Source organism: Pseudopipra pipra, chromosome 13, assembly GCF_036250125.1.
Source record: "Pseudopipra pipra isolate bDixPip1 chromosome 13, bDixPip1.hap1, whole genome shotgun sequence".
NCBI lineage: Eukaryota > Metazoa > Chordata > Aves > Passeriformes > Pipridae > Pseudopipra > Pseudopipra pipra.
Window position 1 is genome coordinate 11713726 of NC_087561.1, and position 56535 is coordinate 11770260.

The following is a 56535-nucleotide window of genomic DNA, read 5'->3' on the forward strand; positions in this document are numbered from 1 at the left end:
CTCTCAGTGGAAAGAGAAAACCAAGTAGACTTTCATGCTGCTGTGAGCTGGGTTAGACATACGCACTGTGCCCTGCTAGAAAAAGAGCAGGGAAAATGTGTCTGTGTATCCTGGTAATGAGGGCTTCTGAAGTGCAAAGCATAAAATTGAGCATTCAGGTCCAGACACATCAATTCAGGTCCAGTTTGGGATAAACAGCACATGAAGTATCAGGAGTAAAGAGAATTTTAAGCCTCTGCCCCTGTCTGGGGTTGCTTTCATCTGTGGCACATGTTGATGTCCTCAGGAGGTTTTAATATGGGTCAGGAGGTCTGTCAGCTTTCCCTTCATACCTGAATCCTCCCCAAACCAACTGCTGGGAGCAACTCACAGCTCATGAGTCCAGTCCTGTGGATTATGTGTCACACAGAGGGGTATGAGTTCAGATTCTCTGTCCCAACATGCAAAATGGTTGAGTGAACTACTGAGCCTCAGAGTTCACGTTATCAGCCCAAATCTTTCAGATGGCTCTGGAAGCTCTGGAACTGTAAGAGGCTAAGATCTGCTGCTGTCTGAGCTTCGGAGCATCAACCAACCTCTAGTGCAATTCAAGGCAAGTGATGAGTTTGTTTCAGCTAAATCCCAGTTTCAGCTAAACACCTGATGCTTCATTCAGATGCCACCCTTGAGTACTCAACACTTGGTGGAGTGCAATTAGTTCCCAATGTTTGGTGACACCCTGCTTCTCCCATACAGGAAAACTAAACATTTTATGTAACTATCTGACATTAAGCTGTCACAATCTGCTGCAGTCAGTGAACTCTGTATTAAATATAATGCACAGTGCTACGCCAGTGTGGGTGGACAACATAATCAGGCATCCTCAAAGATACCTAAATCTGTGAGCAACCTACATACTGTGCCTGCATGAAAGGACATATTATGGTTGATCGTGACAAGAGCTTCTCTTCTAAAAGCACTTTCAAAAAATGTAATCAGAATTTTTAACCCATACGTCCTCTTTGCATCAGTGAGTCCTTCTCCCACCACTCCACAGCACAGGTCCTACATTTGCTCGAACATTTACCACCTGGTCTGTCACCACCTCATACCTATGGCATGGCTGTGTTTGAAAGGATTGGGACTGGGAGAGGAAAAGTTAAGATTTCTCACGCTTAGTACTTAGAGAAGGTTTTTTGAGTAAATGAAACAAACTTGCTTTTGTGTGTCTGTGTGTCTGCAGCTACAGACAAAGGGACGCTGCTGGGAGATTGCTTTCATGATTTGAGCAGGGTACCTTGTCCATTAGAACATCACAGCTCAAGAACAATCTGAAGGAAAAATAGCTACTGATTTTCATTTTCAAGGCATAAAGATCAATCCATTGATAGCTTTTCCACTTGCACTACTCAGAAATTAGACCATGGCTTTCTTAATTTCAGGAGATTTAACTCAATGCACTACACTCCTTGTACCTTAGTTTAGAGTAAAGTTAATCAGGAGTTCATTACAATGTACAGTTTAAGATTTGACTGTTGACTATCTAAATATAAGAAAACTCATATTACAAATATGTTTGATTGAGAAAGCATCAGGAAATGTTATTTTTCTCCCAGAAGATTTGAATAATCGGTTTTACCATCCAAAGCCAATACATACATGGATTATTTTTGCAAGATACAAGGCTTCTGTCCAGCACCTATCTATAAACCTGTTCAAACTTTAGCATAAGGTGTTGTTTTGATGGCAATGGGACTGCTCTAATGGAAAAACCTAAGCTTTAATATACATGTTAGCAGTATCATGGCCCTAAATTTTGATTTTATATTGCCTTTTGGAAGGTCACTGCATTGCTGTGATAGAAAGACTAATCAGAACATAGGCAGTCTCTACAGCTTTTTCAGCAAATACTATATATGTTCTATTTTATCCGTCATTAATGTATACTGAAGAGTTTTGTGTTAAGTTAGTATATTCTTTGCTTACCTGTACTACTGAGAAAAGTATTTCAGGTTTCCATTTCAGGTTTTTCCTTTTTAGACTATTTTCAACGACATTAGGAAACATTTGCTAAGTAATAAACAAAACCTAATATCATAATAGTCATCCTATGATATTTACTTGCCAGATGTCTCCAAGAAAAAAGCACCTCATTTCAGCTAATGTCTTTAAAGAAATTCTGTTCCTCTTTTCCTCCTCCCTCTCTGCTCCAATAGCTGAAAAGCCAATAAAAAAATTCTCCACCTCCTCCACAGTTCAGAACAAGATCTATGTGCATTTCTCCTAGGCATGTTTTGAGATCCAGAAGGGGATGAAAGTAGCTAATGTGCAACGGGAATCCTGATTTCAGATACAAACCTTCACCTCTCCATTGACCTTGCTAATATGCTGCAAGCTAATTATTTAACAATTTTTTGGTCAACCTAAGTCCAGCCTGGGGAGAAGAAACAGTTAAAGAAATGTCTCAAGCATACTTGCATTCAGCTAATCAGACTTTGTGTGCATCTATGGATGGTACAGCACTGAAATCAATCACTGACAATGAAACAACAAATGAAAAATGGACCGAAGACTCCTTTCCAGGATTAGAAATACTGTGCACAATTTACATCACATATGCTGTGATCATTTCAGTGGGTCTCCTTGGAAATGCTATACTCATCAAAGTCTTTTTCAAGATTAAATCAATGCAGACGGTTCCCAACATCTTCATCACCAGCCTGGCATTTGGAGACCTGCTGCTCCTCTTAACCTGTGTGCCTATAGATGCAACACGTTACGTTGTGGATACCTGGCTCTTCGGAAGGATTGGGTGCAAGCTGCTGTCTTTTATCCAGTTAACCTCAGTTGGAGTGTCAGTGTTTACCCTGACTGTTCTCAGTGCTGACAGGTGGGTCTGTGCAACTGATTTGCCAGGAGATGCTGCAGGTGTGAAGTTAGAAATGGGTAAAAGAGCAGAAGTTATTGTTTTGCACAGTATTAAATAGCACATTGTAATAGACTAAAACCAAACCCAAAACTGACCAGTCTCCCATGTAATTTAAAAACACGTGTTAGTAAAATTGGAGCAGTGCTTTTTATTGGAGTGAAGTGAGAAAGACTCTTTAAGTCTTTTGACCTTTTATTAGTTTGAAGTACAGTACAGGGGGTTTTCTCAATTGCACAGAAAAGGGAAATTGCTTAAGTTGGGGAAAGGACAGTATATTGGTGCTATCTAGTGGTGCACTAAAGTAGTTAGGGAAGACGAAAAAAAAACCTGTGAAAATGAGTGGAAATCCTTTGTCCTATGCATTCAAGAAATCCTAGAACATGAAAGATTGACATGAGGTAAAAATACAAAAGAGAACACAGAACAGAGTGAGGACAAAGGAATGAATCCAATAATTTGATGGCTACTGTAATTTTCAGTTTCATAAGTGCATATATATATTTTTATATATGTTTTCTCTTGTAGTTCTTATGTCATTTACAGAAACATTTTAGCCCAGATGTCCTGAAATTAAACTCAGGTTACAATGACAGCACTGCTAGTAGGGACCACTGCTTTGACTGCTGTCAGGAGTTGCTGAACAATCAGTTTTCCAAGTACTTCTTTCCTGAATGAAAAAAGCTAAGATGCAATTTCATTTCAATCAGCAGGAGCATGTCAAGGAGTAGAAAAACAAAAAATGAAATTTAATAGTAAGAGAAAAAAAGATTTTCATCTAGTATGCCAGCAATTGTGGATTGTATGTAATAGCAAGTGATTCATGTGTCCAGAATTTAAGCAATGGTGCTGCTACTGTACTCCAAAAATAATCATCCAACACAGGAATGGCCACAGTGGGGCAGATCAAGGGTCTATGTAGGACAATACCAGCATCCAGCAGTGGTAGTACAAAGACAAGAAAAGACACGTAGGAAGAACAAAAACCTCTATCCAACACTATACTTAAACCCTAAGCCTTCAGATGACCCCCTAAGCAGATGTGGTTTCTGTCTATTTAATAACCTCAATGGGTTCTAGATCCTTGTCCAGCCTCTTCTTGAACTTGTTCAGCAATGACTTTCAGTGCCTGTTGAATAAACAACGTGCCTTCATTTGATGGCACTGTCTCTTGTGCCAGAAGAGAGAGCCCTATCCATCTCTCCCAGCTATTCATGTTATATTCCATCCTTAGGATGTTTGTGTTTCTTTTAGTTATTTTTCTAATAATACCTAACATTTTGGGGTTATGTTGGGGGGGGTTTTTTAAGGGTTTGGTGTGGTTTTTTAACTACTGCTTAATATTAAGCTAATGTTTGCACTGAACTATCTATCATAGCTCCAAGGTCTTGGTCCTGTATGACGTCAGTTTGGAACCCACCATGGAGTAAATAACCTTTAAAGGTCCCTTCCAAACCCACCTATTCTCTGATTCTACAGTTTAGACACTTGCTTCTGTATTTAATGCTTCATGGTAGCTGTTACATAAATACTCCATGCCACATTTTCACAGGGTAACTACATGGTAAACTTACTGAGAAGGCTCAGATCAATCACGTGCTCAGTGCCAGCCTGTCATGTTCCTGTATGCTAGAAGAGCCCTAAGTCAATAAAAATGGTATTTGATAAATAGCAATCCAGCTTCCAGTCTTCTATTTGAATTTGCCTAGCAGAGAAAAAGACCACATCCTTAGCTTGTGCAAAATGGTACAACTAAGCTGGCTTATCCTCTGGGTCATTTTCCACTGCCTTTCCTTTCATGCCAGTCTTGTGCCCTGCTGGAGGCATCACTTCTTTCTGCCTTATGGAAAATCCCTGATCCTTGAGGAACTGGATATACTGTTGCTTGTGCTTCACCCACCTTCATGGGAGTTGGTCCTCTTTCTGTGTCCCATTTCCACACATATTGTCACATATCAGTAGATTTACCCAGATTTTTCTCGTCTGCCTGACTCAGTCCACATTCTGCAGAGTCACAGGCATGAATCAACAGCAGTGTCCACTCCTGCTTTATAAATATGAATGAATCCTGGAGCATTACTTTGAGTCAGATCACTGCACTCCACTGAGAACTTAGGAATATGGAAGAAAGGAGGGCTGTACATGCTTGGGTTCATGATTTATAAAATAGCTAACCTGTTTCACACCTTTACCAGTTTTGCATACTAATTCCATCATTTACCTTTCTAGGCAGTGCCACAAAATTAGGAGAGATGATTGCCCTTACTGATCCCAATCCAAACTGAGTAAGTCACCTTTATTTAGGAAGGCTTTAATGGCAAGTCCTGCCAGACAATCCATTAAAATACATGTTTAAAATTAGTTTTTACATTTCCATCTTAATTCCAAAGAGCTAGTATCTGTTTTCATTTCTAAGACAATTCCAGCAACCTTACTTTAGCAGGAATAGAAATGGCTTTAGCCTTAAGAAGTTTGCACTGTCAGTGATTGCATTATTTCTGTATTTCTTCTGACAATGATGTTGGTGGTTTCAGGTACAGAGCCATCGTGAAGCCCTTGGAACTGCAGACTTCAGATGCGCTCCTGAAGACCTGCTGCAAAGCTGGATGTGTTTGGATCGTCTCCATGATATTTGCTATCCCAGAGGCTGTTTTTTCAGATTTGTATTCTTTCAGCAATCCTGAGAAAAATGTAACTTTCGAGGCGTGTGCCCCCTATCCTGTATCTGAGAAGATTTTGCAGGAAGCTCATTCCCTGGTTTGCTTCTTAGTGTTCTACATTGTCCCCTTGGCTGTCATTTCTGTCTACTATTTTCTCATAGCCAGAACTTTATATAAAAGTACATCCAACATGCCAGCAGAAGAACATGGTCATGCCCGTAAGCAGGTAAGCTACAATCAAGCTCTAAAGTGTCCAATTTCCCAAAGTCTATTGTGATGATTAACTCTGAATTCTTGAGTACAAAACTTTACCTGATAGTGGAGTAAAAAACTCCACAAACTCAGCACACACTGGCAACCCAGACTCAGCTGTGCTCTTACACACGTGCTCATGACTCACCACTTGTGAGTGTCCATGCTTTCCTAAAGAGGGATGGGTCTGTCGTGCTTTATCATGACCCTATAAACTCAGGAGTTAAACCATTGATTTGTAAACACTGGGACCTCATCCATGTGAGCTGACACATTAACTACAGTACATTTAAGTCCTAGTCTAGATGAGAATGCCACGTGATTTATAATGGAAAGGGAATGTGCTCTGCACTGCAAACACTTTGTTAAGAAAATTATGAAATAGATTTATTTCCCTGTTTATTTCTTCTGGTTTGGTGTTTGTTTGGTTTTTTTTTTTTCATTTTGGTTTATTTGGTTACTAATGCAGTTAGACTTTTACACTCCTTTGCCAATCAGCACCAACAACACAAACATGTCACTAATTGCTACTAATACCAGATACACGTTATTTTTTTCGTAGATTGAATCCCGCAAGAGAGTTGCAAAAACAGTGCTGGTGCTTGTTGCTTTGTTTGCCTTTTGCTGGCTGCCTAACCACATCCTCTACCTGTACCGCTCCTTCACATACCACTCTTCTGTAGATGCTTCCACCTTCCACCTGATAGCGACGATTTTCTCCCGCGCCTTGGCCTTCAGCAATTCCTGCGTCAACCCCTTTGCCCTTTATTGGCTGAGTAAAAGTTTCCGGCAACATTTTAAAAAGCAAGTCTTGTGCTGCAGGGCAGCGCTTCGTAGAAAGCCTCCCAGTGCCACCCAGAGCAATTCTCCTACCAGGGCCCTGTCAGTCACGGGCAGCACCCACGGCTCGGAAATCAGTGTCACGCTGCTGACAGATTACAGCATCACCAAAGAGGAGGAGAGTGTTTAGTTCACGTGGGACGAAGGACAGAAACTGAGCCTTTACAGTCAAGTCACTGCCACTGGGATCCTGGAAAGAGGTGGCTTGCCCTGTCTGTGAAAGTGTTTTCATCAGGAGTTTCTCATTTTAAAAAATAGACAATAAAGAAATCAAACCAAGTGGGAAAAGAAGCTGCAACAGCTGAACTTTCCAGCATAAGCTCAAAGGGATGGTTTATGTTCCCAACCACGACCATAGATTCCTAGATGGAATTCCTGGACTGGGCAAGAGAGGAGTTAGCAGAGTTGGTGCGAGAATTGGCTGTGAGGATGGTTTTATTCTTGGTGACTTGCTCTTTGACTTGTGACTGAGAGCTCCCTCTAAGTACTTGCATCTACAGCAAGCAAGGAAAACCACCTGTAACACGAACAACCAGGCAGAATTTTGATTTATTTATTTTCTTGTCCTGATTGTTACATATAGGTAAACATCTCAGAAAGAATGTTAAAATGAAAGAAGGCTAAGGTTTGTAGCACTGTGAAGTAAAAAAAGTAAAGCATTATGGGCCAGATCCACAGTAGCCTTTGCTCTGTCAGTGACTTTGAAACTCTGGCTAAGAGCTGACTGCTGTGTAGTGAGATGGATGCTCTTCACTGTTCCTGAGGAAGTCAAGGGAACCAGCAGGTGATCATCTCTCTGAGAAAACTATAATAATCTTTAACAACACTTGTAAAATTCTTTGTGACCTATGGGTAAAACATCTCAATAGTGCAGAGTTCTTCATGGTTTAACATCAAGAATTATCGATTTAACATCAAGAAATTGGGGTGAATCTGTATCAGAGTTCTAGCTGGGATGCACAGTGAATGCTCAAATGTGCCCTCCTGCCTTATTTTGCTCTGTCTCCCAGAGTGGTCTTGAGTGCACAATCTGGATTTCTCTCAAACGAAACTGTGTGTCCAGTCCATGGAATCAGACTAGAACAAGTTTGAAGTAGAAACTGTACAGTGTGGGGGGCCAGACCAACCCTTTACCTGCACTGATCCACTCCTGCCGTAGTGTACGTGGTTGTATCTAAGTGGTCTGCACATGTTCAAGCATGCTGGGAGAGCTGGATTTTTCTATCTTACTAATTTTCTATTCTTCAAGTTGTATCCCTTTTTAATATTAGGATAGACTGTCTTACTGAGATAGGCCTTCTAATCTCAAATCCACTGATTTTATGGCTCGGCTTGCAGAGACAAGTCAGGACAGCCTGTCCAAGCTCAGCAGCACTGCTGGCAGGGACTGCCTTCCCATAAGGAAATACAGGAGGCAAGTCTTCCTATCCCATGTTACAAAACAGTTGAATGACACTTATTTTTATGAGTTTTGTGTTCCCTGAACCAAAATTTTGTTCTGTGGAAGTTGTTCTGCGGATAGAAAACACAACAGATTTTCCACCGCTTAAACTAAGGGGCTCCTATTTCAAAATAATTTGGGTGTTGAAGTATAGAACAGAAGCTGCAATGTATGAATTAAAATAATTCTGTCAGCCACAGACGCTTCCATTTTAACTAACCCTTGAAGGTATAAGCTCCCTCCAGATGTACAGAGCCCCTAACAACACATGGCTGGAAATCCATCCACCCATGCACCATTATCTGAGTTCATTATAAGATGAGAAAATCTATTTACAGTCTCTCTCTGTTGACTGCCCTAATCATAAACTATAAATCCCAGGGGCATTGGAATACAACCTCTGTAGTCATCGTAAACCAGTTAATGACAGACCAGTTTAGTCCCATCAGGCCTGGCCTTTTTTTACTACACTCCTCATGTTACAAGCTGAAAGACTAAAGAACTAATTTTCAAATGCATTCTTCCTTTTATTGTACCAATTGTACAGCAGGATAGGATCACTGAAATAAATGGAAATATAATAGCATAGAAACACAATTTATGTCAAAGCAGACTCCAGAGACCTTATTTTACTCTCTTTGTCTTAATGTAACACATTCCTGGTAGTGAGCTAGGTACAAACATAACAAACATATTGCACTGATATTTTCTCCTTCTCTTTTTTTCTTCATGGAGCTGGAGGGTGAGACTGAAATAAGTAGATAAGCCCACACACTTATGAACCTACATTTATCTTCCTGGATCTTACTACAGGGAATTCTAAACAAAAGAAAAATCAACAAACATTATGGTTTTACAGCTCCTTACATCATTCTTTATTCTAGCTTAGTAAAGCCTTTGGGAAACAAATCTGCTACATGTTTCTGGACTTCACAATTTGTCTCTGTTGGAGACCAAATTTCCCACTGCAAAATCCTTGGCTACATCTCAGAGCAGCCGTTAAAAACCAGGGTTTCCCAATTCACCATTTTTCTTGCCTTGCATGCAGCTACTTTTTGCTTGTGTAACTACTCCTCTAGCTGGGTGGTCTATCTATTGCTAATATATCTTGTTACAAAACTGATGGTTTTGCTATATCCTGCACATGTTTTTGTTAAAGACTGGTAACATTTCAAGCCATAATTTAATTATTCTGTGTACTTTATGCTTTGATAATTCTGTACTTTCAAATCTTCATGACATGTTGTACTCGAGTAATATATTGGTCAACATATATTTTTATCTAAACAATCTGATATTATTCATTTCATCTACTCCCCACAATATAATTATCCCTAAAATGTCTCCACATCACCATAACTGGATTTAGGGGAAAAGGGTTGTTTTCTTTGCAATCTTTTCTCAGTGTTCCAAAGCCAGGTTCTTTCACCCCTAAGTAATACAAGTGGAAGAGCATGTACAAATAACTTCTATTTACAGTAATACTAAGAGTTATTTAGTGAAGAGTTGGGATGAATAATTAGGGGTTCACTATTTATGTCCACAGTATAAGAACGGGTAGAAAAATGGCACAAAATACTGAAAAGCAAGACTCCCTCAAAGGTCTTGTTCATGCAGAGTCTTACTGAGAAAATAAATACGATTTCTAGAAAATAGGGGGTTTTATAGTTTGTTTTGTGAATGAGATATACACATTTCATATTCACATCAGCAACAGTTTTAAAATCAGTACTCTGTGCTGTCACAAGATGCCAGTGTAGTTAAAAAAACCAAAAATCCACAAAAATTAACACATCCATGTCAAAGCAGTGCCACAGTGTAACTGACTGCATCTCCAGCAAATGGCACAGGGTATTAAAGTCAGTTACACAGTTATAGCCATTTTAAAGCTCCCACTTCTCATAGAAACAGCTTTGTTTTGTTTTATTTTACAAGGGCTGCCTGCTGACACTTGTGTGTTTATGCTAAGGATATTACAATTAAAGAATAAGCCAAAGTTACACACAGTCACAGTACGTACACATTTCGATCAGTGGCACTTAAAAAATATAATATGGGCTCTAATCAGTGTTTAGTTATAGGCTCTGCCACAGATGGGCCCCTCAGTGCAAGGTGAACCGTGAGGTGGAATTTCTGTGCATAGGACAGGATATTGAATTTTTAGCACATCTGTACTGGTCCCGTAATTTTTCACACTGTGAATTTTTCACACTCTTAGTCACTCTCACTAGTCTGTGTAACAGCTACAGGTTCCGGCCCCACGGAAAGTCCAAACAGGAGTAACCTCTCTGTACTTAACCACTAATTACTGCCTCCTTAATTTAACATAACAAAGCAGCTCAAGGAAAGAGTGTTTACCTAATTAAGCATTAGCTAGTGATTTGCTGCTTCCCCTCTAACAGAGAGCAAAACACCACTTCAGGAAAACCAAGGTATCCCTACTTTTAGTGGATGGCATCTCTAGACCAACAATCAGCTCTGATGAGCCAAGATTGTCTTGTATAACACAGAAGAGTCAGACACAGATACAGAACCATGCTAATGCCTCCTTTTAATATTTACTTTGAGACATTTTCTTAGGATTTAAAACACCATTTCTTGACAGACTGATCCAAGCTGTAGGACACTCGAGCCCATCCCCAGAACATGCAGCTTGGAGCAGCAGTGCTTGTGCAGCCATGAGTTGTATCGTTTCGAGGATGTGAGTGAGAGGAAAGCTGTCTCGACTCCCAAAAGTGATGCGTTTGCAGCCGAATCAGCTCCCTGGGCTGGCCCTCTGTGCTGTCTTTACCAAGGAGGAAGGGAACAGACGGTGGTGACTCCGCACGAGGCAGTGCCGCAGCAGCTGCCGTCACACATGCTCTGGTCTGCGGGAAGTGTGAGGACTCGAGGCACTGTGTCCTGGTAGCCTCGTTAAAGTGTGCAGATCAGATTTACCTCGCACTAACCCTCCTGCACACAAGCACGCTCTCATTCCCATCGGATCGAGATTAAATCTGGATCTCCCGCTCCCCACAAAAGTGCCTCTCTGTAAGCAGATCTGAACACCAGGGAAAGCTGTACTGCCTGGGCACAGACCTCGCTGCAATCACTCGGGTTATAAACATAAAAACCCCTGCCAAAATGAAACAAGCAGGTTAAGACTTAAATTGTGTCTCTCTTACAATGTCGAGGCTGTGATTATCTTATTTCCCAACATATATCCAATTCCAAATTTTATAAGTAAGCACAGTTTATGTCCAGGCTCTCACGCTCCTCTCCACAATCTGTTTGAAAGTGAAGACAAATGTCCTTTAAGCTGTCAGTTTATAAGTGATCACAAAGCAATCTTTGGACAACTACCGTAATAGCCCTGCCAAGAGAAAATTCTTGAAGCATGAAAGATGTCATTAACTAGGCTGGATGTTCTTTGTGCGACAGCCAAAGGTTACTAGAACTCTATATTTATATCCTCAGCAATTTCATCTGACAGCCTGTTGCCCAGGCAGGGAGCTGATGTTGGTCTTTCCCTACAGAGCTTCATGATCTTGTGTCTTTGATTTTATTATCATTCCAGTCTGTATGACAGTAAAGATATATTTGTTCCTGGAATACTGATTTCCAGAAAATGTCGGAATATCGTTTGTATTTCTGAGTGGAAAGATTGCTTTGCCCCTGGCAACTGGCCACTGCCAGCTTTGATGTGGCTCAATTTTCATTTAAAACAGGTGGCTATTTTAATACCTAGGGTTTATAGCTCTAGGTTAAATTTTGCAAAACAACCTAATCAGTGTGCTTCTTCATCCTCTAAATAAAACACTTTTAAACACAGCCATTAAATTTGGGTTTGATGTAGCTGCCTGGGCTACACTGTGAAAACCACTAGATGGCACTGAATGAAGGTCTTTTAAAAATTGATTCGCGTGAGAAAATTGTATTTAAAATATTTAAGTGTTCACAGGCAGAGTACTAATTGCAGACTTCATTAATGCAAACTAATTCCGTGTTTTGAAGCCAAGCCTCATCCCGCTGTCCCAGCGTACCAACCCTTTCCAAGGGGAGCACAACAGCCATGGCTGGACAAGGGAGGAGCAAGAAACAGTGTGATTTCTTGACATTTCGCGTGCCATTTTTGTTTCATTTATCTTTTTGGTTTTGCCTTTGTCTCTAGCAGGACACGAGGACCTGTCACTGCCAGACGATGGCCAACACCACTGACAGAAGCAGCTTCACTGACCAGCGTTTCCCAGGGCACAATGGCGAATGGCATCGCAGCAGGAAGTACTTTTATTCGTGTCCCAAACTTTTATTTATCACGTAAGCAAAGCTGCAGCAGCGCCCACGCAAAGCCCATCAAGGCACAGCTTCTCGCCCACAGCTGTCTGGCGCATCAGAGGCAGCCGCCCTCACGCCGAAGCCCTGCCTGTGGTGAAACAGCGCTGCAGCCGGAGGCAAAGAGAAAGAGAAAGGGAAGAAGGCGATGCGGGAGTCTCACCACCCCCAGCCACCCTCGCCCTCAGGGCCCGTCACGGCCGCGCTCAGGGCCCGCCCACAGGCGGGAAAACACACCCCGCCCCCTGCGCGCGCCCGCCCCTGGACAGGCTCCACCCCCGCTTCTCATTGGCTCCGCCGTTCCCCGCGTGACCCGACAGCGCGTCGTTCATTGGCTGCGGCGCGGGGCAGGAGGCGGGGCGGGCGAAACCACCCCGGTGGTGGCGGCGGGCGGGGCAGGGGCGTTTCCGGTGCTGTGCGCGCGGCGGGGCCCGGCACGATCGCGGCGGCCGCGTGAGACGGGTGGGGGGTCCGCGCGCGCTCCCGCCGCTCCCGCGCGCTCCCGCCGCCCAGAGGGGCGGGGCCGGCGGGCGCGCGCCTCAGGCCGCGGAACGAGCGCGGGTTGTCCAGGCCCGGCGCGGGTTGTCCAGGCCCGGCGCGGGTTGTCCAGGCCCGGCGCGGGTGCCGAGTCCCGCCGAACGGGGCAGGATGAGCGGCGAGGACGGGAACGAGGAGTTCTACCGGCAGCTGCAGCTGCAGCAGCAGTACGAGGCCGAGCCCGGCGAGGGCGAGGGCGAATCCGACCCCTTCACGTACGTGGACCCGGCGGACGGGGCCGCCTACGAGTGGGACCGGGAGAAGAAGGCCTGGTTCCCCAAGGTGGGTGCGGGGGTCCCCGGAAGGGTGAGGAGGAGGAGCAGTCGGGGCTGGGTCCCCTCGGCACGGAGGTGTCCGCGTTCTGCCCCACTGGTGTCTGCTGAGGGTTCAGTGGCACCGAAACCCCCCTTTTTACAGGCAGAACCGTCCCCGCCTGTGACCGACTGCGATTTTGCTGCGAAGAGCTGTGTCTCAGCTGTGTCTCAGCTTCTCGCCTTGGCTGAGGATCTGCGGAGTTGCTCGAGCCTGGCATGAAGTCACAGTTATATTTGTAGGTCTTGGTCCGTGCTGCCTTTAGATCTTTGTCACAGTGGCTGTGGTGATCTTTTTGTGGGCAGTGAAGTGTCTGTTAAGGTGTCTAGATGAAAATATATCCTAGATGAAAGTATATCCCTCTTTCATTATTACCTGAAAATAGTGCCTTGTACAGGTGCGATCTTCCATATGCTTCAGTCACAGAAGTGCACTTGAAAATTAAGTGTATTTGTCTTACTTAGTGGCATTCCACAGCATGGAAACACGTCACAGTTTTTCATCTTGGTTGTTTTTTTATTAAATATTTTCAGGATAAAAAATGATTTTGCCATAACACTGTGTTTCTTCAAAGGGAGAAGGGACATAGGTTTAATTAGCTGAGCAAATCTGCTGATCTGCAAGTGAAATAGTGGTTTTGTTACCGTATAACAATGAATGAGGGCAATTAATTTAGTATTAAGACATTTTATGGGGTCTGCTTGATAGATGTAATGTGCCAGTTCTAGTTTGTGACTGTGAGTTCATTGCAATTCAGAGAATCTGAGTGAGAATGAAGCCTGTAGTGCCAAGTTTGAATGTGTGTAAACCTAGGAAGGTGTCTGCAGCAGATGGCTTATGGAGGGGTAAAAGCATTGAGAAATCCAGACTCACAAAGTGGAGCACTGAGTACCCCTGGCTCCCTGTGGAGTGCTATATCCAGTAAGCACAGTAACTTGTAAAAAGGTTTTTCTTTTTTTTACCTATTTCTTCCCCTCTTTCTCAACTATTTTTTTAAATTTTTCTCCTCTCAGTGTCATTTGACTTTCCCAAGTGCCTTTCTTATCTCTTCTGTCTTGGAGAGGAGATAACATTAAGGGTTGGACAGGTTAAATAAGAGCAGCGAAGTTCACTAGTAAATATGATGTGTAGGAGAAGTTGGTGACCTACCAGTGACCCATAGAACTTCACAAAGATTCTTTGCTGAGCTAGACACCAGTGTCTCAGGTTACTTCTTCTGCCTGATGATTATTCAACAGAATGTTTTACCAAAATAAATTGGAGAGACCACCGGAGCCAGAAGTTGGAGTACTTTCTCCATGAGCAGTAATAAAATTCTTAATCTCTGTTTCTTGACAAAAGATGAAAATATGACTGGTCTAACCATCATCTACAGACTGGGACTGCAGTGCTGCTCTGCTTTGGGAGTAGTGGCTGCTGAGCTTCCACTAAAGCATATTTCAAAGCCGTGCAAAAAGTGAATGATATTAATTGTCAACATTCCCCAGAAAAACTTGGAGACAGTCAAATATTTAATAGAAGCAATTGTAACCTCGTTTATTACTTAATTGCTTTTCTTTCAATGGTACTGTATTGATGAATACCAAGTTCTATAGTCCTTCATGGACATATCACAAAATAGCACAAGGAATTCATCTGCTGCCTCCATCAGTTATGAAAATACAGATGTTGGCTGTCATCTGCAGGCACAGGGTATCTGTTCTTCATTTGGTTAATCTATTCCTTTCCATTTCAGTGGGACCAGCAGTTAATTACATGCTCACATGTCCTGTAGTATTGTATTTCTTCTCCTATAAGCTTGATCACCCCAACTGTGAGGGTATGCAGATAGAACTGATCTCTCTGTGATGTTTTCCACCAGAACTGGATTGAAGCCCCAAGTAACAAATTCTGATAATTGGTGTTTGTCATACAGGCACAGTATAACATAGTTTCCAATAAAAGTCTTTATATTTGTATAAATTCCTTTGTGCTTGCAAAAAACACATTTTAAAATGAGGTAGTTGTAGTGGTTATATGGTAGGATGATATTATGCAAAAAACATCTTTGTTATTGACTGGTAAAATTTGATAGTCCATGGTAGGTAATTTGCTAAGAATAAATTGAGCTTTACACAAGAATACAGTTCCCCCTGAAGCTGAAAAATAATCCTGTTGCAGGAAGGTGGTTGTTGCAGGTTTAATCACTAATTTATCAGTAAGTTCTCTGATGAAAATTAATAATCCTGTTTACCAGAAAGTACAAAAGCTTCTTAATTCTCTGGATCTCATCAACTGTAACACTGAGGATTGCTAAGGTTGCTTGTGTCAAGTATGATGAACCTGGTTAGAGCACAGTGTCTTCTTCACTAAATGTGGTTGTACTTTTTCTTTCTCTTGACATGACATTGTGTTGGGTCATGTCTGTAAGAGCAGCCACTTACATTCCTTATCGAGGTGTGTTGCAAGTCTTGTTTAGCCTGGGAGCTATTTTGTGCTAAACTTTAAAGTTATATGGGGCTCCATGGCATCTTGCATTATTCCTGACGAGCCTGTTACTGTCAGTTCTGCATTTTTGATTTGTTATAATAGAAGTCTAGAGTTGAAACGTGAAGCTTTGAACCATTAGAAGATGGGAGATTGCATTATCATCATTGACACAGTAGTTTAATGACATCAAGTTTTGTTCTCTATTGAATACAGATGAACCAAGTGCAGCACAAGTCAGAGATAAAATTTTCAGAGGTTAAGGCTCAGCTTTGGGAATAAATCCTTTCAGAGTGTGTAACTTCAGAAAATCCTTCCTAATGCAGGGATGTTGGCAAAAGCAGCTCTGATACATATCTTTGCATGGGATTGCTAGTGGCTAGTATTAAAATTGGTACTGGGTGTAATTTGTAGGGATTTTTTTATTTTGACCTCTAAAACATAGGCATTAGCCAATCTTAAATTTTATCCAAGTGTAGTCTCTCTCTAGAAAAGAAGAAGCTAATTATCTATTAGTAGGATATAAAGTAAAACATGTGGCCTTAGAAACAGTGTGTTAAGATACATCTCTGCCTAAGTGCAGTATTTACTGTCTGTCAACACAAATATAGGTCCTCCCTGGAAATGATTCCATGAAAAGGCAGATGCCTGCAAATGTCAGTTGTTCATCATCTGTGGATAAGTTGTTGACTTACTGTCAGTGTCACTTTATCTCTTAACTATGACCGGGAGCATTTGGTTTCTGTCCTTCAGGCAGGTCCAATTTAAGTGGAAAGCAGAAAGCTTGGTTTGAAAAAAGTCAGAACTTGTGAAATGTTTGTGTAAAAACTTCATGTGCTGTACAGAATTAGTGTGTTTGTCCAGTTGAGGTAATGCCTGAACTTGTTATGCATATGGCTTTGCAAAGATGATTTAAAACCAGTTTTAAAATACCAGATTGGAAAATGACCATCACCTAACTAACATGAAAACACAAACCCGAATTTGTAGTTCTTTGAAATGTTTGATTAATTTTCCTAATTTCTTTTCAGATAACAGAAGATTTCCTGGCAACCTATCATGCCAACTATGGCTTCCACGCAGATGAGACAGACACTTCATCTGCCTCTGGCACAGCCACTGAAAGTAAGCAGCCAGTAAGTTCTAAGACAGCAGAAACACAACCATCAGCAAATGAGAAAGGACCAAAACAAACAGATCCAAAACAAAAATCAGAAAAAAGGAAGCTGGAGCCAGGTAAGTGACAAAGTATTTCCCTATGTTTAGCTGTGACGTGTAGTAACAAGTGAAAACTGGCAATTGTTCAGTGTTGTCTGGTACAGCAAAGATATGGGTTATGCTGAAAATTTCCAGATAGTTCTAAATTGTATGGTGCTTCATAGATATCCTCCTAAGTCGGGATGCAAGGTGGAAAAAAGCAAATTAAGGCATGTTCAGAGCTTCCCCTTGAGCAAGCAAAAATTGTTAGAAATCTGATAGAATATAAACATTACTGTATGCTCCCATGTTTAATGTATTACCATAACTGAATTAAAACTCTTGTGTTTAGGATGGTTTCATGTTGAAGAAGACAGAAACACAAATGTTTATGTGACGGGTAAGTGTTTATTTATCTACTTGGAGCTAAAGATGGTAAAAGAGACTCGTAAACGTCTTTAATATTCTCTAGTCAATCTGCCACTTGCAAGCTGCTTAATGTTATGTTCCTGACTGCATAATGTCTTGGTGACCTTTAAATTGCAGATGTGGGAGAGTAGTCAAAGGGACATGCTCTGTGCTTTTGTCTGCTAAATGTGATATTCTGTGAGCTGTGTCAGCCAAGTCACTAATTTGTTTGGGTTTTTTTAAGCAAAACAATTTCTGCAGGCTCTTAGGGGATAGAATAATGACAAGTTTATAACCAGATAGTGCATCAGCTATAAACATCACTTAACCTTTAATTTTTATTTGATTTAATACATGCATAATTAAGTTACTAGGTAAGAAAGAGGAAAGAGTGAAAGAAAAAAGGCTGAGAATAGAATGAGGAAATAATGGGGAAACTTAAATGAAATTATCTGTGCCCTTATTATGGTGTTTCTCGACCTGTTTTGGATTGTGGGGAGCTACCCTTAGATGCATATACAGAAGAACATTTATATATGTATATGCTTAGTGGCTCTGAGCAGTCACAGAAGTGCACATACTTGAATTCTCAAAAATCTTCATCCAGATCAAACTGGCATGGAACATCCACATAATTTTCTTATCCATTTTGGTTTTTTTTCTTGTCCTTAGTTCAAAGTTCAGACCTTATAAAGTCTATACATTTTCAGTTGCTCTTTTTGTCGAATCTGTAGGTGGAGAAAATAGTTGTCAGTTTATAGGTTGGGGGGTTTTTTTGTCCATAGACCATACTCAAGCCTTCTGTTTGAATTTATTTTGCAGGTTTGCCTCCAGACATTACAAAAGATGAATTTGTACAAGTCATGTCAAAATGCGGTATCATTATGCGAGATCCTCAGACAGAAGAACACAAAATCAAACTGTACAAAGATAAGGAAGGAAATCTTAAAGGAGATGGCCTCTGTTGCTATCTGAAGGTCAGTGGTGCACTGAAATGAAGTTTTCCTTCCCACTGAAAGTACTTGTGGCCACTGTTTCAGAATCATATTCAGGAGACTGTTGAAACATCCGAAGTGTAACTTGAAATTTAGGTCTCTCTTTTAAAGGTTTACTCTAGAAATGCCCACTTGTGCACCTCTTATCCAACCCCACCCTCTACCTGAAAGTGGCCATAATAGCTGCTGAACATGTCTCCCTACACGTTCCTCTCTTGGGTGACAGTGATTATGGGGTGAAATGGGGGACTGTTTATTTACCTTTTACTTTGAAAATATGCTACTGTGTAACTGAGGATACTGTATACCAAGGACTGTAGTCCTATATATACACTTTTAGTTGAGAACTGGTTGATTTCAGAACTCTGTTACATTCTTTATTAAGCCATAAAATTTATGTTTAGGCTGCAGTACTGTTTCCTTCATGTGTTTCACTTGTGAATCATTTGGAAGGTTGGTGCTTCCAAGTGCAACCTGCTTTAATTCTGCAAGAAAAGCACCAGGCAGTGCTAAATCCAATGTCCTGTAGTCTGTGCTGGTTTTGTAATTGGAGTAGTTAGGGCTGTTCAGTGCACAAATATAAAGACAGGTTCCACTCCAAAGGACTTTCAAGAAAATATTAAAAATTACATGTGAGAGTCTCAACATCTGCTGTTCATGGAAAAGTGATACAAGCTTTATAGGAAATTAGTCCCCTGAAGTCTTTTTATTCTTTAGGTTCATCAGCTTGCCTGATGGTTGCAGTTTAGTTTCTGTGACATATTTGAATAAACTGTGTGCAGTTGCTTTTGGGAGCATTAATCAATTATAACAGGAGTGCAGAAATACTGGATTTTGATCAAGAAAGCATTGCCAGCTGCGTGTCAGGAGACTGGGAAGAGAAGTGGCCTTTTCAGTGACAGGGACCTGATGCTTTGCACAATATACTTAACACCACGTTATTGGGATCATTTGACTGTGCTATGTGCTTTAAAGCTTGTGCTGTGTTTTATTTTCAAATAGAGAGAATCAGTTCAACTTGCATTGAGGCTTCTGGATGAGGCAGAAATCCGAGGCTATAAATTGCATGTGGAAGTTGCAAAGTTCCAACTGAAGGGGGAGTATGATGCAAGCAAAAAGAAGAAGAAATGTAAAGACTACAAGAAGAAGCTGTCTCAACAGCAGAAGTTTGTATTTTTTATTTCAGTAGAATATTGCTTGAATTCTAAGTGCTATTAGTAAAGTGCTGCTTTCTTTCAAATGCAGTGCTAAGCTATGCAAAAGTTAAAGTCTTATCTGACAGTGAAATACCTTAACTAATGCACATTTAAAGGGGAAGTACTCCTAAATTAAATGTTAATATAATGAGCTTCTTTGTGACTTAAACATTGAAATAATACATAGGGAGCCATGGTCCTTTCAGGTGTAGAAGAAAATATTACAACTCTGGGGAGATAAGACACTTCTTCTGAGTGTGTGAGTGTGCAAGATATCCTGTCAGGATATTTGGGCTTGCTGTTATAAGGTCATAACACTGACTGCCCACATGTATTTTGTACCATAATGTAGTTAAAAAAGGGCAAAAGATGCTTGGCTGCCATAGGAGAAAGTACTAAAATATCTCTGTAGATTCCCCCAGACATCAATCTCTGGTATAAAATATACTGATTTTTTTAATTGTACCTTGATTCATTGCTTTTGTCGCTTAAAAACTGTTTTTCTGCCTTTTGGAACCAAGAAGATGCAGATTAAAGAAGAAAGAAGTTTGAACTTTTGATATTTTATTGAAAGCAACATTCCACTGAACGTTGTAAATAGTAATGCAGAAGTGTTTTGCCATAGTTAAAGGGAGCAAAGGCTACTTGATATCTTATCTATTGAAAACAGAAGTAGCTTGACATGTGTCTGCCCCAAGGATGCATTGGCAATTCTTGTTGTAAGAAGTCTCCCATGTGGAGATGATGAATGAAAATAATGAAACTGCATTTGACAGCAATTTGTGTGAATAAAATGACTGTGTTCCTTTTGAGTTGAAGAGCATAATTTACTGGTAAAACTACTCTCATTGGGAATCCATGTTTTCTTTAGCTAAAGTAGGAGATATAAGAAGGAATTTAAGATTTTCCCCCGATATATGAGTTTGAGATTTAAAAGTGTGAGTATGTGGGGTTTATTTGTAATAGGATATGAAGTAGGCATTTCTATGAGAAGTAACATCTGCTGTGAGAAGGCAAAGTCTTAGAACAGGTGCCCTGAGTTACACGACTAGTTTGTGGCACTGTGGAACAAAACACATCTTACAGCAGTGCCTGTGTAGGAGTCAAAGTCTTCTTGCATGTTTGTTTAAATAAAAGCAGTTAAGTTTTACTAAAGGGAATAGTGGATCTCCTTTTTTACAAAATAAGTTAGGAAAAAATGGCAAAATATCAGCATTTTAATTGTACTTGGCAGCACCTGATTCCTGTATCTGAGCTGAATCTAAGGAATTAAAACTTCAAAATTATTTTCTTTGTGTTTAAAAAAATGCTTTGATTTTTACAATAATTTATATTCCTTCTTTGAGCTTTAAAGTACCTTAAAAGACCAGTTGCTTTGTAGAAGTGGTAAACCTGGGTAATTATTGTATGTTTTAGATGAATAACTTAACACTTTTTGTCAAAAATACGTGTTGATGTATTGCAAAAAATGCCAAATTAATAATTTTTTTTCAACAAATACTTGTAGAAACTGAAGAGAGCCGCAACAATATCTTCTTACTGTTGCTTCATTTCATTAGACAGCTGGATTGGAGGCCGGAGAAGAAAGATGGTGCAACTCGAATGCGACATGAACGCATCGTTATTATCAGGAATATGTTTCACCCAAAGGACTTTGAGGTAGGAAAATGCAGTTTGCTACTGTAGGTTGGGCTGTTAACAGTTAACATTGTCCGAAGTTTCTGCCATACAAATTTTAGCAAAATTCTAAGCAGATGAGAACCAGATTTGGGCAGGGCATTCTCCTGTACCAGACATCTGCTTGAAATTCATTCAGCTCTCTGAAAAACAAGAAAAAGATGTTGGTAAGAATGTATTTTTCAAATCAGCCTTTTTCACTGTCTGTATCCTGACAATATTCCTTTTTGGGATGGAAAGAGGAGTAAACAACAGTAACTGTTAGGATGGAGAAACCAGCACAAAATAGCTTTGTTAATAAGTAGCATTTATAAAATTAAAATAAGAGCTGTCTGCCAACTCTTAGGTGGCTTTGAAACTGCAGCATAGCAGCACTTACTTTATGAACTTCTGATGGGTTGGCACATGGCTTCCATTAGTGACTGAGCAAAAATAAAGCTGAGAGAAGTGAGTGCTTGTGTTTAATTAAAGCTGTGTGACTGCTTTGCAGGAGGATCCCTTAGTGCTAAATGAGATCAGAGAAGATCTGCGGACAGAGTGTGAAAAGTTTGGACAAGTAAAGAAGGTTCTCATATTTGATGTAGGTATTTTTACATGCTGTGTTGGCAGAACTGATGTAATGTGCAAAGCTGCAAAACGTTTAGGCTGCTTTAAATATGAGTAGAGTGTTTATTTGGTTTTGTATGTTTATTTAATGGAAACTTGACTTAGTCTTTTAGTATTTTAAAACTGCTTTGAAACTTAATGTCTAAGCACCCATCAACTTCAGCCTAAGTGAAGGCAAACTAACTCTTTTGAAGAACTTGAATACAAGTCACAAGTTTGAAAGTATATAAATACATTTAATTGTATCTAAGCTAGCTGAAACATTTCCTGTTTCCTGTGTTCAAAAACTGTGTTCTGTATGCCAGTAGAACAAAATATGTAAACTTGGAAACTGATATTTTCAAACAGGACTATGTATTATCAGAATGGAGCCATAATTGATTTTGTAGCACAATCTAAAAGATACTGGAATAAGTACACTGGTTAGAATATTAAATGAAAGGTGTCTCTCCTTACAGCGACACCCTGATGGCGTGGCTTCTGTGTCATTTAAAGAGGCCACAGAAGCTGATCTGTGCAAGCTCACTCTAAATGGAAGGTGGTTTGGAGGCCGTCAGCTCAGTGCTGAAACGTGGGATGGTGTAACAGATTATCAGGTAACCTTTCCTGGTCCTATTTCATCAAATATTTCTTCCAAACCATAAATCTGTTTTAACTCGTGAAGTGTTTGGCATCCCCTTCCCCTGCCCACCCCTGCACTGTCTTGCTTCTCCTCAAAAACTGCTAGAATGTCCCCCAAAAAATCATTCTGAATTATTCAACTTAGCAAAAAATTAAAGGACCTGTTTTGTGTGTTGGAGATGTCAGTTTGGAGCATTATCCACTGCATGTACAGATTGTTAGTTCGCAGTCAGCAGGGCCTTCTGAACTCTTGAGATAATTTTGTAAGATAAGTGTTTGTATAATTCTATCTGTGTAAATACTCATTTAGACAAGGATGACTTCGAAATTATGTGTATTAACATCTCTTTTTAATAGGTGGAGGAGACTGCAAGAGAAAGGGAAGAAAGGCTGAAGGTGTGGGAGACATTTTTAGGGGATCCTGATGCAAAGGAGCAGCAAACTACATCTGGTTCAGATTCCGCATCAAGTAGCGTTAAAGCGCCTGAAGGCAAACAACCTCCAGGAGTTAATGACACACCTAAGGAGGGTGCAAATGATGAAGCTCCTAAGAGGGAGAATAATGGTGAGGGCATTAATGAAGATGGAGCTCCATCCACAGACAGCAGCCTTGCAGGCAGTGATGGTGAAGCTGATACATAGCACCTTTAATGCTTTATGAAAGCATGATTTTTAGGGTGATGTTTGAGTTGATCCCTTTCTTCAGGGTGACTACAGACAATATTCATATGAATATAGGCATATTAGAATGTCATCAACTGTGTGCTTTGAAGTTTTCATTAAAAGCAGTATTTAATGAGGTTCTAAAAGTTTGTATTAATTGGCTGTTCAGGTAAAGTAATTCAAGTTGCCAAGAATGCAGTAAAACTCATCAGGCTTCTTTTGTTCTAACTATGCTTGTCAATGTTCCATCATGTGAGTGTGAAATACATTCTAACCCTTAAGTTTATGTAACTGTATGTAACTTAAGTAATGCAAAGCTATTACAAGATTTGTGGATTTTACTGTTAATTTTCCTGTACCCCTTGGAACTCAGTATTTCATCCTTAAAAATGATTTGTGTCCTGAGTACTTTGGTTCATTTTATGGAACAGATGCTGTGATACATATGGGGTGAATGCATAGGATGTGTTGCTATTCATTAGGTAGCAAATGATACGAGTAGTACCAAGTCACAAACTTAAAAGAAGTGGAAAACAGACAGCGTTGCCATAGCCACCCTCAGGCAAACCGAGTGAAGACAGATTATTAAATCACAGCATTCAGTAAATTACTTTTTTCCTTCCCCTATTTAGATCTTTTGTTGATGTTAGATAGAGGCTGGAATTATGTCAAGGAGACTAGAAATGCATGAGCACACACATTCTAGGACATAATGAAATAGATAGATCTTAAACTCTCATGGTCTGTATGCAGTAGGTATCAAAATAGGCTTTCGATTTTTGTGGTGGCTTTATTAGTTTTTGCTTTTATATTAGAGGTTTTTGTTCCACTTTGTTAGCATGATGAGTGTAAGTTCTCAACATTTTAGTTTAGCCCTGCATGCTCTTCAGAGTGGGGAGGATCTTCCATATTTCATAAGATTTAAAGGCTTTTGGCAGCTCAAACTACAGTTTGTTGTGCAGAAGTTAGAAAACTTGAAAACATGCTTTCAAATAATGCTCTTAAAAAGCAAATGCTAGCCCTCTTAGAAATATTTCCAAAAGCAAGGATTTAGAAGACATTCTAACTTCAGGTATCTTAATACATGGCAGGCTATCAAAAATAACTGAGGGAGCTGTTTTGGGCATAGTCATTCTTAATTTAGAATCCTGTTATTTTGATAAGTAAGGGTAGAAGAATATGGATTTAGGCACTAAATAATTAAGATACTGGTGCTAAATTCATAGCACGTTGTTCATATGGGTGGTAACCAGTACACATTTGTAAGGAGGATCTGCTGAATTGTTTTAATTCATATTGGATTGCAAGAAACTATAGATGCTAATTCCTGTATTTCCATCATGAGGTATTTGGAATACTCTGAAAATTTGTGCTCTGAGATTACCATATATATTTTTTCAAGAAGTCTATATGGTTCTCTTATTTTGTTGGGGTTTTTTTAATAGATAATCAGTATGTGTGGGTAGCTATGCCAGCCAGGGCATCTAAGTTAACACCTGCCACTGTGGTTATAAGGTACATCTTTTTTGTGACAAAAAATACCTGATCTTACAACAGAGATTATATTTGAATTCAGAGGTTAAAAGTCGGGGGCTCATTATAAGCTGGGATGACAAATTTCCTTTTTTGAGTCGCATTATAAGGAAGAGCTGTAGCTCTTGCCAGCTGAAAAAGTCCGTTTGCTCCTATTTCCAAGTGTGAGTTGTACGTTTCAGCAAAGCAGGTCTTTGAAGAATTCAGGGGATCTGAAACACTGCCTGCTTAGTAGCTGCACGTGGTGGCATGTTCTGATACATCTCTGGGTTGTGTTGGTTCTGCCTTAGTTATTTTTACTGGTAATAAGCACCACAGACCTTTGAGAGCTGGGAGCGTTTGCGTATGAGGAGTGGGATTTAATGTGATGGGTATTGCTTTCAGTGCTCCTTTTTTTCCTTCCAGCTTCTAGACTCCAGGCTTTAGATCAATTACTCTTGTGTTTTGTTTGCTTCATTTTTTTTTAAAGGAGCCCCAGTCATGTAACAGTACACAGTTAAATCACCTGTTTTACAGTGGAATTGCAACTGATGTAGGGAAACTTGTGGACAAATGTATAAAACTTGTACAGTTCTATGAAGCCTTATTATGGTATCAGATATGAAAAATAAGGTTAGTGTAGTGTATTATTTGAGAAATAAAGAATCATTTTATGTGCAGTGACCTTCCTCTCTCCGATTGATGTACACATTTGACTGGCTTGCTGCAGAAGGGCAGTTGATGTCAGTCCTTTCACCTTTCTCTCTAGACCTCACACCGAAATAGAGCACCAAGAAAGACTGAGACCAAATGCTTTACTGGCTTTCCTATTAAATAGGGTTCTTAAGGAAATAAAAACTGTTTTTTCATGCAAATACGTTGTTCTGAAGTGCGACATTACACTCAAACTGGTATTTTCCTTTTGTCTACCTCTGTTTTCCCCAGTAAAATGTAAAAATATATTTTTATAAACTACTCATTGAGTTATTGCATTTAGTAGTCCAAGGAGAGGTTAATGCAGCTGTAACTTTCTTTTCAGCAGATTTTCATTCAGACTGAATTCTTTTGACATTTTCCTTTTTTGAAATGATGCAAATTTTTATAAATTAATCTGAACAGAAATAAAAAAATCACAAAAGTTAAAATTACTATTTTGAAGTATGACTGTGACAATCTTGTTGTATAGAGCAGTAATGTTTAATACCAAATTTTAACAAATCTGAGGCTGAACAAGGTGAGTTGCTTTTTAAACTTACATATTTTTCTGACTGAGCATCATCATACATAAGTTGGTAAGAAGTTAAAACCCCCATGGAATTTTCAATGTATTTGTTCTTTAATTAAAAGTGCTGTTTAATTACTTGCTCACTAGAAGTGACAAAATCAAACTTTTTGTTTGATTTCTAATGTAAGCTTTTGGTGAGAGGTTCATTGTAAGAGAATCTGTCTCCTTCCCTCTGAATATGATGAAAACAATAACCAGCAGGAGGCTGAAACAATTTGTGGATAATCCTTGTTGCTCAGTTTTGAACTGGAGAAATACTTGTTTCTATTAGTTCACACAGTGTAACAAAATGGATGTGAAGCCACTTAAACACAACAGCAGGGACAGAGTATTAACTGATCCTTCAGTATAATTCAGCAATAATTGCTTTTTTAACCATACCATCCAAAATCATTTCTTAGCTTCAAGATACATTGGTAGTTTGCTTTACAGTCAGCTGCTCTTTAGTGCTTTGCTGGCAAGGAAGTTTTATGGGGTTACAGGTATTTGCCAGAGATGACGTGGCTTGAGGAGCAAGGCCAAGGTAGACACCTGGAAACAAAAAGCCCCAAAAGAAAAGGGTTTCTTGAAGGCTTTCTCTTTTTCTCGCAGGTTCTGGAATGTTCATATACAGCTGTAAAGAGAGAATTAGTTTCATTTTGCATCAAAATGTTTATCTGTTTCTCCTGCTTTTTTTTTAATTACTTTTTTTAATTGAATTTCAGTCCCTCGTACAGCTTACATTTTGTATAAGGATTGCAATTCACTTAAAATCATTAGTGTGTTAAATGCAGTGCATTTTAGCTAAATGTCCTAGACATTATTCAGTTAAGGTTAACCTATTTACAATTACAAATAATTCACTTAATTCACTTAACTTGAAGGTATTGGATGCTTCATAGAAACCCAAACTTGCCTTTAAATTTTCCAGTAAAATCGATATTCGTACCCTGAATTCTTGAACCTAAACAAAACAAATTGGAGAAAAAAAATTAAAAATACTTACCTATAGATGTTAATTGGATTTTAAGTTCTCATTTCTGAATTTGAGGAAACATACTGCAGTGTGGGAAATGAATTCTGTGAGTTGTGTACTTGTGTTGATTTGACTTGTGTGTATTTTAGTGCTTATTATACACGGCTTGAAGTCTTACTGTCAGGATACTCTGGAAGTTCTGTAAAATATTTATAGAATTATGAAATCTTTTGCAGCAAATTGGTTTTTTGCTCATTCTGTAATAAGAAAGTATATTGTTAGATTAAACTTTTCAGTAAGTTGACTTGGAATTTTTTCTGACTGGTGATTTTTCTTTCGATAAATTGACCATTTTCATTTATCCTTTAGAAAACCAACATTTAAAAGCAATGGTAATTGAATAATATCTAGACTTGTGACAGCATCTGAGAATCCCTTGGTTTGTCTTCAATTTGTTTCTTAAAGGGGTTGTGTTTTATACTACCTTTTTAATAAACAAACTGGTGAACAGAACAAGTCTTTGCTGATTCGTTCTGAGATAATGTATTTGTCTTTTTTCCCCTCGGTAGAAGATACAGTAGCCTTTGGTGCACAGGGATTTTTATAAAATACATGTGTTAACAAGCCAGAGCTTTCCAGCCGGATCCAGTAGACGTGTTGCTGGAACTGTAAGTGGGATATGGTATCTGTTCCCCCTTTGTGGGTTTTGTCTTCTTCCTGGCTTGGTGTGTTAATGGACCTGCACAGATATAAAAGAAGTAGAAGGGATGATTGCAAACACCATAGTTATAAATGAGATTGTGGGGTTTTTATTTGTTAAAGACAAGTAGAATTTCAATTTGGATTCTCAAAAATAAAGATTTTTTTTTTTTCAATTTTGTTTTCTTCAAAGCTTTGACACTTCGCTTAAAAAGCACTGGAAATCAGTTGCTCAATTCCTGTACTGAAGAACAGGGATTATAATCCCATTTTACCCAGTAGTTCCTTGTAGGAGCTTTAAACTGATTCCATTTTAACAACCAGCCAAGTGCTTTAACTGCCAACCTGAGAGGGAATTTTTGAATGAGGTCTTGAAAAGCTTTAGCAGAAGAAATCTCTGCTGTATGAGCTAGTTTAGAAAAGGGGATCAAAGAAGGAGTGATGGAGATGTTGAGGGCTCTTGTCCTGCTGATGGACTGGAATCCAGTGTGTCTCACAATGAAAATGTGTTTATGCAAAGAGTGTGTCAATAAAAGACTAAGCACCATCACGGGAATCTCAGCCTGGTAGTTAAGTTGGTCTGGGAGATGGCAGAGGGCGGATTCATACGTATTTAGGCAGAGGGAATTGAATTGTGCTCTCCTGCTTTCTGGATGAGTAAACAAACTCCTAAACTGCTCTATAAAACATATAATGTCACCAGTTTGGTGACTCTAGTTCCCAAGGTGTTTTTTCCAGCTGAGACTGGCAAGTTTGACCCTGTTTCAGCATTTCTGGAATGACTGCAACTGGGTAATTTTGGTAAACTTGCTATTAAAAAACCTCCAAACTCTTATTTCCTGCTATAGCCCTTGAAGAACAAGAATATTTTTATTTTCTGAAGCTTTCTGCAGTCATTTAAACAGATCCAGTGAAGAAGAGAGAGAAAAACAGTTATCAAGTTTTTCTGGATTGGAGGCAGGTCCTCCTTTCCTTCTTGTAGATGTTGCCCACATAATACTGAATATGTCCTAGCCTGGCATAGGAAAAACCTTTATCATCCTGGCTAAGTTTGGCTGTCTGCCATAACTTCATCATCCTACTCTAAACTCTTCCAAAGTCCACAGTCCTCTTTATTGTGTACACATTGTCATTAAAAAGAAAAAAAAAAAAAGAAAAAGAAAACAAACCAACAAACCCAAACCTACTTACAATCCTATTTTCCTCATTCCTGAAACCTCCTAACCTGGTTGACTTGTTGGAGTGCATTTCATGCATTCTTAGCAGATAGGCTGAAGGAAACGCCTTGTTCGCGCGCAGCTGGAGGCTAAAAAGTGTGTGAGGAGTTCATGAACGTGGCTTGTCTCCTGCTGCAGTCGCTGCAGAGCACACAGAGCCTGCCGGGCCCCGGGAAGGATCCCAAACCTGCTGGACACACCATGACCATCCCGCACCCGAAACATCTCCCTGGTGTGACACCGCTCCTGACAGTGAGTTAAGGTAGGAGAACTCAGGGATAATTCCAACCCACGGTTCACTGACTTTCTCAAATGTTCCCTTATTTGTTCCCTTATCTCTGGATGAAAGAGAATGCCTGCTTGTTAAGTTGTTGCTTAATACTTGGGAAGTGGAAATTTTTTTAATGTTTTTAAAACTGGTTTGAGCTACATGAAAGCAAGAACAGAGAGAGTTCCCTGTCTGATGCTCCAGTGATGGGCAATCAGTACTGTGAGCAAGGGTAGGAATGTGAGAGAAGTTGTAAAGTATTGTCACTTGTGATGAGCCATCAACAACCATTTCTCTAAAGCCTGTGTTGAGGACACCTCCTTGTCCACCTTAAGGACAGGTAACTTGGACAATTGCTTGCACTATTCTGCCGTAATTAATCCATTCTGAGATCAGTGTGAGGTGAGCTGAGTCTGCTTCATCCTGAGCTCCACTTCTACTCCACTTTGACAACAGTTTGTGGCAGACACAGGTTGGAAGGATTTCTGCCTTCTTTTGAAGACTTCCTGCCGGAAGATGGAAGAATAGGAAGTTCAGGTAATGAAGACAGTGCCACAAATTTAGATCCTGCCTCATGGGACATTAGATTCTTCATGTGCATATGATCACTGAGGGACTGAGATGTAACCTAGGTTATATCCAGCCTTCCTATGGCTATTTGTTGGAAAGAACAAGAGGTTTTCAAAGGAAATGATAAAACAAAAAAGAGAAAGATGACCTTTCTTCTTTAAAATATATTATTTTCGCACAAGCTGCTGCTAAAGGAGCTCAGAATTAATGTCAAGAGCCAGTTAATGCATGTTAATGAAAGTGGTACAAAGACTGAATGTCTTGCACTGAGTGAGGAACAGGAAAAGTGAACCTCTGGGCCAGAGCTAATGCTCTTTAAATTGTATGTTGATGTGTAGTGTTAGAGCAGTGTAGGAAGAGCTGGTTTGCTGCTTGCTGTTGGGATGGCCTGATGTCCTGTCTCAGGCCATGTGATCACTGATGTCTTCACCAAGCTTTTGCCACTTTGGTTGGAATTTTCAATGGCAAGTGCTGGCTTCCAGCTGAGCAATCAGAAGGTTCCTTCACCTAAACAGTGGGTTGCTTTCTAAAACAAGATTGGGGAAAAAACAGTGCCTCTTCCTGTGCCTTGAAGGTCTTCCAGTTGTTTGGCTGCGTTGTGCTAGTTCCTGCTCCCCTCACAGGCCTTGGGAAGGTGCCTGTAAATTAGGAAGAAGTTTTTTTGGTGTAAGTTTTCCATGTCTGGGAAAGTTGGGTCAGTTTTAAAATTGTGAAAGATTATCTTCTGAATCAGATGACTGTTAAAGTATGCCCTTGCATTTCCTGGCTGGTGACCAACCTGAACGTGTCCTGTTCCCATCCCTGTGTTTAGGTGGATGTGAGGCCGGAGCTGGGGCAAAGCAATAGAAATCCCAAGATAAGGACTGAGGAACTCTGGAGTTTGAACACGAGTTGGCATTGATGGCAGGGGATTAGGGCTGGCTGAGCAAGGGACTGTGAAGCAGGGAGAACTGAACAGAGCACAAGGGAGAGGGAGATGGAGGTAACAAGCAAAACTAGACATAGAAGCAAGTGATAAACATGGACAAGAAGTTTGTAGTTGAAGGATTAAAATGGTGATAGATTGTGGTTTGATAACCTTAATCCTCATATTTCTTGATGCCTGTATACTTGGTTTTGCAGCCTGAACAGTATTTTCATGTGTAAGAAATTCTGAGAAACCATCTGAAGGCAGCATTCACAGGCTCTTCGGGGTGTTCTTTGAGACACAGATGAGTGCAATGTTTATTGGGAAGCTTCTGGGGATTGGGGGGTTTATGACTAGGAAAGAAATCAGATAAATGCTAGGAATAGGTTAAGCAATGCTGCATATTGCAGGGTTAGCTGGATGGAAATATAAATCAAATGATTCATTAGGTTTTGCGTGGTACAACTGGCTATTGGCCAAAGGTTTGCCTGGTCTCTGAAAAATAGCAGGCTTCTTTTTGCTACCAAGGTAAATTGATTATGCTATGCAGTGTCATGAGCTGACAATGAGTCTGGAAAATTGAATAGAAGCAGCAGCAGGCACTTCTCATTGCATTTGTAGCCTGAGCGTTGCTAAATATGATTCTGATTAAGGCAGGACGTGTGAGCCGTGGTTGGGGAACTTGTTCCCCTGCGGCCAGAAACTGCACAAATGCATGAAAATGATGCTTCTCCAGGGCAAGCAGTGACATTCCTTGTCCTACTCTTACCATATCTGGCAGCAGATATTTTTTAAGGAGAACAAAAAGGACTCTTATAGTCTTCTGGTGACTTCCTGCAAACTATTTTAGTGTAGTTCCTGCCTTAAATCTGTAACTTTGGGTTGTCCCACAGTGTGTGTTTCAGCAGTCTTGCTACCAAAAGTTTTAACCAACTGGCAGACCCATCATATTCTGAGGTAAATTGTTTCAAACAAAAAAGATTATTTGTTTGGCTTTGGGTTTGTTTTTTTTTTACTTGAATTTGTCATGATTTGAATTTCTAATAATTTAATCTGACTGTCTTTTTCTAACAGGTGAAGCAACGAGTTACTCTCAGAAGTCTTTTTGTTGTGGAGGTCTGTGCTGACAGTGATCAAGGTACTTCAAACTTTACCTTATCTAAAATTATTATTTTCAGCTCTAATTAGTGGTGGAGTTTTGGGTTTTTTTGTTCTTCTTGTTTTGGTTTGGGGTTTTTTTCACTGTGTCAGTATGTTTTTGAGCCATACAAAACCCAGAAATGGACGAAGCAATTTTGATATGTTCACTCTGAACTTCATTCAGTGACAGTGCCACCTCTGAATTACTTTTTAAGTGCTTCAGTTATTCCAGCACTGCTCTATCCTGAGGGCACATTTGCACAGCAGTAGGTCCTAAGGCCAAGGGTCATGGTGAGAAATGACAGCTGGTAGATAGATGTGCCCATTTTACCCAAGTATTCCATGTTAAAAGTATATAATAAGGAAATCAGTAAAGAAAAGGTGCATGGAAAAAGCAGAAACCCAGATAGAGAATCTAATCCTACTAGCACAGTTCTTCTGGCCCTACCATTTTCAGGAGGAAGATGGGCTCACCACTGACTGGCCACTTTAAGCTGAATATTATCGCTTTGACCTGTCTGGGTTTGTTTTGTTTGGTTTTTGTTTTTTTTTTTTTGTTTTGTTTTGGTTTGGTTTTGTTTTGTTGTTTTTTTTTCCAGGAGCGATTGGTTTGTAAAAATGGAAGAAACAAGGAAGCTCTCTCCAAAGCCATGTAAAAGCAAAGAAGCTGTGAAAACAGAGTGGGGATCTCAGAGTGTTGTGTTTACCTATTTCCAAGGGGATATTAACAGCGTGGTAGATGAACATTTTTCCAGAGCTCTCAGCAATGCCAAGAACCCACAAGACCTGAGCACAAAGCACAAGGGTGACAATGTTGTTCTGAAGAATGGTGAGCCACTTTCCATGGTGTTGGATGGGGGTGACTTTCTTTCACTAAGGAATTTAAGATCTAGTGAGCTTAAATTTGGAACTGTGTGCAAATAGAAAGAATGAAAATCATACTTGTAAAGTCCTGGATTATGTAGCAGGGACCTCCTGGGTAAATCCCTGTGCTTGCTGAGGTGATTCCCAAATTCTCCACAGGCCTGTTGGCAGGACTAGGTCATCATTTTCCAGCCAAGTGTGGCCATCACTGTCAGATGCATTAAATGCATTATGACTTAAGTTGTTGTCTTTGCAAAAATGTATTTGTTTAAGCATACAGTTGTTAAAAAACCTGCCTATGCCAGTGATCTGTAAGAAAACACATGTAATACTTATTTGGAAGTATTGGTGGTGGTGGTTTAGTCTGCTTTTAATATTAATTTAGGGTTGTTTTTTAAGATAAGCAACACTAAAGTGAATATATCTCTCCGTAAAAATGAATATGCAATCTGGTGGCCTTCCCTTAGAAGTCCACTGGAATTTGCCTTAGGAAAAAGTAAGAATTGATGAGACTTCAGATGCTTTCTTTCTCTTTTTAAGCAGACAGCATGTCTCCCCATCAGTGGAATTTCTCATCACATTGCTACAAACCGTATCCGTCATCTTCCGCCACGAGCATGTCAAATTCCGGCCTGAATTTTCCTGCTGCCGGTCTGGGAGGCCAATACCAGCCACCAGCTCTGCGCAGTCACCCAACTCAACCCGCAGATCTGTGGCCCTTCCCTTCCATTGGGTCTCCCAGTGTCACCAATTCCATGTATCACCCTGCCCTGCCCAACCTGCACGTGGTGGATGAGCCCATCTCTGACAGGAAATACGGTTCTCTCCTTGGCCTCCTGCAACAGGAAAGGTGCCTGACATCCATGCAAGAATGCACCGTGAAGCAACACTCGAGTTCTGCTTGTGTGACTGGACCTGCTAGGTTACAAAATATGAGTCAAAGTTCAGCTCCTGGGGGAGGTAAGAAAATACTTACTATCACTTTATTCTTTGACGGCATCTTATGTAAAGAGTCAAAATAATACAGTCTGTTCCTAAGCTTCTCAAATTTCAATAGGTAACCATGATGTGAGCTGTGGTACTTGGGATTGATTAGCTGCATAGTATGGTTTAATCAAACAATGTGCATTGCCTACTCGCACAGTATTTTACCTTCTGGCTTACACTGGGGAGATATTTGAAGTGAATATAAACGTTATTCACAGTGCTATCAGGATCTCTGCCCCACAGGTAGCAGGTATGATGGGTAACAAATGCTCCCTTACTGGGACCAGAAAGGGGTGGTCAGGAAAGATCCCTGGACAGCGTCACTGTGCAGGGTGGTAATGATGTTCTGAATACAGGATGGGAAGCTGCAGCCCTTACCAGCGTGGTCGGGGGTTTTCTGCCTCCCAGTCTCTGTCTGTAGCTGGAATGACGAGGGTACAGGGGCTGGAGGGCCAGCCTTGCCTTGTCTTGTCTCCTGGCTAACTGCTGCCTGCCATGAAGCACTGCTGCCCTGCCTGTCAGAGTCTGTGTTTGCTCCCTGCAGATATCCCAGAGCTAATGCAATTCCCACAGAAGTGATGATTGCTGGTTATTTATTATCAACAACTAGTAGGAATACCAATCCTAGATACCACCAGCACACAGCAGAAAGATGGTGGATGACTGAAATCCATTTCCCAGGAGCTTAGGTCCCCCCAGCAGCTAGATCTGCTGGATGAAATTGCTCCCTTGTGAGTAATTTCAGCCTTTGAGAAGCTGTCTGGGATCAAGCTTCCTGGCTGGAGCCCTGGTGCCCTGTGCCTGCGTTGCTGTTCCTGGGCGTTCCCCAGTCAGGCAGCTCAACACTGGCCTCCAAGAAAAAGGGTTGTGAAATTGTTTAGGGAGTCTGCTGGAAAAATACAGCATGTCCTACTTGGTGCTTCTAGATAAAAAGGACCAGGCATGTGAAGGAGCAATCCTGAGGCTTAGGTTTTGAAAAATAACCAGCTGTGAAATACCTACTGGTTACCCAGTTTCGAAACTGCACCAGCAGTAATTTGGCAGAATGTGAGCTAAAGACTGCCTGCAGGTACAAACAGGAGTTTATCCACAGTTTCTCTTTTGAGGATACACCAAAGCTGTGTTGTTATGAGGACCCCAGCTGTAGGTGTTTTGTTAACCCATTCCTGCTCCAGTGTCTGATGCCTGTCTGTGTCTGTGCATGGAAAAAGGAGAGTGCTCTGTCTTCAGCTGGAATGCAAACTTTCTACTCATGGTACATAGGTTGAGCTGAGGCTTTATGTATGTGTTGCACAGGTACTCATTCTAGTCTTTTTGCCTAATAAATGACAGTCTAATTGCTTTAAAGACATTGCCTGTACTTCTAGGATTTAATTTAAGAACAAGGTTAGGGTGCCCTCTTCCCCCAAGGGGGCAATGTGAGCCTATCAAGGCTTGGGAACTTCAAGAAATGACTCTTCCAGAAAAGAAGATATTTCATGAAAGTAGTCTTGGGGTCAAAACAGGGAAGCACTGTTAAAAGAAGTGGACATTTTTCCCCAAAATTTCAAAAAGAAAATGAGTGGGGAAAAACTGAAAAGGAAATTAAACAGCTCAGTATTCCCCAGCCATGGCCTTTTCTTTCAGGATGTTTACAGGGCCTTTCTGAATACTCAGGGAGCCTCTTAACACCACATGTGTAACACCACGCATGTACTTATCAAACAAGAAGGATTGATAAGAAATGGCTGATCCACGTTCACAGGGAGTCTTTGGCAAATCCCTCAGATGTGTGCATTTAGTCTGGCTGTGGGAGTCCCTGTTTCCTGCCTCTATCTGTTAAATATACTTCTTGTGCTGTGTCATGTTTCAGAACAGCTGATATTTATATTTATGGAAGTGTATGTTGCTGTGCCAGACAGCACAGAGCTCCCCAGCACCTGTGCTATAGGCTGGGCTGCAAAAGCACAAGGTTTCTTTAGGAATTACTGTCTACTTTTAGCTCTGTGTTGAATCTCTGCTCATCCCTGGTATTTTTTATGATTTTTTTTTTTAAGAGAGGAAAGGAAGCTCTTACCAAGATTCAGAAAATCCCAGCGTAAGCCATGCCACTGCAGGTGAGTAATGAAAGCAGCAGGTTTGGAACAAATCAGTGCTCACCTATGAAGGACATTCTTAAATATTCTGCTTATACATGCAGAATTAAAGCTGTTTCCTTGTTTGCTTCCAGGCTGTATTTCAAAAGCTTGTTTTTCCCCAGATAGACACATCACCTCCCATATCTACATTAACAAAGAAGAAGAAAAAATTACGTTATATTAAAATGAGATACATGATTTTTTAACCCCATGTACTTTACTTTTTATATCATCAGGCTACCACTTCGTGATGCCTGTTTTTCACTGGTTGTCCAAGTTTCAGATCCTAGAAAGATAGACTACCTCTTGATTTGTACCTGAAGCACCTGGCTTCAGGTTGAGGTCTCTGTTGGACCCACGTGCTGGCACTGCTGCAGTTTGCACCAACAAACCCACCACACTGCTAGGAGAGTTGGGCTAAGAAATTACTCCCAAAGCCTTCAAGCTTCCATATTTTTATTAGTCTCTTGAGACTGGGTCATACCCTGGTGTTGGTTCCTTGATGTGCAATGTTTTGGGGATACTTAGGATGGGTCATTCTGGTTATTCTAGTAAGGGCTCTTTTGCACCAGACCCAAGGGTGCAATTTTGTTTGCACAACGCCTTAGGAGATTGCATGGAATGTGCTGTTTGACTCTACTGATGCTGCTGTGTCTTTCAGGTATTCAGATTCATGACAGAAGACAAGACTTGTACTTTTAGCAAATGGATGTTTCTACTTTATTCTGAAAGAGAAAGTTCTTTCTGTGAACTTTTATTATTTGCAACTGTGAATCAAGAAGAAATGAATTGCAGCTATCCTGTGCTTTTTCTCTCAGCTGGAAGAATACATGTACTATTTACTATTTGGGGAATGAAAAAATCATCTTTTTCTATACAGTAAATAATTTCTAATAGCTGTGGTATTAAACCTGACGGTATGTTCGTTGTGAAGAAATATTGTCTACTTAAGGCTTTTCATGTAGCCCTCTTGAAAGGACTCTTAGCATTTTTTAATCTTTCTGTGTTTATTCATTTGCCCTCTCTTGATAAGAAGCACAATTATTATCAATGCAGTTGATAACTGATAAGTGCAGGGTTGCAGTTTGCATAAATTCGATGCTGCAGCTTCTTAGCTTGACTTGATACCTCCGGATTGTTTAAAATAGTCTTAGGTCCTGGGCAAGAGACTTCAAGACAACCACGGGTCAGCAAAGCACGTAATCATGTTTATGTTTTGAAAGCACAGCAATTTGTAACTGTACTTGCAATTCCCATGGATATTCTTTGGAAACTATATAATATGCTTATGTCTGAAGGCTCTGGTTTGCCCTCTCAGTGTTGTATAATCATCCTCTAGAAAGCAGTGAATTCATGCTGGCTCTGAGAGGCAACCTGGATCCTCATTGGGTGCAATTAAAATACCATTGAGCAAAAAGCTGGAGGTAGGAATGCTCTATCTTCTCAGCCTCTCTGCAGGTGGAAAAGGTTCTTTTTCTAAATAAACTCAGTGGAGTTGAATTTTGAATTACCAAGCATGAAGGACTGGGCCAGCTGAAGAAACAGGAGTCAAACCCTTTGTGGTGGCTGCATCCCCCAGACCTCAGAGCAGCTGAACAGAGAGTCTTGATGCTCCTCTGTGCAGCACAAGTGGCAGATTGAACTGTGCATCAAGACTGAAACACACATTCAGATCCCCCCTTGCTTCATCACTCACTCTTGACAAATACATTTGCAGAAGCTACTGTGAGTAAAACCTCCTGTCTCTAGTGTTTAGGTTTGTGTGTGTGATCCCTGCAGTCAGAGACATTGCTTAGCCTTTATTGTAAATCCTAAGAATAAAAAAGATTTGGGTTTGGTTTTCTCCTTCTCCATTAGCTATATATTAATTTAATATAAAGGAGCATGATTAACTTTTTCAGACAGCTCTTTGCAGTTGCTCAAGGAAATTTGACCTTTGAGATCCTGGAACTTGTCAGTTTGCAGGACAAATCCTGAGCTGGTATAAGTGGTTGTGACTTATATCACATGTCTCTGCTGCCACTTCTCCAGTTATAACACCTTGTGTAATTTTATAAATAATTTTAGTTCAGCAACTTCAGGTGTTTATGGAAGTGACTTAAAAGAAAAATTTTTTAAAATCTCAGCTTGTATCTTGCAAGTTTGCTGTAGCAGATACATGCTCTAGACCAACCTGTGATCACATGCAAGAGGAACAGTTTTAACTAAACCAATAAAAGATAGAGCAACATCCTGTCTCCCTAGAGATGAGCACTGAAAAAAAATTACTGGGTTTTAATATTTCTACAAAATTACCTTTTTTCTGTTTTCATTTTATGAATAGCTCTCCAAGTAGTTTTCTTTTTGTTATCCCAAATCACTTCCCTGATTTTTAAGGCTGTGCGGTAATATAATCTATCTGACTTCCTCTATGGGCTGAAGCCAAGATTTCCAAGCTGTACTTTATACGTCTGCCTTACTGGCATGTGCTATGATTCCATTTAACTTACTGCTTCAAAACAGTGAAATATTATTTTTTTCTCCCTCTGCCATCCCTTCTAAATGAAAATGCTTAAATAATTTCTCTCTGAGGTCTTAGAAGACATATAACAGTGTATTTAAATACTCTTAAAATGTAGTGCTTCATTGAACAGTTTGGCCCTGTGCATGTTACAGCTGGGAATATTCAAGGTGACTTATTAATTCTGTGTTTCTGGTGAATCAACCAAGTGGGGTTGGACAGTGTGGGGGAAAAAAACCATTGTTTTAAAATGCATGTCCCTTATTGCACACACACAAGGCATCAGTGCTTCTGCCTTGACAGGGTGATGCTGTGAGCCATTGCTGCAAGGTTTGGCAGTACTGTGTCCTCACTGTCCAGCTGTCTGGCAGTCCTGGAAAAAGGGAACAAACGTCCAAGAAGCCCAAGGGTTCCTGGGCCCCTTGTCAGTGCAGGCTCCACACTGGGCACATGTGTGCTTGCTCTCTGCCCTGGCTGCTAGAAGAATGATGACATGGTGGAGGGCTGGGGGACAGAGGCTCTGCTGCTCCTGTGTTTTGTCTCACACCACCACAGCAATGTGCTCCAGAGCGTGCTGGGCTTTGTTGGCATCTCTCTGTTCTTCTGCAATAAACACAGTTTTAACCCATCAGCACAACTTGCTTTACGTTACTTAGTATGAATAGGGGTTTGAACATTTCACAGCAGTTCCCTACATTAGGTAGGCTTTTATTTTTATGTGTATATAATATATATATATTAAAAAAAACTCTAGATACACACACGTGGTCCTCTAGAATACTTTTGTCCAGAGTGGAGTGTTTCTTGCTTTTCAGCTGAGGCTGGTGCTGTGTTCCCACTGCTGTCATGCTCCAGTGACCATGCCTTCATTCCCATTCCATCCATGCGCTCTTTTGCTGGGAAGGACTTGGCAGCCAGCTCGCTGTATTCAGCAGCTGCCATCTGGTACTTCCCACAGTTAGTTTTGATCCCTCCTCTGAATGCAGCAGTCGTGGTGGTGATGGGAGAAGGGATGTGGGATGTATCCACTTCAACAGCTCCCGACTCCCCGAGTGCCAGCGCACCTCTGCAGAGACCGCCCAGAAGGACAGGCGGGGGCCGGGTGTTACATCCCTGGAAGTGTTCAAAAAGCATGAGGAGGTGGCTCTTGGGGATGCAGTTTAGTGGTGAATGTGGTGATGCTGGATTAATGGTTGGACTTGATGGTCTTGGGAGGTATTTTCAATCTTAATGATTCCACGATTTTGTAGTAATTTACTGACTTAGTGATTTTTAGTAATTTACTGATTCAGTAATTTACTGTGAGAAACCACTATTTGCCTTCCTTTGGGCATCCTCTAGTCCAGGAATGACTTGTTTGCACAGATGGCTTTTCTTCTATCTTTTTCTGATGGGCAGGTGAGACGCAAACTACATGCTTTGTGGGCTCTGGTCAGAGATTGATGCAGAGAAATACTCAGGCACTGGACGTGCCTGCCCTGTGAGGAGTCTGTGCCCTTTTTTAATCAGCAGGAAGTGGTGTGCATTTTTTCACCATGCGTGTCCCAGGACACAGACACTTTGCAGGCGTCTTGCTCTGCCTCCTCACGAGGGCTGGCCCTGCTCCAGCTCCCCCTCTGATGGTCAGATAAACCCTGTGGGTGGCTGGGAGCAGCGAGCTGGTTTAGCTACTCCACCCCACTTTAGTCACTCATTACTAGTGTTAAAAATAGTCCCAGACTGCAGTGACAAACGAGATATTCTTTTGCTATGAAAAAAATACCTACAGGTTATATAAATAAATAAATAAATAAAGACAGGAAGGATCATCCCTTTCAGAGAGGGGAACACAAGCTGTTGTTGCTTTCATTTTTGTTCAGGTGTCAATTAATTTGTCCCACCCCAGGTGAGCAAGGGACACTTCATGTACCCACGTGGCATGTAGCCTTTGGTAAACACTCACTCATCACTGGAATTTTTTACCATCTTGTGGTTTTTAATCCTCTTTCCTGGCAGGCTCTGCCAAGCAAGACAGTCCTGCTCCTGGGTAGAAGTGTTGTTGCACCACTTTGTTCTGTGATCTGTTTTCCTGTACTGTCTGGTTTAATACATTGCATGTTTTGGATTCAAGGCCCTATTCCACTTAACTGCTGATCCACTGAGAGCTTGGTACTCCCCTGAGTTGTCATATATCATTATTCTTGGAGGATTTCAGCAGAAAACTGGTGCAAACTGGTGGTTTTGGTGCCTTGTTTGCTGGGAGAGGGATGCTCCCTTGTTTCAGGGACATCACAGGCTGTGTCAGAGGGCTGCGTGTCACTGCACTGACAATATCGCTGCACAAACAACACTGTGGTTGCATCACACAGATCAGAATTTCTTTGCTGAGGGGATGTAAAGGTGGCTGAGGGGTGGACAATCAGCAGCTGGGCTGTGACACAGGGCCAAGGGCTCTCTGGGACAGCTCAGAGGATGTTTTCATGGCTGGAGCCATAACGGAGCTGGCTGAGCCAAGCTGGCTGTGGCCGCCTCAGATGTGGTATTCCCCAAAACAAGGTCCAGCAGGAGACTGAGTTCTCTGTGAGCCACCATGAACCTGGCTGAGCCCAGTGCCCCTGCTGCTGGTTCACCCTCCCCCTCAGCCTGCTTTCTAGGTGGGGATTAAGTTGGGGGCTGCAAACCCCTTGGAAAGGTGGCTGCTTTGCCAACCGTCATCCTCACCTCTGTACCCTCATCTCCCCCCATTGCCCCAGCCTGGACTTTGCAGATTCTGGCTTTGTGTCTGAGGGGGGAAATTTGTGTTTTTCCCACTTCTCTTTGTCCACATGGCTAATTCTGGATACAGTACAGGGTTATAAAAAATATTATCAGGCAGCATTTCATTCTGAAATACAGCAGTATTGCATCTCCTGCTTAAGACCTTTCCACCTGAGATAGGGATAAAACAACAGCTCTTTCCCACACAGCACAATTAAAACAAAAAGTTTCTATGCTCAGAAATACAAAGCACTTGATTAGCTCCCAATACTGTGTTTTACCAGAGAGAGGTGTCACTTTAGGTGAATCCCTCTACCAAACAGAAACAAATGGAGTGGATGGCAGGAAACGGAATGTACCAAACACTCAAAGGGCATCTCTGGTAACTGAGCACAGCCTAAAATAATCCTGTACCAGCTGCCTGTTGAACAATGTCTACCTGTGCCTGGACAGCAGGGGGGGAAAGCACCCCTGCACACACAGGCTTCATCTGTTACCCTGTGTTTGTAGGCTCAGAGATGACATTCACTGGTAATGAATGTGTGGCCAAGTGATAACCCTTTGATTTAACCTTGTAGAAGATAAACCCTTTCTTAGTCTTTAAAGATTTAGTTCCTGTGGAGGCCTTGAATGTCTGATTATCTTGAAGTTTTGTGGACCCCAACCAGCTACTGCAGCAACCCCCAAGTCTGACTGGATCTGGTTATGGCTCTGGAAACCAAGACCTCCAGTTCTGTACAGGTTGTAGAGCAGTGTGGACTAATGCAGAACAGCCAGGCTCTCTGCAGGGCAGGGAAGGAACGATATTGCTTCTTGTAAACTGCCCAAATATTGTCAAGTCTCAACCGTGTGCCAGATAAATGATATTTAGAGCAGTCACTATGTGCAGCTCACCAGCACGAGGAACACTGTGTGCAGTCTGGGTACTGCACTCAAGCCACTTCAGGGGAAAACGCAAGGGCTAATTAAAAATTATGGGCAATTAGGAAAGTCCTCTAGCTGGACTTTTTGATGCATAAAGTTGTTTGTTTGTGTTTTTTAAGGTAGACTAAGTAGAGCCTAAGGAAAGTTTCCTGGCTTTAGTCAAGCTGTCACATAACCAAGACATTTGAGACGTGTGATACTATCACAGTTCCACCTATCCCACATTATTTGTTGGTGCTGGATTTGTGCCATGTTTTAAGAAAAGATTAGAATCAAAACACTCTTTTTTTCCCCTTCCCAAGGCTGCACCAATGACTGCTGACTGTAAGTGTGCAAAGACCAGCCAGACATTATCCTGCTTTGCTAGAAAAACAGCACCAAGGACTGCACCACGTGCTGGGTGCACAGGACCTGAGGTCTCTGCATAGCACGAAGGTGAGTGATTTACTCTGAGTTAAAGGGCAGGGGCAGGAGGGGCTGGGGATGTTTCCACTCTGCTCCATACAGGATCTAATCACCCTCTTGCTGACCTCTTCATTTGCCAACAGAGCATGAACTGATTGCCCAACACTTGCCCTGGGCAAGTTGGACTGTTTTTCTATGTTTATCCAAATATGTAGGATCAGCATCATGGTTGCACCATTTGTCCTTTTTCTTGCAAAAAAAAAATATTACAGAGAATTCCATTTATTAGATGGATTTAAGGCATAAAATCCATCATCTACAAGGTGGTGTCTTGAACAGAGCTGGTCAGTGGGGCTCCTCTGCCCCCCAAGCCAGGGCTGAGCTGCTAACAGTGCATGACTAACTCCTGCCTGGGCAGGGCTGGAGGATGAGGTGGGTCTGATGAGGAGGCTTCTAGGTCTGTTGTTCAAAACACGCTGTTGTGGACCTCATGTTTTGTAGGAACACCCATGGGATGGTGCAGTGATGGGGAAGATCAGGAGGCAAAGCCACAGGCATGGGCAGACAGCGAGTCCAGGGATGCAGCACACAGTCATCCCTCAAGGCATCCCTGTGCAGAATCCTCCCAGCACAGGCACAAAAGATGACCCCTCTGCCTGCGTAGAAACCCATTGTCTGCCCACAGGCTGTGTAGTGGTATCCCAAAAAGTAGGTGCTTTTGTTTGTTGGGTCTTTTTCCCCTTGCTTGACAGGAAAGCAGCCTGAAAATACTGTTGAGAAATGACAGTTTGTGAAGCAGCTCTGGAATCATCCTGCAGGGTGCTGGTGCTGTCCAGGCTGCAGCAGGCTGGCAGCCTGCTCTGATTCCAGGCAGATTTCCCACAGTGACAGGCTGTAGGGCACAAAACAACCTTGTAACAGTGACTAATGAGAACTCCTGCCTGTCTCCATGCAGAAACGCTTGGGAAGGGAGGGGTTTCAGGGAAATAAGAGCCTTCTCTATTGCCCCTCCTTGCCTGGGAAAAATGCTTTCTGTGGCTTTGCAAACTGGGGAGTGCAGGAACCCAGAGCCAGATTTATTCCCCTGTGCACATCCACTCGCCTCGTCTCTCATACAGACAGCTGCAGCATGCACAGAAATTTGCTTTAATGCAGACTAAAAACTCGAGGATTTCCTGGCCCAATTCTGGCTTTTATGCTTACGAAGACAGGCACAAGCTTCCTCACATGCAGCAGAGCATCAGGAGCTGAAGCTGTGGCAGTCCCGCCCGTGCCTCTGACTTTGTTTATGTCAATAAGAGCAGGAATGTTGCACATCTCTGTAGGCACAACCAAAGGAAAAAATTAGTGTCTCTAGTCTCTCTGGCTCAGTTTGAGCAGTTCTGGGATTGTGTTCTGAATCTTTTTTAGCAATCTTGAAAGGAGGGAGAGAAATCTGTAATTAAATCAATACATATGTAAACGAGCATCTGCCACAGAACCAGTTTTACTTCTTTGTGTTAAACATGTATTTCTGTTGACTCGTTATTTGTGACATATTCTTTGTTTATAAGGGTATCATTAAACTGGATTTTGGCTTGATTTAAGCAATTAAATGAGTCAAATCATTCTACGCATTTGCAGGATTTTTTAAGCTGTTATGTTGGCTCTTGATGTGTGTTTTGAGGCTGCCTGGTGGCCGACAGCTGCTTTGATGATTTATGATTATTCAGAAGTAGTTTTGGGTAAATCGTTTCAGGTAATAAACAACCAGTATTCAGGTTTTCACAAATGTTATTGGATGTGAAACTATGAGCCCTTCTCTCGAACCTGCACTTGGATCTGAGTTTTTTTCTGGGCTTTTCTAAGAGCCCTTCTGAAGCAATGGCTTCAGTCACTTCAGTCTAACTCCTTGGTGGCTCTAAAATCAGGTATTTCTATTTCAGCCATCTAGTATACAGGAAAAATACTGGGAGTCTGAAGTCCTTATGGTATGAAAGAAGATACTGTTATTCCCCATGTAGGAAACTTCATACATTTCCTGAATGCTCAGTGCTGCCATGTAAATGAATATCCATGGATAATGATGACCCATTATTCTTTGTTTCTTTTCAAGGCCTGGTTCAGAGCTTGGACCTCTCTAAATCTCTCTTCAAAAAATTAAACGTATTTCCTAGCTGATCTCTTTGGAAAAATAACAGTAGTGGTGATTGTGCTGTCTATCATCACTCATTCTGCAGTGACCTTGCAGGGTGTGCTGGGCTTGTGTGTTGCAGTTGGGTATTGCTGGTGGGTGGCAGGGTCAGAGGATGAGCATCTCTTCCTCCTGAGAATACTTGTTTCTTCCTAAATTAGGAAGTCCAGCTGTGTCAGTGTGGCTCAGTCAGGATGGACACTTGATCTCACCTGTGTGTTTTCTGCAGCAGGTTATCATGTGCACAGTCAGTCCCCAGTGTCATTGGATCATGCAAATGCTGCATCTCTCATCCCTTTACAGGGTATTTCTCTTTATCTCCTGCCTTGTGTTACTTCCACCACTGTGATGGAAGGAGAATGGGAACAGTCAAAACAGCAAATCCAAACCTCTGGCTGTTCCTGCACATTCCAGCACTCAGCACTTCTCGGTGCTGTCAGCGGCACTTTGTGTGCCTGAGGGTGTGCAGTGTGTTTGCACAGATGCCACTGTGTTTGCCTCTGGTTTGTGGGTGCACTCATCGTGCTGCTGGTGCTTGTGAGAGATACATGGTGCAGCTCCCGAGTGACAGATGCCATGTCATGATGCTGGTACAGTAATTCCAGGAGGCTCATCTGCTGTGGAGATGCCCAGAATGAAAAGATGCTCAGTGATCCCAAAGATTTTGATGTTTGTCACACTCTGCTGCTGCAGTCTTTGAACAGTACATTTGCTGTATAAACAGCAAAAGACCTAAAAATAAGAAATGTGTTGAGACAAGGAATGCAAATACTACCCTTTTTCCTGTTTATAAAAAAGGAAGACATTTGGAAAAGCCACCTGCAATGCCCAGTGGAAGAGGGTTAATGCAAAGCTCATGTCTGCTCCAGTTCTCTGCATGTGCCTTAGTCCTCAAAATGTGACAGTAACAGAACACAGGGAAACCAGATCCTCTTCCAAAGGGCCTGGCTCCAACAACTACCACTGCTTCCTGGGGAGCCACACTGTGTCCCAGAGCTGCTGTCAAACAGTGCCATCTGGGAAGCAAACTTCCCACTGGGTTTAGCTTGAAGAACTGCCACATAACTGCATTGCATCAGTAAAGCTGCTGAATTCCCACTGCTAAGGAAATAGAAACTGTAGAGCAGCTCGGTGAGCATCAGACAAGGTGGAACAAGGGAAAACAAGTGTTTCTGTCACAATGTGTGACCAAACTGTGGTGCTGCCAGCTGAGGGATGCTGTGGTGGACAGCAGGAAGCACAGGTCTCTCCTAAACGCAGCCCTCTGGATGCAACCCCCAGTGTAGGAATTTGCAAACTTTGATGGGCACAAGGTAGATCCTTAATTTCCTTGGTTATCAGCTACTATTGGGGATGGGCACTGGATCTTTGATCTTAATGTAGGATGGTTTTTATGCCTTGAGACTCCTGAGCTCCAGCTGGGCTGGGCTGGAATCATAATCCAGTCCTTGGCCTGTGTGATGGTGTGTGCTGAGCATCATGCAACCTCATCCTGCATCCTCTAACACTGTGTTTGTGCAGACCAAAACCACTGGGCAATGTGCTACCAATCCAGGTGAGACCTTCTGCCACCAGCACACCCTGCAGGGACACAGCAATTCAGGACTCACATCTGCTGAGTGCTTCCTTGGCCACAGTTTTGTCCCAGAGCTGCTGAGTGCTGGGGTTTGGTGTTCACCAAGGCTGTACACTGGGCTGATGTACAAAACGCTCAAGGGCTCCTCATTAGTTTTGTATGTTCATATCCCCAGGACAGCCATGTAATTTCAAGAGCATTTCATTTCCCATGCAGAGCTCTGGCCTTTTTCCTACCTGAGGCATAATTTTATGAATGACTTGCTGGCACTTCACCACCCAGCAGAAGCCACCATGCAGCAAAGTGTTGTAGTGGTGGCTGTTAGGGAAGAAATTTCCTCCTTCTAGGATGGAGGAGAAAGTTGACCCATCCTGTGAACATGTTATCCACAGGCTGGGAGGAGGACATGGGAGCAGAGGTTTCAAATGCCCTGTGATCCTCCAGGGAATGTTGCTGCTCCTGTGCTGTGCAGGGAGGGGAAGGCATGGCCCCACTGTGCAAAGGGATTGTAAATTGTGCTTCTTCACGAGTCTGGAGAAGGTTTTGGTAAATCTGCTTAGAGGAAGGGGTGATTACCCACCCTCTCCTCTGCTGGATGCCATGTGTGATAGTGCTTTTGGCCATGACCAAAGAGAGCCTGGAGAACCCAGTCTGGATTTTGGCAGGGACAGTGCTTGGCAGCTCCAGAAATGAGCTAAAAGGACACAGTTTGTCTAAGAGATGCCCACCCATTGCTATTAATCAGATCTGTCCTTTCCATATGGTTCTTTCTAGGCACGATGAACCTCAAACTCCATCTTCCTGGGAGATACCTGTCCATCCTTGCCATGCAGGGGAGAAAACTTGCTTTGCATCCTCTCCCTTTGATCTCAGATATGTGAAACATGGTGATATGAGAGCTCTGGGTTTGTACCAAAATAATTCCAGGATTATTTGAAGACTGAGACTCATTCTTAGAGACCTGAATCATATGCTTCTACCCTTTAGGACAAGCTTAGTGGGTTTTCTGACTGTTGGTGACCAAGAGGTCATTTCTACCACCAAGCTCTCCTGAGGCTGTTTTCAACAGCAGCCAGTGCCCGGAAAATGAACCTGGTAAACATTAGAAGGAGATTGTGTAATTGCCTGGTTTTGTGGTTCGTGATAGTTTTGCATGGGTGGGCTCTGTGGTGTGAACCTACTTTCAGTTCTATTGATCTTCTTGCCCTGCAAAGCTAAAAAAAATCCATCTGAGCCCTCTTTTCAAAGAGCCTGAAGACCACCCCAGAGGCTGCACACTCTGCTATTATGAAGGGAATTGGGGGAAATTTTCCTTCCTGCACCAAATCTAGGCTGTCACTTAGAGACTGTCTCTGCATCATGTGTCACTGCCATGGAGCTTCACAGACTAGGGGCTGGTTAGTAGGGACAGGAGATGGGTGCCTGTGGCAGCACTGACACTCACCATTTCACTGTGTAATTATTATCTATAGTGATTCAGCTCAGTTCTTTAAGAATTAGGGTGAATTCCTGGGTCAGGGAGTCAGGAGGGGCAGTGATGTTCCTCAGGAGCTGCATTGCCTAGTAGGAGGTGAATGGGGCTGTTGTAGGGCTGGAACCTTGTGGTGGGTTGAATTTGACTGCCAGATGCCCACCCAGCTGTTCTCTCAACAAAACAGGGGAAGAAGGTAAGATGAAAAAGCTTTGAGATAAGGGATCACTCAGCAATTACCATCGTGTCTGAAAGAGACCTGGGGGAAAAAAAAAAGGTTTTGCTAATCCTGCAGCCTCACCTTGAGAGACAATTCACTCTGAAAAAGTTATATTGCTCTGCAGATTAGAGCTGGCATAGTGATTTTTTTTTTCTATATCCACTCAATCTGTTTTGGGTATCTCTAGATCTTCACCCTTCCCAGCAACAGAGATGCCTCATTTCACCAGTGATGAAATTGAGACCAGCTGACTTTCTAAGGTATCATAAGCAGTTGGACACAGGCAGCAAGAGAAAACGAGTGTCCTGCCTTCCAGATCTCTCCATCTATATGCCCAGGTGGCAAAGGCCCATGTGATCCACATCCTGACTAGCTCATGGCCTGTAATGGGGTGTAAGGAGGCTGATGCTGAGGGTACACACTGGAATGTGCTCTGGGTTTGCTTTCCCTTCTCTCAAACCACTGAGCCCAGTTTCTGTAACTGTTTCCCCAACTGACTGTCATGGGGATGACAACACTCACTGTTTCTGTGGGTAGCTTTTCTTGTGGCTCAGCAAAATGGTGATAGTTTCTTGACTGTTGTGCGTTCATCTCCCACACCCTGAATACTGGGGGGAAATAGTCCTTTTTTTCTGTCCTTAGAGTTAGTGTCAGTAGGGTGTTTTCCCTGAACAGGTTGTTTGGGGTTTCCCTTTCACTGTGTTTTGCAGCAAGTGGCCATTCCAGCTTGCAAGCCTCCCTGATTGCATCACATCCATGTAATACTTCCCTCCAGGTGTGCAGGGGGGTTTTAGGCCAAAGATTTTCCACTTTAAAGTAAAAGTTGCTTTTCTGCTAAAAGGGAATTACAACCTCTGGCATTTGGTCACTCATTCAAGTGAGTGAGGAGAAATGTGTCCAGCAGACTGGGCATATGAGGAGCTGCTCTGGAAAGAAAAAGTGTGCCCTGAACAGCATCTGTGTGTCCCCAGGCCAGCTCTCATCAGCCTAAGTAATGGTGTGATGGCTTCCAATGGGATGTGGAGATGGGCTGGATGGTACTCTGGATGAGCCTGGGCACCAGCAAAGAAGCTGAAATCCCATGCTCTGCAATCTGATGTGCTAATGTGTCCCTCAGTCCCGTAATTCACACTCACCCATGAGGCACATAGCTCTGTGTCTGGTTTATTATACTTGAGATATGTTTGGATGAATCTTCTCCATGAGAAACTTGTTTCTCTGATATGACTGGATCCTGGGGGAGCTGCATCTGGAAAATCATCCTAATTTTTGTTTTTCAGCCCCATCATCCCTTAAAACTGAGTGCTTGAACAAGCCATGTTTTCTGTAGCTCTACAGCATTTTCTCCACACCTTATGGGAAACCTCTGGGAAGGATGAAGCAGCTGACACACTCAGTGTGCTTCTCAGGGGGTTCCAGCCCATCACAGCCTGAGCATGGTTGGGAGAGGGGCCAGGGCTGGGTGTGGGGCTCCCAGCAGGGCAGCGACTCTGCCAGAGCTGCCTGCGTGTGTCCCTGGCCCCTGTGGTAAATGTGAGATGAGCTGACGTCTCTCAGCCTCTGTAAACAGGCTGCAAGCTCCGAGAAGCACCGTGTGTCTGCTGGTAGGAGTGACTTGTACCCAGAAACTGCAGCAGATTCACTCCCAGCATCAGCAGGAACAGGAACCAGGGCTGCTGCATCTTCTGATGTCACGTTCCTGGAAGGATGGGACATGTCCTGCTTCTGTGTCGGGCTGCGATTCACCCAGGCTGGAGCAACTTCTTGGAAATGCCACTCCTCCAGGCTAAAAGGGGCAGAGGGGAATGCTGAACCAGCATATCCAATGCCATACCATCACCAGGTACTAAGAATGGACATTTCTATTGACCTCAGGCTCATCTTTAAGCTTGCAGCACCCTTTAGAGACAGGACAATTAGTACAGACAGCTCAGAGGGTGTTTGCAGATCTGCATCTCTTTGGGCAGTGACCAAAAAAAGTTCAAAGTGGGGCTGTGTTGGTAAAAAGGAAATATCTCCCTTGGGAAAATAAAGTATTGGTAGGACAGCTCATTTACACAATTACCATGGCTTTAATTTTCTCATTGTTTTGAAAGAGAAGCATCTTAAAGGCCTCATGTCAGTCCTTCTGGTCACACTATCCAACTGCAGCACTGCCATGGGGAGTCTCCATCCTCCATCTGGTGAATACCTGGAGTGCTACAGATGCTGACCTCAGGCCTGGAGATACAAGCTTGACATTTGCCATCCTGCTGCCACCATTTTCCTCTGCAGAAGCCCCCTGAGCTGCTGGGACCTTTGGTGTGGAGGTGGGATTTTGGGGCTGAGGCTGTGGTGCTTTCTCAGCAGTGTGGTGCCTTGGCCCAGTGGCCACTCCAGCCTTGGAGCTCCTGCACCCCCATGCTCTGGGACACTGCTGTGGAGGAAATCAAAAGAGAAAATGAATTTCTGGTGTTTCATACTCCCACTTATCACACATAGCTGCCTCTGCACTGCTTAGGCATGAACTGAGACTGGGAAGCCAGTGATGTCCTTGTCCTTATGGCTGGGAGTCTTTCCAGATCTCTGTAGCCAAAACTTTGCTTTGCAGTGCTGGAAAGAGGGACCTGCCTCAGTGGCCAGGATTTAGTCCAGGAAGTACCTTCCCACACTGGCAGGATGGTTTCCACAGCACCAGGGAAGTTGTTCTATTTCCACTTCTAAATGTCTTGTTTCCTTTTTATTTCACTTAATGAGGCAACACTAAGCTGATCGTGCTGCTCAGTTTTCTGTGCTCAGCCCACAGACAGGAGTTCCTACAAAAGGGGTGACATCCCTTCCTGCCTGGGGGTTGTCTCTGCCCCAGTGGCCATCGGCAAAAACCGCTGAGCGAGGTCAGAGCTCAGCCCAGACCCAGGCTTTGCACCCCCTCTGGTCATGGTGTAGGGGCTGCCAGGCTGGCTTGGAGCTGTCACCTGCTCTTCCCCACTGCCACATGCCGAGCCAGACCTGGGCTCTGCACCAGCCCTGCTCCCATGGGCTGTGGGGAAAGCAGTGGTGGACCTTGACAAGACACTTGCCAGCCACGAGGTGCTGCTTCCTTGAAAAGGAAACCTGCCTCTAAGATCTGCTCAGATGGAGAAGTTCCTGAAACATCAGTGCTTCATGGAAGCCAGACTTACTTTCTTCTTTAAGCTGGTCTTGTCCGTGGCCTGAGCACTGAGAACGTTGTTATGTCAAGAGCAGCTTTTGTAGCTCTACTTTGCTCTTCTCCCCACAAAGCCCTTTGCTCTGCAGCCTGAGCTGTGCCCACATCTCTGGGGCACAGGGCAGGTGAGGCAGGACGTGCTTGGCTGCAGGGCTCCTCTGGCATCGCCTGTGTCATCATGTCCCAGCATGGAGACCCTTCATTTTTAACAACTTTCCAGGTGTCTATGTGAGGCAGGGATGGAAGGATGGACAGGACAGGGAGAGGAGACTGAGGAGTCAGTAGATGGCAGAGTTGGTTTAGCGTTTGCTCTCCTGTGCCTCCCACAGGTTCACAGGGAATTTATGATGGATTTGTTATCAAGATGACACCCCAAAGCTGGGTCTGTTGTAGCGTGGCCTAGGAGCAAGCTGGGGCTGGGGTTGGGGCAAGCATTCCCACCAGTGCGCTGCAGCAGCAGCAGGGCTGGCAGCATGCAGGGAGAGGGCTCCTCATGATACCAACATGCCCTGCTCAGAGCATCATGGCAAGGAGAAGGGGCTGTGAGATAGCACTGCAGTGTCTGTCACACACCATGGAAGGTGATGCTGATCTGTCTTTGCATCACTTCCCAAGAGATTCAAGATTGGTTTCGCTGCCTCTGACTGTGTGTGCACTGCCTTGGTTGGGCTCCCAGAGTGAGCATGGCTGCATGTGCACCTAAGCACAGCTTCCTCCTGCCTTCTTCATGGGGAGAGTTATTCCCGGGTAGGGGCTGAGGATTTCCTCCCCAAAGCCCTCAGGTCAGAGAAGTGTTCCCTGTCTGCCCTTTGCCCCTTTGGCTGCCCACCCTGGCTGGCTCATCTCCTGCCACTGACAGCAGTGTCATTCTTGCTCCCCTTGGGACTGTGTGTGACCCCAGTGGGATCCTAGTGATCATGAGGGATGAGCATAGCCTCCCAGGGGATTCAGAGATCAGTGGGGAGGGGGGACAAATGACAGCAAAGGTTGAAAGGGTATGACTGAAGAGCCACAGAGGTGATTCTTGTAGTGGTGAAGAAAGCCCTGTGATGAGAGCCTTATGGAGCAAGAGGTGCAAAAGGTTTTGGAAAAGATGAGTAATTTGCATTAATATTGCCTTGGCAGGGGGATTGTGGTGTAATGAAGGATAGAAATGGGGAAGATTGAATTAGTGGCTGCCAAATCTGCCTTGGGAGATTGCCCATCTCTTGATAATTTCCAATCAGGATCCAGATGATTTACTGCAGGATGTGTCAGTGCCCAGTGGGATAACCAGGCATAGCCAGCCTGGGGCTCAGCCAGTGCAAGGGCTCACTGCAAACCTCCAGCTACAGAGGGAGGGAAAGGAGGGAAAGGCTGAGCAGGACAGCAGCTGATCCAGGTTGTGTCTCACCCACATCCCACGACAGAACCCGCACAAAATCCTTGGCATCCCATGCATCTCAGTGCTACACGTGGACTTTGGCCAAGAGCTGTGAAACCCTCCATAGGGCACAATGCCTTGATCCGTGGGTACTGTCCCACCCTGTGGGGTGGTGGGAGCCGAGGGCTGGGTGGCTCTGCTGTGGCAAGGTTGGGTTTGTCCTCGTGGAGCCCAGCGAGTGCTTGGAGCCAGCTGCAGATGCGGCTGCCGGGGACTCAGCTCCGTGTGGGGAGGAATGTCAGCATCCCCCGTCTCCTCCCAAGCCTTTTGTTTTGTTTGTGTGTCCCACACGGATGTGGAAGACGTGGTCCTGTCTGTCTTTTGATCCTGACGGGGCAGGTGGGGAGGAAGGGGCGATGCAAAGTCGACGCTGGGACCCTCCCCACCCACCCATCGCACCGCGCCGTGGGAGGCGGCCGCGGGCATCGGCAGCCCTGCAGCCTCCCGCGGGTTTTGCTTTTCCCCACTCCTACCCTCTCCTTTCGCAACATGAAAGGGTAGAGCCTCGCCGGGGCGTTTCTCTGAGGCTTTGATGGGCGCAGCCCCCGCACCCCGTGCCGGGGAGAGCAGCTTTCGGCTGTTGGCCGAGTGCGGGGGGACGCTCGGGATGCTCTGCTCCCTTCCGCCGTGACTCAGGCAGCAGGGGCTTGTTTGGCAGGGCCGGGGCCGTGGGGGCCTCCGCACCGGGCTCTATTTTTAGGAAGTCGGGAGAAATAGGTGCAGCCTTCACAGCAAGAAGTTTCTAGTGCCATTTGTGGTTTCGCAGCTCCGGTAAGGCTCAGCATCAGCAGTTTGGAGGCCAGGTGCTCTCTGTGGCTCAGCACAGCAAGGCTGGCACTGCCACCCTGATGTGGCACGAAAGGCACGTGCCCTTTGAGGCCCTCCATCCTCTGTGGGGTCACTGGGGCTTGTGTTTTTGCTGTTCCCTGCTCCTCACGGGGTGTGCCCATGGGTCATACAAAAGGCAGGAAGGTGAGGGGGTAAGGAGGGAAGTGGGCACAGATGACAATGACCCTTGGAGCAGGGAGGCTCAGAGGGACAGCAGCACCCCAGTGCCATCCCCTGTCGCTCTCCATTGCCCTTTGCTGCTCTAGAGGGTGGCAGAGAAGGGGCAGTTGACTGGAGGGGCAGATGTCCCCTCCTATCTGTGAGAAAAATGCAGTGGAGATGGCACTGTACACCCTGATCTGATCTACCTGCCGGGACCACTTGCGTTTACATCTGCTGGAATTTTGAACTTTTGGTGACCTCCACATGGGTGTCTCTGGCTGAGGGCCCTGGCGAGCGATGGGGCTGCAGCCTGCCCTTGCCACCTTAGTGGCTACAACCACCATCTTCTGCTCTGTTCTTCCACAGAAGAACATCTTTGTCTCTACCTGAGGCTGCTTCCTGCTGCTCTGGTCTCCAAGACTTTCTTTTTTTCACGCCAAGGTAGAAAATTAACGGAAACTGCAGCGCAACTTTTCGTTCTCCGGATGCTGGTGATGTTTTCTGTGGTGTTCTGGCTATGGCTGTCCCCCCTTCCTCTCTGATAACAGGGTGATGATAAGAGCTCAGAGGATACAAGAGAGCGAAAAGTCTAAAGAAGTGACAAAGCAAATGGTGGAAAAGCTCATATTTCCCTTTTGCCCATGGCTCTGTGCTGAAGGGACTTAATTTAGGTTTCTCTCATAGATTCCCTTCTGCATCCCTCCCACGGCATCGCAAGCAAACTCCTTTTCTGACTCAGAATAAAATCTTCTTTTTCAATGTATTGTTCTTAGCACTGCACACCACTCAGATTTTGTTAATTGTAAAGAGCATGTGGGGTGAGCAGCACATTTCAAAAAGCTAGTCACAAAACCGCAGCAAGCACACCAAAAGAAAAAATCACTCTCTTACCAGCTTTCACCTTGTTGCCTTCAGAGATGCTCCCAGCCTTTGACAGATCACAGGGGCAGGCAACCGGATATTTTCTCAGTAAACAAAACTCAGAGCGCCGAGTACAAGTGGAGACAATTTGCTGATCAGCGGAAATACCACAACTAGGTCAGTAGGAATGCAAGCGATGGATCACATTTTCCCATTGTCGCACCCGGGGGTTGTCTGGCTGGAGGAACTGTGCCAGTCTGGGTTCACGAGTGGATGGGCATGGTTGTGTTCAGAGGGTTTGGGGTGGGAAAAGAAAACCCAGTTAGTTTCTGAGTGGTGGGCTTGTCACCAAGTGAAGGTGTAACTTCATGTTCCCTGGGATTATCCCATGCAGGCAGATTCTTCCTTCTGGTACTGGGTCCTCTCTCCATTGCTCATCGTTCCCCTGGACCATGCCCCTCTTTCTCCAAAGCTGTGTTCCCCCTCTGCTACGCTCCCCTGTGTTCCTACAGCAGGTAAACAGTCAGGGATGTGCAACCGTGATGCTGCCTGGCCCTGGCATTGAGGTAACACAGGCTTTGAGGGTTTTGAGTCTTTCCCCCCATCCCTACTATCCATGTGAGGAAGTGAGATGGCAACAGAGCATCTCCCCAAGGCCCAACACCCCCACCCCCACCCCCCCCGCATCAGTTTTTTCCTCCTGGGCTGCCTGATTCTGAACAGCAAGGGTGACAGAACAACCTGACAGGCACCCCCTGGTCACTCTGACACTGGCATAGCAGTCACAGTAGTCTGGCTTGAAGGACCAGGTGGTGCAGGGTGGATGGCTCCCGAGGGCCTGCTCCCCGCCAGCCAGGGCAGCAAGGGGCTGGATCACTGACGTGCAGCAATGGTTTCCAGAAGAGGAGCTGCCTCTAATGAACCTCTGCCACGATCCCCACTGTCACATTTTCCACTTAGTCTCTCCCATCAGGGTGCTGGTGACTACAGACTCAGTTTCCTGGTTTGCAGCACAAGCTGGCCAAGCCTCTGGTGATGTTTTGTGCTGGGTACCCAGAACTAGAGTCTTTCCCCATCCTCCTCACCGAACCCATCAGCCCCTCCGAGGATTCTGCCGGCTCCAGCCTCCCCAGCAAGGTACCTGCAACGGGGCCAGTGGCGTGCTTGGGCTTTCTGGCATTACCTACAGGTTCTTCTCCTTTCGGTGAAGCAGTGACAGGTGGCTATCCAGAAGTGGCTTTGAAGAGGTTTTGTCTGCTGGGGACAGCCAGGGCTGAGGAGTAGCTGTGCAAAACCTCTCTGCAACACTCAGTGCTGTGGTTTCACATGTTATCGGCTGCCTCTGTCTCAGCACATTCAGGAATGGTATTAAGTGATGATTTCTCATGTCATTTTGTTTCTCATCTAGCAACTTCCCCCATATGTGTTAAATTCAGAGGAAACTCTGAAGAGCCCTGGAAAGTGCTGGTGAGTGTGATGGGGCTAAGGCACAGGGTGAGGGCTTTGGGGAGTGAGGGCTTCTCCCCACCATGACCTCATGGGCCTCAACTGTCTGGGGTGTTCTTGGGAATATCCAAATGTCTTTCTGCCCGTGGCAAGCTCACTATGGCAGGGGATGTGTGCAAGAGCTTGATGTCAGACCAGACTCCTGTGAGGAAGCCAGGGCTGGTCTTTCCAAAGATGATGCCAATTTTAAGATAAAACAGAATAAAAGCTGGCACTTGGCAGTGGTCCCAGGCTGTGTGTGGGCTTGGTCCTTTGCACAGCAGGGCTGCAGGCCCTAGGGACCAGATCCAAAGCCTGGCAATGCTAAGGAGACCCCTTTTGGGAACACAGCATAGTGCATCCCCAGCACTGTTTGGGTCACCTTGCTTCTGCCAGGAGGATGTTCCTGGGGGGGGTGGGAAGCCCTGGTGAGCTGAACACCAAGGCACCACTTGGATGGTCAGGGTGCATGGGCAGCCCTCAGGGTATGGGTCCCAAGGGCAGGGACTCCAGGAGCCAATCTGTCCTCCAGAAGGCAAAAGTGACCTGCTGAGGTCAAACTCTGATTCAGTTGCAGAGATGTTTGTGCTTTGTTACCAGCTTTTGCATTTGCAGTTCACAGTGCCCTAACCACACAGGGCAGGATGCAGGAGAGAGGGCAGAAAGCAAAAGCAACGCTAGACTCAATCCTGCAATGCTCTGAGCAGCCTGAAAGGCACTGTGTGCCCTCCTCTCCTGGGACTGGTGGCGAGCAGCACCTGCTCAGCACCCACTGCCTCGCCAGGATCCAACCCTTTATTTGCTGTGTGCACATCTGATAAGAGCATTGCCTCCAGCATCCCTTCTACACTTTCAAAACAGCTCTACATGATGGCTCGATGATGCCTTCAAACCTCACAGTCCTCCTCCTCTGCACCCCAACAGCCCCCCAGATTTATTCTCTTTATATGGAGAAAATGAGGTCTGTCCCCTGTTG

At 43.4% G+C, this 56535-nt stretch overlaps 3 protein-coding genes across 4 annotated transcripts; all 3 read left to right on the top strand.

Annotated features, from left to right (window-relative positions):
- Positions 1-2232: 2232 nt before the first annotated feature.
- Positions 2233-9379, top strand: BRS3 (bombesin receptor subtype 3). Its single transcript, XM_064670063.1, has 3 exons — positions 2233-2869; positions 5440-5791; positions 6380-9379. Exons 1-3 carry the CDS (start codon positions 2439-2441, stop codon positions 6785-6787), a joined length of 1191 nt encoding a protein of 396 aa, XP_064526133.1. The 5' UTR covers positions 2233-2438; the 3' UTR covers positions 6788-9379.
- Positions 9380-12879: 3500 nt separating this feature from the next.
- Positions 12880-27150, top strand: HTATSF1 (HIV-1 Tat specific factor 1). The gene is made up of 9 exons (XM_064670062.1): positions 12880-13228; positions 16756-16960; positions 17274-17321; positions 18152-18306; positions 19327-19490; positions 21080-21179; positions 21688-21777; positions 22262-22399; positions 22782-27150. Exons 1-9 carry the CDS (start codon positions 13058-13060, stop codon positions 23064-23066), a joined length of 1356 nt encoding a protein of 451 aa, XP_064526132.1. The 5' UTR covers positions 12880-13057; the 3' UTR covers positions 23067-27150.
- Positions 27151-27272: 122 nt separating this feature from the next.
- VGLL1 (vestigial like family member 1) lies at positions 27273-40872 on the top strand. Of its 2 annotated transcripts, none has more exons than XM_064670064.1 (6): positions 27273-29017; positions 31575-31638; positions 32240-32469; positions 33045-33464; positions 35528-35587; positions 36270-40872. In XM_064670064.1, exons 3-6 carry the CDS (start codon positions 32259-32261, stop codon positions 36308-36310), a joined length of 732 nt encoding a protein of 243 aa, XP_064526134.1. In that variant the 5' UTR covers positions 27273-29017; positions 31575-31638; positions 32240-32258; the 3' UTR covers positions 36311-40872. The 2 variants fall into 2 exon arrangements, with proteins under 2 accessions (XP_064526134.1, XP_064526135.1); XM_064670065.1 differs by having other exon boundaries at positions 33048-33464.
- Positions 40873-56535: the final 15663 nt, after the last annotated feature.

Bases quoted from the DNA above. Each gene is read 5' to 3' on its own strand.
- HTATSF1 (XM_064670062.1), top strand. From the start codon at position 13,058: ATGAGCGGCGAGGACGGGAACGAGGAGTTCTACCGGCAGCTGCAGCTG. The intron at 13,229-16,755 runs GTGGGTGCGGGG...ATTTCTTTTCAG, and splicing joins AGAAGGCCTGGTTCCCCAAG to ATAACAGAAGATTTCCTGGC. The intron at 21,778-22,261 runs GTAGGTATTTTT...CTCTCCTTACAG, and splicing joins AGAAGGTTCTCATATTTGAT to CGACACCCTGATGGCGTGGC.
- BRS3 (XM_064670063.1), top strand. From the start codon at position 2,439: ATGTCTCAAGCATACTTGCATTCAGCTAATCAGACTTTGTGTGCATCT. The intron at 2,870-5,439 runs GTGGGTCTGTGC...TGGTGGTTTCAG, and splicing joins ACTGTTCTCAGTGCTGACAG to GTACAGAGCCATCGTGAAGC. The intron at 5,792-6,379 runs GTAAGCTACAAT...TTTTTTTCGTAG, and splicing joins ATGGTCATGCCCGTAAGCAG to ATTGAATCCCGCAAGAGAGT.
- VGLL1 (XM_064670064.1), top strand. From the start codon at position 32,259: ATGGAAGAAACAAGGAAGCTCTCTCCAAAGCCATGTAAAAGCAAAGAA. The intron at 33,465-35,527 runs GTAAGAAAATAC...TTTTTTTTTAAG, and splicing joins AAGTTCAGCTCCTGGGGGAG to AGAGGAAAGGAAGCTCTTAC. The intron at 35,588-36,269 runs GTGAGTAATGAA...TGTGTCTTTCAG, and splicing joins CGTAAGCCATGCCACTGCAG to GTATTCAGATTCATGACAGA.